Consider the following 72,089-nt stretch of genomic DNA (forward strand, 5'->3'; position numbering starts at 1 on the left):
ACCTTCTTAACTCTATTGCACCAAGGTTGCAAACTGGCATTGAAAGAGGAACATCACCCTACTGCATATCATTGGCAACCCACTGTCAGTTGGCCACCACCCTGTGATAAACCTCTCCCCTGCTATTGACAGGAAAACCTGTCAGTAATCCCAAACATTCCTGTCACTTACCTCATACAATGAGTCCAACCTGTTTCCGTGCCGGAATTCCAGAACAGAAGTGATATTGGGGCAGGATTGTCCTTCTCACCAGTTCTCCCATGCACCAATTCATCATTTAAAGCTTGAAAAATTTTCAAACCTAATCCTCACTAAAATTACAAAGTTGCTTTTACAAAACTGAAGAGTTGCAATACTTACTGAGCCAGAGTTAGGATACTCACTGAGAGTATTGCCATGGGATCATGGATTGGCAAAGCATTGCAGCTATACAACAAATGGAGAGGTTTAATAGTGAGAGTCACCATCCTGGTAAGTTACCGCAATCCCTGACTGCATGAATGCCATGGGATAACAGCTTTCTGTGTTAAAGTCTTATGTATGTGAATTAGCACATCTATGCAGGGATATACCAGACAATATTTAAGCAACTTTCACTAATTGCAAGTTTTTCCAGTTCCTTTTTCACTAACCCAACTCATTACAATCCCTCACTCTTTGCTGTTCATCCAGAAGTTAAATTCTGCATCTTATACTTGCATTGGAAAATGCTTTTCATCACTGTACATACATCTAATCTTATTTTTGCCTGCATATCCTTTCTACTCTGTCTATTAGGACCATATTAAGATAATCATTTATTTTATTTTTTGCATTTCTCTGTTTCCACAGTCCCTACACCCAAATGTGTATAAGTATCTGCCAAATGAGACAATGCTCAATGTAGATGCTAAAATGGGCTATGGTCCTGAAAGCTTATTACAACAAATAAAACTTATTTGTCTTCAAGGTGTTGTTTAGATCCTTTATTAACTACCCCAATTTTAATTAAATGTCTAAGATTTCTTTCTCTAAGCTAGCTGTACTATATTTCAGTTCAACTATTTGCAATGTTTGATTTGAAAAAGACATGCAGAAAATGCAAATCTTGACTCTATCTTGGCAGAAGTGCTGGACAAGCCAGTTGATGTTTTCCAGAGATTATCTGACTTAGCCGTTATGAGCTAAGGAAAGGGAGTGAAATAGCTATCCTTAACAACATAAAAATTAAGAAACATACCATTTATGCTCTTATCTTGATAGAGGGCACTGAATCACGTGATTTATCACCTGTAATATACCTGCTTGTGAGGGGAAGGGGGGGTTGCCCTCCAGAAACTGGTGAGCTACAGTTACATGATGCCTGAATGGCCAAAGGCTAGGAATCATGGGAGGTACAAACTAGCAACCTCCAGAAGACCAACGGATAAAATAACATCGGCAGAAGATGTCCCCAATGTTCAAAACAATACACAGAAGCAATCAGTGAGGCAAAGGTAGTTTCTTCTGCTTAAAGGAGCCTAAAACCGCTCGATTTGACAAAGAGACACCAAACTTCTCTTTAAACTAAATGCTTTAATAGAAAAAATTACAAAACCTCTTTCCTCAAAGCAGAAATATTCAATCTTCTCTTAGAATGAAGTAATTAAAGTTGCTTTCCCCACCTTTCCCTGCCTCCCCCCATTTTTGCATGCTCTCACTTTTGTATAAAAACTTCATGAAATCTGTATTTCCATATTTAGTGGAAAACACCAGAAATTGGCAAATTGTGTCTTCTTACAATTAATAATTTACTAATACAATTCTCCATATACATTTGTTCATATTTATCTTCAGAAAATATTTTTGGCGAGATGAAATGGGTCTTTTCCTATTTTAAGTTGAAACATGCTATGTTACAAACTCAGGCATGTTTTTGCGGGTTATTTTCATGAGGCAAGGTACCTCCAACCAATCATTAGTATTTTATCACCGTCACAGTGCAACTAGATTTAGGGATAGAGGGAATCCAAACTTCTGACCTATTAACAGTTACATGCATTATAACTGTATAAAGAAATGACATCTCAATTGTATCTTCTTACAGACAGTCACTCCAATTCTATCTCCTTATAGAGATGGCCACTGTCACATGTGTTCATTTTTTTAAAAAAATACAATGGCTTTGATTCAATCTTTGTCCTTACCCATGAAATGGCAGGTGACTTTTAGTAATTTTCCTTTTGCGGAAGCCTGTTGCACCCTCTGAAAATCTTCTCTAGAGGATTTGAGATTTTCTAGAACATTATAGGAAGTGGCTGGAATTTGCCAATGTACTTACTCTTCACCCCCTTCACCAACTGAATTACTTTATGGATCAAAACCCTTCTGTGGATGAAAACCATCCTTCTGTTAACAAAGGATGAAATTTGGAACCAACTTCGGGCCTTTTATATCAAGCTGGAAACCTGTCTCAGCTATTATAAACATTATTGTAACGCTAATTATATTTGGTAGCATCTGTATAACACAATATGCTTTTTTCTTTCCAAATTGGCAATGATTCAGGTATTAGCAGAGACGTTTTAGCAGAGAAAGTGTCAATTTAACCAAATAGTTGATATAGTCAGATCCAGAAACCCATGGTAAAACTACATAGGATGTGCCCATTAAAGATATTTAAGTGCAAATGCCCACTTGTGGATTTTAATTGTTTCCGTCAGGTTTTGGGTTATCCTTATAACAAAATATTCTGGGTTGCTGGCTTTCACCCATTGCTTCCTGCCCCTGCGCTACTCATATACAACCACAATGATGTTCTCTGTTGCTCTGTCTTCTCTATCCTTTTGCGACAATACAAAACATCTTCAAGTACAGTATTTCCATCATTCTGGACATTTCCGCCAAGTGTGACAAAAAATTCACAGTCAATTATATATAATCTCAGTTTATAATAGACTCTGGCTTTCAAAACCCCACCAAACCCCACCCCATTCTTTAAAAAAATGTTTTTTAATGTTCCTGATTCTCTTGTGCAATTCCAGTCACTAAAAGGAGGTTACAGGCCATGAACTGTACACTGAGTACATTATTTATCTGTCCAGTATATACACCAACTAGTTCACTGGAAGAGCCATCTGCAGGAGCATTGCAGTAAGTGTTTCGAATGTCCCACACCCGAACAGAGTTGTCCATTGACGCAGAAGCAATTAAGCTACTGTCCGGACTAAAGGTAAGGCTGGTGATATTGTCTGTGTGCCCTCGCAGTTCTTTGTAAAGCGTGCCAGATGCCAAGTCCCACAACTTTAACCGCTGGTCTTCACCTGCTGAAGCCAAATACTTACCATTTGGAGAAAACGCAAGAGACAGCACGGGCCCCCGGTGGCCTGTAAACAAACGCACTGTGTTTCCTTGCTGGGTGCTCCAGAGCCTGACTGTTTTATCTGTCGATCCTGTTGCTAAGTAATTAGAATTGGGATGAAACTTAATGCAGTCCACGTCTGCTAAATGGCCTGCGTATATGCGCAGGGGATACGTCCGATCAAATGACCAAAGCCTTGCTGTGCGGTCATGGGAACCGCTAGCAAAATACAAGCTGCAAGGACTGATGTCCAGATCCCATACAGGGTAGGCATGCCCTTGGTACAACACGGTGTTGGTAAAACTGCCCAGGTCCCAGTATCTGATGGAGGCATCCTCTGAACACGACAACAGTCCCGAACTGTCTGAAAGAAACCTTGTGCTATACACTGGTCCACAGTGCCCTCGAAGTATCTTCATTTCTGTACCCACATTATTATCTTCTTCATCCTGCAAAGAAGAACATAGGTGAGACTTTTCCCCTCCATTCTATTCAGACAATGCATGGGTGAAAATGGAAATTTTGGCCAAGCTGTGTAAAAACAGTGTGACTACTATTAGATTGCCTGTGTACAGCTAGTTCATGGTATCCTCACAGATATATATGGGGGGAAAAGAAGATCAAAGTCTGATGTTGTCCAACAAAATAGATTTGTTATTCCTCAAGTAACTGACACCTCTTTTTCAAAAACTATAAAGGAGATAATAATAAAATACCAAGGAGGAAACGGGACAAAACATGCTAACAATCTGAATCAAAAACTTCATAGAAATCTACATAATTTAAGCTACAGTATAGAAAAATGCCATGTTTCACTGATTCTAAGTCACACTTTCCCCCTCAGAATCAAGGCTCAAAAAAAAAAAAGTGCATCTTAAAATCTAAAATACTTTTTCTTCCAAACAGAAGCTCCAAAATCAGGCTCCATCTTTGAATCAATGGTGTCTTACAATCAAGGAAATATGGTATTAGCAAGTTCATTCAAGTTTAAAACATATGTTACAAATAGGAGTCAGGTATTCATACATTTATAAGTAGTATTTGATTCAGGAGAGGCAGCATGGTGTAGTGATTTGAGTGTTAGGCTACAACTCAGGAAGATCGGAGTTTGAATCCCTGATTCACCATGGAAACCCACTGGGTCATTTTGAGCAATTCACACTCTCTCAGCCTTAGATGAACACAAGGGCAGCCCCTTCTGAATAAATCATGATAAGCACTCCCTATGATAAGTTTGCCTTAGGGTCACCATAAAATAGAAATGATACGCAACAGTAACAACACTGGATTCAAACATTTTTCATGTTTTGTCCTTTATACTATCTGCATCTTCTTTGTAGCTCATGGAGAAGAGAAACAGTTTCCCTGAGACAGATCAACTATTTGTAATAAAAATGTATAAACCCCTGCAATTTTACTAGACAAGTCAAACCTTCATTCTTTAATTTTCTGAAGTGTAACAAGAACTATTTATTGTTCCTGTGACTGTCACACCTTGCTGGGACCCATTTAAAACTCAGCTACCAGAAAAAAATGGCAATAACATTATATTTATATTAGCAAAAGACCTAGTTGTCTGTAGATTCAAGATGAAACGTTATGGTATAAAACTGTTACTCGTTTCTAACTTTATAAAGCAGCTGGAGGACAAAAGGAAAACTTTGCTTTGTATTCCACTTCACTGCTTCATATCTATTTATACTAAAAGAATAAACCTGTTAGTTATAGCTACCATGACTCAGATTCTTTTATTGGCTTCAGTACCGGTGGGTTCAAATTACACATTATTTTAATACTTTTGTAAAGTGGAGTGCTCACTCCGGTGCCTCAATTCTATCCACAACAATCTCCTTGGCTTAGCTCAGCTGGTGGATAAATGGCCATAAAATTATATTTACATTAGCAACAGGTTTGAGTATGGTTGTCATTGTAGACTAAAACAGAAATGCTAACTTTTCAATACCCTATTTTTAAAATTATAAATACTGTGAATTGAAAAGAAAGGAAACTGTCTGAAGTTACCTTTTAATTTTATTTTATGAACTAAATGCAAAAATAAATAAATTCTGAGCAAATAAATCTTCAAGGTGAACACTCCCACTAGTACCTCAAGTAATTTGTTTCAACTAGTAGGCAAGAAATAGCCAAAATACTCTAAAAGCAACAGCTCTTATCTTGGGAACTAAGCGGGGTCAACCTGGTTAGGACTTGGATAGGAGACTGCCAATGAACACCAGAACTGGCAAAACTACCCTTGAAGATTCTTTGCCTAAGAAGACCCTATACAATCCATGGAGTCACCATAACTTGGAAGGTGACTTGAGGTCACATAAACACACAGTAGCCAAGAAAGACTCAGATATATGGCCAGCTAAATTTAATCGGACTTACTTCCAAGTCCACCATTCATATGGATATCTACATTTCATTCCTGTCCCCAACCATCATAATTAAACCTAAACTTGTTACCACAGCCACAGATTTTGCTTTTCTATTACTATTCACATGCACAATCTGCTCATTCATTTATGGCAGTTCATACACCTGAGGAAGTAGATCTAGCATACCAAAGCTTATGCTATAAATTTCTTTCTCTCACTTTATCTCAAAGGTGTTGCAATATGCCTTTGCACAGACAAAAGTGGCCATGGCTTTGAACTCCAGGTATATAAGCAGAACATAGACTAAATGAGTCATACTCCTCACCTAGAACAGATCTGTTTACATCAAACAGCTTTCTGTGTCAGATCCACATTCTGGAGACACTCAAATGTTCTGCCAAAGGCCTTTTTCACAGGACACTATAATAGTGCTATGATTCCACTTTAACTGCAATAACTGCATCCAGTGGAATCCTGAGGTTTATAGTTGTAAATCCCAGGAATCCATGTCTCTGAAAGTGGAATCATATTACTCTTAATTGCATAGTATGAAAAGGTACAGAGTCAACAACGAGACATAGAGCAGGCATGAGAATTATACAACTCTTGAGATCAGCATTTCCCAAACTTGAGTCCTCCTGATGCTTTGGACTTCAAGTCTGAGAAACTCCTGTCACTATTGCCAATGACCAGGAATTCTGCGAGTTGAAGTCCCAAACAGCTGGAGAATCAGAGTTTGGGAATCACTGCTTTGGATGATGATAGGCTGCAACTTCCAGCACTCTTCCCTATTGGCTATGCTGGCTAGGACTGACAATAGTTACAATGCAACAAGATGTGAAGAACCACATGATTCCTATTCCAGTTTATTATTAGTTTATGTGAGTTTTATGTGCTTTCTTCATGACAATCGTGTGATGAAAAAATATCAGGCAACTACTAGGTTGCCAGAACATCAAAAAAGCAATAGTAAAAAACCCAAGTGGCATCTAGCACCACTGCTCATGTATCTCCTAAACTTGCTCCAAAAGAATGGGCTCCTCCAGACATATGAACGCAGAATGAGAGAAGGGAGGTTGCACAAGGAGGAGGGGGCCACACAGAATACTATAAGGGAATCTGACAGCAGAAAAACAGAGGAGTCAGAGTTCAAAGTTTGGTGTATTGACTCCACAGCCCTAAATATAGTGTGCTTAGATTATAGTATGCTGCTGCTTTTCTTTGATTTTAAATGATCTAGTATTTTTGTTTTTACTAATAGTTTTACCTTAGCTTTATTATCTGATATCTCCCATTAACATTTAGGTTTCCAGTTGCTTCCAATGGTTCATGCAGAACCCAGGAAGCCATGCCAAGCCATGAATTGAAGATGATGTAAACTTTTTGATGAAGATGACGTAAGATTTTTGAGAGACTAACAACCACATTATCTTGTCAGCTTTTCTCTTCCTACACTTCCTCTAACCTCTACACAATTTATATATTTAACTCCTGCCTTTTAGCAATTAGGATGTATTATAAATCATACATACGAAGGATGAAGCAATTTTCTACTGAAGTACTTGGTCTATTGCAAAAGATGTAAATTTTGGGCATTTAATGAAGGAAAGTAAGATAAAGCAGATCTGCCATACTCCAGTCACTGAAACAGAGACTTGGGCATGGTCAGCACTTACTGAAATTTTATCCAGACATAAAGTTGATACCTAAAACTATATCCCAACTGCCTAACCATTATGTCTGATGAGCAAAAAAGGAAAGCACTGTCAGAGCAAGTTGCTCAGGGAGAGCAGCTGACATAAACCATTCATTACACAGCCCAATTAAAAATATTTTTCTTGGTGTCTTGGGCCCCTTCCACACAGGTGAATAAAATCCCACATTTTCTGCTTTGAACTGGAATATATGGCAATGTGGACTCAGATAACCCAGTTCAAAGCTGATATTGTGGGATTTTCTGCCTTGATATTCTAGGTTATATGGCTGTGTGGAAGGGCCCTTGGTTTTTAGGCGTATTCCTGGGCTTATTTGGAGCGCTGATTCAGAAAATTGCATTGGGTAGACAGTGTCAGCTCTAGTTTCTTAGATATAGTTATCATGATTTTCAAAAGGTGAGTAGATGCTGATTGGAAGATGGCATATGTTTTATATCTCAAAAACTAGAGCTGATCAGAAAAAAATTGGTGACATTTTTGGAATCAGCAGGTCAAGTATACCCAGAAACAGGTCTAACATTTGAGGCACTAAAATGTGGGTTGGCCAGTGTGGTGAAAATAAAGTACAACTGAATTTCCATACATATAAAGATGAAAAGAGTATCTGACCTCCTCATCCAAGACGTCACAAGCCAGGTGGATTCGGGACACATCTACTAGATGAGGCTCAGATTTCAGCTTCTTGGACCGCAAGCTCCATAGTTTTACACAGGAATTGTCAAAGCCAGCAGCAAGGAGCTTGCTATCCGGTGAGATCTCTGCTGTGTTTAGCAATTGCTCAGTGTTGTAGAACGCATAGAAACATATGGTTGTTAGCGAAGGCGGTCCGTCCTTGACTCTCTTAATGCTATCCTGCAGGATATCCAAAGCTGCCTCATTTTGCAGGATGGAAGTAGGCATGTCAGTGGGTTCAAGGCCATTGCTCTCACTGCGTGAAGAGCCACCACTAGCATACAGCTGGTAGTCCATCCTCTTGGCTGGCTGCACATCCAAATGGATGTGCAAGGAGAGGACCCTGCAGAGAGCACTGTTGTTATCACTCTGGAGGTAGCGAAGGAGGAAGTTGTAGCTGTCTTCTTGAAGGTGGACGACATATTTGTTGTCCAGAAATGCCCGGAGCTTGAAGTTAGACAGGATGTCCTGAATTGATAGTGTAGTCTGTAACTGCTCAATGATGTCTTTTTGGGAAGCATTCTGCATGAACATCCCATGGAAGCGACTATAGAAACTGTCCACTGTGCTCTTTAGGCCATTTTGGACCATATTAAGATGGAGGTAGACAAAGAGGGGATACAGAAGAGGCATCACTTCATGGCTGTGCTGGGGGTCCGAATCTAAACACAAAGGCAAGGACACATTACTTTTATCTCAGTTTTCAGCAGGGCTTACAATGAAAACAATACAAATCATCTTCTAGAGAGATATAGGATAATCTATTTCATCTTTTTATGGGGCCTCACAAATTCACCAAAAAGGACAGTATAAGGGAAATGTACTTACAATTAAACAATGTTGAGCTCGATTATTTGTTCTGAATACCAGAACCATAAAGACCACAAAATTATTCAACATAAGAATCCACTCTTGGTTAGCCCAAGGTTTTGTTTTGTTTTCTTTCTTTTTGGGGGGTGGGGGATGGGGGGGCTTCCACACAGCCATATAATCCAGAATATCAAGGCAGAAAATCCCACTATATCTGCTTTGAACTGGAATATCTGAGCCCACACTGCCATATATACCAGATCAAAGCAGATAATGAGGGATTTTTTTCAGCTGCGTGGAAGAGGCCTCAGTTTAATCTAAAACATCAATGTACATTAACAATTTTGATTTGACTGAAACTCACTTCAAAAGAGACACAAAATTGTTATTTTCCATTATCATTACATATATTTATCCCATATGATATAAAAATCTACATGCTTGATCAGAACCACCGGACATGATATCTAATAGGACCAAAGCAAACACTGCAGTAAAATATTTGGCCTGTTTTCTAACTACCTGAAGCATTTCCTGGCAAATTGGCCTTCTGTACCTACAATTTCTGTACATTTTTTGGCATTTGTAAGAAATTGCTGTTTTTTATCTATTTTACACTGAGCTTGATGTGGTGAGGTTTTAAGGACTGGTGGGGATAGCACTAAAATATTTCTAAAATGTTTACTCTATTAACCTCATTAAAAAAATCTTCAACAATTTAAGCATGTTTACTGTGTTAAATGAAATGTGCCACTACATTCTTCATTGGTTTCGCTCCAACAGGATATCCCATCTACCTAATCAGAAAATCATTTCAGGAATATAATGTAGAAAGTATGGGGGTATGGTGAATTGTTACACTTGTCAAACAGCTGGCAGCTGGAAATCTTCCCTGATCTATTGCAAATCACCAAGAGCAACTCCAGAAATATCTTCTACTCATCTCTGTTTCAAGGCATTTGTCAATAACCCATTCTGATGTCCTACATTATATTGTCATTTGATCTGATGTCCTATATTAACTGATCCTGTTAATTTGCTCTGTTTCCATGATTTCCCCCCCTATGCCACTACACATTGTCATCTACCTTACTAAACCACTTTATCCTTTAACTAGTTCACATAGTGGTTTTCCTTCCCTCCCCCTCCAAAATTAATCTGCTGTTATTGTTGTTGCTAGCTATTTTTGTTAAGTTGTTTTATGTTGTTTTATGCTTTTTTAATTGTTATTGCTTTATTTTAATTGTATTATGTCTGGGCCCCATGTAAGCCGCCCTGAGTCCCTTTGGGGAGATAGAGGCAGGGTAGAAAAATAAAGTTCTTCTTCTTTACACAATAAGTCACCCAATAATGAATGCGATTTCAGCTCACCAATTATTATTATTGTTAAGGAACCCCGGGTAGCACAATGGGTTGCTGACCAAAAGGTCGGTGGTTCAAATTAGGTAAGTTGGGTGAGCTCCCGTCTGTCAACTCCAGCTTCCCATGCAGGGGACATGAGAGAAGCCTCCCACAGGATGGTAAAACATCCGGGCACCCCCTGGGCAATGTCCTTGCAGACAGACAATTCCCTCACACCAGAAACAACTTGCAGTTCCTCAAGTCGCTCCTGACATGAAAAAAATCATTGTTGTTGTTCTCTTTATTTATATCCCACCTTTCTCCTGTAGGGACTCAATGTGGTAGATATACAACAATTCTCAAATTCATGTAAGAGATCTTATTCAAGTTATAGCTGTATTTTCTTTATATCCATGCATAGTGTTCTAATTCATACAACTCAAGGCACATTTTTTAATGATAGCCTACCTCCCCACACCTCTTTTTATCAGTAAGACCACAATACATGTATTAGAAAAGGTTTTTTTTCAAAGCATTCTTCAAGCGTCATGCTTTGGTTTTATTTATGTTGTGACTAGTCTACTTTTAGCTCCAGGGCCAAAGTGAATCCCAATGGTTATTTCAAGAACATGCTTCTGATTAGGGACACACTGTTCTTTGCAACCTGATGAACTATCCCAACCAATTCTCTTCAGTTCACAGAACCACTTCTTTCTCTATTCAGTTTGCGACTATCACAACCATAAGACAGAATGCACTTTTGATTCCTTTCTCTTCATTCCAGTTCTGTTATTTCTTCAGAGGGTCTCTGTAAGCATTTTATCTCTAGGAAATATATGAGTATTTAATAATTCATGACAAAACAAGGAGAGAAGCATTCTTCCTTCAGTCCAGCCAACTGTTTAACAAAACATGTCCATTTTTTTTGCATAGTGCTTGCCTGTTCTTCTTTTCTCTAGCCTACTATGGTGCTGTGTGCAAATTGGAATAATGTATGGGGAGCTAAAATTGTATTTCCTGGCCACTTAAAACTCAAACAGCTAGCCAGAAAACATTTTAGTGCTCTTTACATCTTATGAGAAATGTTCTATAGCAGCATTCTTGTTATATAGTTTTAAGATCCAAATTTTAAGATGGAGAATACAGGCAGTCCCCAAATTACAAATATAACCAGGCACACATGCACATCTTTGAATAGCACAGGGAAAGGTTAAACCCCCCCCCCCCACCTGTTTTCACTTCCTGTAGTCTCACCCCCGTTCTTAGTTATGAGTCATTTGTAAGTCGATTGTTTGGAACTTGGGGACTGCCTGTATACCCAAAAGGGCAGCACTGCATTTTCTAGGACTACAATAAACATTTTAAAGAACTACTTGGTAACGGCAAAGGAGAGGTAGGCAAGCGTTTTGCTGTGGTTATGCTATACAGTAAACTCTGCATTTGGGAATGGTGCTTTGCTTTCCGTGCCTACTCTTGCAGTCGGGAATAAAATTTCACAAGAGAAATGACCAGTATTAGATAGGATGCAGAATTTATTGCATGCAGAATTCAATGAATGCATTGAATTATTGCCAAACTGGAAGCCGCTCTGAGTCCCCTTCAGGGTGGAGATAGAGCAGAGTAAAAATGCAGTAAATAAATAAAAAATAAAAATGATGTACAGAACTAAATGAAAGGAACAGATGGAATATAACCCCACAAAAGATTTTTAAATGAAGGACATCTCTTTCTAGGCTTTGTGGACAAAGATGACACAAATGTTTAGGCCTTCTCAATTGACAAGCATATACTTCCCATTGAGTTGTTACCCACCTGTAAGAAAGCTGCATAGCCGCCCAAACTGTACTTCATATTGTTGTGGCTCTGCTAGGCAAGGTGCAGCAGATATGATGTTTGCACAACCCGATTCAGATTGGACTACAGTAATAAACAAAGATTAAGAAAATTAATTTCCTGAAGGCTTGGAAAGCTACACACACTACTGTATTCATACACAAATATCCATATACAAAATGATTTGACAAGCTAGCAATAAAATGAAAAACCATGCACATCTCTAATATAGGTTAAACCCCTTTGCCAGCAGGACCACTGACCGAAAGGTCGGGGGTTCGAATCCAGGGAGCGGGGTGAGCTCCTATCTGTCAGCTCCAGCTTTCCATGTGGGGACATAAGAGAAGCCTCCCAAGGATGGTAAAACATTCAGGCATCCCTTGGGCAATGACCTTTCAGACGGCCAACTCTCTCACACTAGAAGCGACTTGCAGTTTCTCAAGTCGCTCCTGACACACACACACACACACACACACACACAACTAAATAAACAAAAGGGTTTCTGCAAAAGTTGGTAATTCAGGATCCTGCTACCCACACATCAACCTTTACATACAGGATGACATTTTAAAGATTACTGTAAGTTACATGATGGTTGGCAACAACAGTACAAACTTCAGCCATATTGGGAATAGATCTGCAATAAGTAACATGCATTGTGCAATCCTTATAACCATTCTAGTAATTCACATGGGATGTCGTAATTTGCAGCAAAATACTATTTTTCATGGCTGTCCCCATTTTATCCACTGAGAGTGCTGAATCCTTCAGTGAACTAAGGAAAGCTAATGACCAGTTTTCAGTATCTTTATACTTAAATACACAATCAACAAGTGCAGTAAATGCTTTTCTATGCAAAACTACCTGCAAAAAAGGAACTCTGAATTTTCACATGTAAGCCACTTGCAATGTATAGCCAGTTACTCTAGCATTCTTTTAATAGAAACTGAAAATATAATTTAGCATAACCGAAAAGCAGGGAAGCAGTACAAAAATAAATTCTATAGCAAAGATGAGGCGGGGGAGTAGTTTATTAGTTGTTGTTAAATGTTTAATACCTTCTCTAGAACTACATTGACTCTGATATGTGGGTTGTGCACTAGGAATCACTTCTGAGTAGACCCACACAGAAATTGAGCTGTGAATGGTTGGTGGGGACATGTTGAATTTTGTAAGAACTAAATGTTCCAAGCATGCTTTGCTTTGTCCTTCTGAGCATCATTGGCTGGGCCCTATGCTGGAATGCAGCCACTTCCCTCTCAATCTTTCCTAAACTGGAACTCGGGCCATTGGCCAAGAAGAATCCCAGCTCTCATTCTTTAGATCAGGGGTCCTCAAACTAAGGCCCGGTGGCTGGATGCGGCCCTCCAAGGTCATTTACCCAGCCCTCACTCAGGGTCAACCTAAGTCTGAAATGACCTGAAAGCACACAACAACAACAACAACAACAACAATCCTATCTCATCAGCCAAAAGTAGGCCCACACTTCTTATTGAAATACTAATAAGTTTATATTTGATAAAAATGTTCCTCATTTTAATTATTGTATTGTTTTTAAGTGCCTTTTGCACTACAAATAAAATATATGCAGTGTGCATAGGAATTCATTCCTGTTTTTTTCAAATTATAATCCGGCACTTCAACAGCTTGAGGGATTGTGACCTGGCCCTCTGTTTAAAAAGTTTGAGGACCCCTGCTTTAGATTGTCTGCATGGATCTCCCCTCCCAAAGTTATGGAAACTTCAAAGTGCTAGCTATCTATGTATGCATGCCCAGTGTGGAACACATCTCACCACACTAAAACAGTGGATGTGGCTCTGAATGAGACATGCTGCATTATCACGGGGTGTCTGCACCCTACACCACTGGAGAACTTACACTGCTTAGCCGGTATTGCACCACCTGACATCCGCCGGGAAGTAGCAGCCAATAGTGAAAGGACCAAGGCAGAGACATCCCCAGCTCATCCCGTTTGGGTATCAGCCAGCACGTCAACGACTTAAATCTATAAATAGTTTTCTAAGATCTACAGAGACACTCGCTGGAACACCTCAGCAAGCGAGAGTCCAAAAGTGGCAGGCTCAAACCCAGCACCTCAACCAATGGCTGATACCAAATGAGAGACTCCCTCCTGGGCACACAGAAGACTGGGCGACTTGGAAGGCGCTGAACAGACTGCGCTCTGGCACCACGAGATGCAGAGCCAACCTTGAGAAATGGGGCTACAAAGTGGAATCCTCGACATGCAAGTGTGGAGAAGAGCAAACCACTGGCCACCTGCTGCAATGCAACCTGAGCCCTGCTACAAGCACAACCTTCTTGCAGCAACACCAGAAGCACTCCAAGTGGCCAGATACTGGTCAAAGGACATAGAATCATAGAATCAAAGAGTTGGAAGAGACCTCATGGGCCATCCAGTCCAACCCCCTGCCAAGAAGCAGGAATATTGCATTCAAATCACCCCTGACAGATGGCCATCCAGCCTCTGTTTAAAAGCTTCTAAACTGTCCCGTCTATCCTGACATTTAGGAAACGGGTGAAGACGTGGTTGTGGAGTCAGGCTTTCGATGAATGAGACAACACCCTAGGATTCTGGATGGAAGATGATGTAGATCTGATTTTAATATGACGACTGACCACCGTAGTTTTATATATAGTGTTATTTTAAATCTGTTATTGTAATTGTGATATATGATATTTTAATGAGTGTATGTGTTTTTATGGTTGGAAACCGGGCTGAGTCCCTCAATGAGGTTGAGAAGTTTGGTATAGAAAACTTTGAAATAAATAAATAATAATAAATAAAGAAGGAGCCTCCACCACACTCCGGGGCAGAGAGTTCCACTGCTGAACGGCTCTCACAGTCAGGAAGTTCTTCCTCGTGTTCAGATAGAATTGCCTTTCTTGTAGTTTGAAGCCATTGTTCCACGTTCTAGTCTCCAAGGAAGCAGAAAACAAGCTTGCTCCCTCCTCCCTGTGGCTTCCTCTCACATATTTATACATGGCTATCATATCTCCTCTCAGCCTTCTCTTCTTACATTTAACCAACTACCAAACTCACAAGTTTTGTATTTGTCTGTTTGTTTGCTTTGCTATTAGAAATGTAATATAATGGACTGGCTGCTCTGACACGACAAATAAATAAGCAACATAGTTTATAATTTTGTTCAGTACTACTTTTAAATAATTCAGTATCTTTTATCTCTAAATTGAACTAACGTTTCAAACAAAAAGCAGCCAATTAAAAATATAACGTTACACCAATCTATACACATAACAAAAGTGAAAATATGTATGTGTGTGTGACTGGGGTGTCCACTTCCACAGACAAGCTCCCACTTCCACAAATACCTACAGCTCCCACTACTCAGGAGACACCAATGGCCCTCTCTCCAATGACATTGCAGGTTATAGAGAGTACACTGTACAAGAGCCCAGCCAATGTCCTCCACAAACACCACATTGCTCACCAACCAAGTGAAAGCTCTCATACAGGGACCATTTCATCCTAGATTTTATGTGTTTCCTCCACCACAGACATCCCAGTGTTTCTTGCTTTCTCCACTGGTGTGGAATTTGCATGATCCCACCTACTGCCTCTCCCTTAACTCTTTCCTATTCTCTTCTATGCCACATAGCAAACAGAGGAATTGATCCGCAACTGAACATACTAGAGAGGTTTGGGGAGAATTCAGCATGATTTACAGGAGGGATGCATAATTCACCTGCAATCTAAGAACTGCCCTCTGAACTCCACCAATGACGGATCTGGAACTAATTTGGCACACAGAATTCCCATGACCAACAAAAAATACTGGAGGCCTTTGGAGGGATTTATAGGAGTTGTAGTTTACCTACATCCAGAGCGCACCATGAATCCATACAATGAAGGAACTAGACAAAACTTGGCATGCATACCCGATATGCACAAATTTGAATACTGGTGGGTTTTGAGGTGAATTGTTCTGGACATTCTGGAGTTGTAAGTACTGAGATTTATAGTTCACCTGCAATCAATGAGTCCTCTGAATTCTAACAAAGACGGAATTGGACCAAACTTAGCACACAGAGTCCCCATGACCAGCAAAAAATACTGGAGGTCTTTGGGGAAAATTCACCTTGATTTGAGGGAGTTGTAGTTCACCTACACGCAGAGAGCATTATGAACCCAAACACTGATGGATCTGGACCAAACTTAGCACACATACCAGATATGCCGAAATGTGATTCCTAGAAAGGGTTGGGGGGGGGGGGGTGACCTTCCTTTCTGAGAGTTGAAGTTCACCCACAACCAGAGAAACAGTGACCTCTACCGATGATGGACCTGGACCAAACTTGGCACACAGAACCCCCATGACCAACTGAACCTACTGGAGGGGTTTGAGGGGATTGACTCACCATAGTGGGAGTTGTAGTTTACCCTACAGCCAGAGAGCACACTGAACCCCACCAATGATGCATCCAGAGCAAACTTGCCCAACATAATAAACTTTAAGTACTGATGAAGTTTTTCCGGGGTTAACCTGATATGATGTCAGTTGTATTTAATTCACAACCTTATGCATTTTGTGCAAAAAAAGACTTTTTCAAATAACCCGGGCAACGCCGGGTACCCAAGCTAGTGCTTACTCTAAAACTCACACAGCAAACATTGCCAGATTAAATTATTTATCATAGGTTCTATAAAAACCAAATCTGATATTTAAGAGTAACAAACTGTTGAGCTGGTAAAAATAATAGCTGAGGAAAAAACCAAGATAATTTAGTTCTTTTGCCATGAAAACAGAATTATTGATAAAATTCCCCAGTCTAACCACATAGTTCTGAGATGAGTCACTTTAGACACCTGGGAATGGCAGCATGCCTGCTGCATGCTTCACTTGGATTGTCTTGTTTGAAGAGGAGCCACAAGTCACAAATCTATCCCTGGAAATATATTCATAGCTTTCACTATTTAGACACACCTTGTCACTCACTTCTGTACTACAGAATCATGTGACCATTCATTTTCCAGTCTTCTCTCAAATGATTTCTTAAGATATTTCACTCTGCTAAGAAGAGAGTTGCATAGTTCACTTAAAATGAGTTTACCTGTTAGATTAGCTGCCATTTCTTCTGCAGTCTGGCTTAAGCGCAGCCCTTGTTTCAGAGGACCTTCTGAATCTACATACTGCCTGCGTTTAAGGTAGCCGGAAACTGCCACCTGAATCTGTTCTGTGCGTACACGTTTCATGACCTTCAAAAGAAAAGAAAACATGTTTCAAGTCAAAAATACATACTAAAATAATGGAGAAATTATCACTTTCTTACAGTATGTTTGATACGTTAGTACCATGTCAGACAGTAGCATTCCCATGACTGCCTACAAAAAACAGCATTAGTACAAAATGCATTCCTTACCTATTTACTAAAAAAGTCTATATATCCCTGGAAGTAGATACGTCAGAGTCTCTTTTGAGATATTCAAATAGTCCCAAACGTTTTTAGGACTTTTGTGTTTGCGAGAAACCAATGTGAGTTTCACTAGACACAGCCTCAAGGCTGCAAATGACCGTCATGATGCATTTTACATTTTCTTCTTTATTCAGCAATCTCAATAGGAATGTACTGAATGTACTTCCACCTTAAGGGAATATGAAAACTCTGTTTTGTGCATTTGTGCTTAATATAGATGGGACTTATATGACACTTTGTACTATTAATACTATTTCCTTAACCTAAAAATCAAGAGTTAGGTTCAGTTTCACCACCGGCAAGTTTATCTCTTTTGGTGAACTTGTTCAGTTTCATACATAAGCTGCAAAGTGCCAACTTTCTTAGGTTTAGCTTTTGCATAGGTTAAGGTAAAGGTTTTCCCCTGACATTAAGTCCAGTTGTGTCCAACTCTGGGGGTTGGTGCTCATCTCCATTTCTAAGCCCAAGTGCAGCGTTGTCATAAGGTCATGTGGCCGGCATTACTGCAATGAAAACCGTTACCTTCCTGCTGGAGTGATACCTATTCTTCTACTCACATTTGCATGTTTACGAACAGCTAAATTGACAGAAGCTGGGGCTAATACCAAGAGCTCACGCCACTCCCCGGATATGAACCTGCGACCTTTCGGTCAGCAAGTTCAGCAGTTTAACTCACTGCACCACTGGAGGCTCTGTTTAGACATACAGATGATTTTATAAACCTTTTATGTCACTGTATCTGCCTACCATTAGTTTTTCTAGTCAAGAGTACATAAGAAGTCTCATTCTTATGTGAACGTGGGAGATTTCCAACTCTTTCCTGAAACATGGAGTCAACAAAACTGTTTGCATCCATCCACAGTGAGCAGCTTATTACTTGTACAGCCTTCTGTTTAAAGCCTCAGGCTGCCATACTGCAGTACCCTAGTTATTTCCTTGTCATCATCCATCCAACTACAACAGACCCCTATCTACTTTGTTTAGCAAGGTGATTGTATTATGCAGCTTGGGATCGTGGTCCAAGTCAGATTTTATGAGAACACACAAATGCCAGGATTGAGTGATTGATCGCTCTATGGTTCACGCTGTTAAGGAGCAAATCAGATTTCAAAGCAGTCTATAAAACTGGGTGAAATCCCATCAACATAACTTACTGCCAATTTCAGCTCTATTTATTGACCGGCTTTGCTAATATAGTCTTTTAAAACCATGACCATCACAGGGAGATTTGGTGTGTCTCAGGCCAGGACACTCGCATTAGTCTCTGCATAATTCCAACCATCACTTCTATTCAACTTGCAAGTACACAAATCATTTAACTCTCATTTAACTATAGTCCACATCACATTCTGAAAATATCTCAAATAAGATAATCTAAATCAAGAAAGCATCCACAACTCCTACAGAGTTTAATTTGAACTTGCAAGGTTTATAGAAAGGTAACCTGTTACCAGCAAATTAAGGGCAAATCTACATTGTAGGATTAAATAAACTGACAGCATTTTGACTGCCAAGGCTGAATGCTGTATCATGGGAATTGTAGTTTTACAAGTGCCAAATAGCACTGGTGCCTTAAAATAAAGGTAAAGGTTTCCCCTTGACATTAAGTCTAGTTGTGTCTAGTTGTGTCCGACTCTGGGGGGTTGGTGCTCATCTCAATTTCTAAAACAAAGCCAGCGTTGTCTATAGACTCCTCCAAGGTCATGGGGCTGGCGTCACTGTATGGAGCGCCATTGCCTTCCTGCCAAAGTGGTACATATTGATTTACTCACATTTGCATGTTGTCAATCTGCCACGTTGACAGAAGCTGGGCCTAACAGCAGGAGCTCACCTCACTCCCTGGATTTGAACCACCAACTTTCTATTGATATACTCAGATTTGCATGTTTTCGAACTCCTAGGTTGGCGGAAGCTGGGCCCAACAGCAGGAGCTCACTCCTCTCCCCAGAATTGAACCACCTTCTGGCCAGCAAGTTCTGCAGCTCAGTAGTTTAACCCACTGCACCACCACAGCCCTACCTACTAGTGCCTTATCAAACTACAACTCCCACAATAGCAACACACTGAGTCATTACAGCAAAAGTTGTGTCAAATTGCATTAATTCTACAGTGTAGATGAATCCAAGATGCAACAATAGTAGTAAAGTCAGATCTTAATATCTCTGTGGATAGCAAAACCTGTGAATGCTCAAGTCTTATATTATATCATGTGTGTAACAAAATGGTGTCCCCAAATAAATAAGGGCAAATTCATGGTTTGGTTATTTGGAATTCTTCCAAGCTCATGGGTGGTTGAACCCTTGGACGCATAACACATGGATACAGAGAGCTGCCATGTGATATATATGTGTGTCTGTGTGTGCCATATATATGGAATGTATTCATCCACAGGGCTAGCTGCAGCTTCTACAAGCTACAGCAGACCCCCAGTTAACTGGTACTAATACGGGATAAATGTAGTTTCTGGTTGCTTCAGAGTTACTACCAAAAACAGGCCTAACTAATACTGTACCCCATACTATACTATAAACTCTGTATTGACTCGATATTGATGTGGAAATACAGCAATTAAAAGCTAATCAAGACAAACTTCACGTAACCAAGTTTTGGTGCACCACATAAACAGCTCTGTGAATGCAGTTTGCAATTTTATTTAAAAACTTTTAAAAAATAAAATAAAAGGGGCCCTTTTGCTCCAAATGTCGGAGGGCAAAAAAGACTGACATTTTAATGAAATGTCAGTTAACAGAAAGGAGGAAAGCATGAAAAATAACCAGTATTTAAAAAACCCTCTAAAATCTGGACAGTAAATAAAGAGCAACACTCAAAAACAGGGGGAATTCCAGACAAGAAGCAATCAGGACCAGTGAATCCACTCCCAACAAAGGATTCCGCCAGGCAGCAATCAGCCAGGATTTGAAGCTGCAAGGCTATTCAATGCTAATCAAGGTGATCAATTGCAAGGTGATCGATTGCAGCATTCACACTTGCTGCAGAAAAGGCTAACTATGGATGCATTTACATTAGGCATGGGCAAGCTATGGCCCTCCAAGTGTTTTGGACTTGAACTCCCACTATTCCTCACGGCCTCAGGCCCCTTCCTTTTCCCCCTCAGCCGCTGTTCAAGTCCAAAACACCCGGAGGGCCAAAGTTTGCACAGATCTGATTTACACTGCTATGGAATTATGGGAGATGTAGTTTTAGAAGATCTTTAGCAACTCTCCAAAAAGCCTCATGGCTGAAATATGTAAGCTTTCCAAGCCTAACTCTGGAAAAGACTTGCAAAGGGGAAAATCCTGGGAAAAGGAGGCACCCAAAGGAAGCATGGAAGGAAGAAGAGAAAGTGAAGACAACATGAGAACGGCCCCCGCCTTCCCGCTTCCTTCTTTCTGTCCAACCCGGGAAGAAAGAGGGCCTTCTGCTCCAAATGTCGGAGGGCAAAAAAGAAAGAGAGCGAGAAGAGACGAGAACTCACTCACTGGAGCATCGCAGAGCAGCGAGAGAAAGAGAGAGAGATTGAGAGATCCTCCGCGCGCGCGTCTCTCCCTCTGTGAATGTGTGTGCGCCTGCGCGCGCGGCACGAGACGGGGATTCCTGGGCTGGCTGGCTCGCGCCGCGGTCCGTCACTGCTGAACCCAGTGGCGCGAGACGCCCAACGCCGACGCCGCCGCTGCAGCTGTCGCCGCTCGTGCAGAGCCGCCCCGGCGCGCCCCCGCTTGGACTCGCCGCTGCTGCTTCTCCTTCTTCTCCTGCCTTGGATGCCCTTTGGAGAAAGCTTCGGCGGCGTCGTCTCCTGCGAGTGCTCCGAGTCCCGCCGCAGCTCGGAACACCCGCTCCATGACTGACAGAGAGGGAAGAAGGAGGCGAAAGCGGCGGTGCTTGTAGGGAGGAGAGAGAGGAGGGGAAGGCGAGTGCGCAGGCGCAGTTTCTCCGACCAATAGCGAGGCTGCTTTTTTTCATTTCTTCTCGGCGCTCGGCTAGGAATGCCTACGTCACCCGGCGCTCGGCTTTTTCTCCCTTCGGGTCTTTTCGACTCGCTGGTTCGGGGAAAGGTTAGTTAGGCTGACAGAGCGCGAGGCAGGGAGAGCCGGAAAGGGGCGCACGTGCGCGGAGGGGGCGTGGCCAAGCCCAGCGCGTGGAGCCGGACCAGGAAGGCAGGCAGGCGGGAGAGACCGAAGGGAAAATTGGCGAATCCCGCCCTTCGCTCAGGTAATTAATAATAATAATAATAATAATAATAATAACAACAATAATACTTTATTGATAACCCCGTCACCACCTCCTCAAGGGGACTCGGGGCCAGCAACACAATACATCAATAATAAAACACAGCAATAAAATGTAAGAAAATAAAAATAAGAAATGCAAAACCATTATAAATAGCACATCAACAATATAAAATCACAACTATTAAAAGCAGAGGTCAGACATAGTGGGCAAGGCCACTGGATTAAACATTTAAAACACTGGGTGTGGCAGTAGTGTAATGTATCTGGACAGGGAATCCAGGGTGAGGTAGGGTTGATTGCACTAACAGGAAAAATCAGGTGCTTCCGAGGGCATTTTTGCAAAAATTGGTCAGGTCAGGGAAATATTGTTTATTCAGTCAGTGAAGGCACACTGGAACAGCCAAGTTTTCAAGTTCTTCCCAAAGACTGCCAGGGTGGGGGCTTGCCTAATATCTCTGGTCCCTCCTGTTTTGTTTTGTTTTTTGTGTCAGGAGCGACTTGTGAAACTGCAAGTCGCTTCTGGTATGAGAGAATTGGCCGTCTGCAAGGACGTTGCCCAGGGGACGCCCGGATGATTTTATGTTTTTATCATCCTTGTAGGAGGCTTCTCTCATGTCCCCGCATGAGGAGCTGGAGCTGATAGAGGGAGCTCATCCGCCTCTCCCCGGATTCGAACCTGCGACCTGTTGGTCTTCAGTCCTGCCAGCACAGGGGTTTAACTCACTGCGCCTCCTGTTGCCTTTTTGAGATTGCTGGACCTCATCACACTAAAGAATGGATCCACTTTAAACCCGGTTTCTGCCTCCTGTAGAATTCTGGGGCTTGTAGTTTAGGGAGGGGCCTTTAATAGCCTCGTTAAACTACAAACCACAGAATTCTGCAGGAGGCAGAAAACGGATTTAAAGTGGATTCATTCTCCAGTGTGATAGGGTAATTGGACAACAATTGGAGTGGCTTCCTACCCACTCCTTTAGATGCCTTCATGGACTAGTTTACTGGCTAGTCCAGAAAGCATGTACTTCAGTCATTCCACACCAGTTAGAGTAGGAAGGGTGCAGCCACACTGCAAAATTAATGCAGTTTGACACCACTTAAACTGCTATGGAATCCTGGAAGGTGTTGTTTTACAATGTCTTTGGTCCTTTCTGCCAAGGAGTGCTGGTGTCTCACCAAGATGCATATTCCAGGATACTATAGCGTTGAGCCATCGCAGATAAAGTGGTGTCAAATTGCATTAAATCAACAGTGTAGATGTGCCCCTTGTGTGTTGTTTCCAAGGTGAGCTTGTCACTGGAAGCTTCGTTCGTTGCCTTTCATAGAATCATAGAATCAAAGAGTTGGAAGAGACCTCATGGGCCATCCAGTCCAACCCCTGCCAAGAAGCAGGAATGTTGCATTCAAATCACCCTGACAGATGGCCATCCAGCCTCTGTTTAAAAGCTTCCAAAGAAGGAGCCTGCACCACACTCCGAGGCAGAGAGTTCCACTGCTGAACGGCTCTCACAGTCAGGAAGTTCTTCCTCGTGTTCAGATGGAATCTCCTTTCTTGTAGTTTGAAGCCATTGTTCTGGGTCCTAGTCTCCAAGGAAGCAGAAAACAAGCTTGCTCCCTCCTCCTCCCTGTGGCTTCCTCTCACATATTTATACATGGCAATCATATCCTCTCTCAGCCTTCTCTTCTTCAGGCTAAACATGCCCAGCTCCTTAAGCTGCTCCTCATAGGGCTTGTTCTCCAGACCCCTGATCATTTTAGTCACTCTCCTCTGGACACATTCCAGCTTGTCAATATCTCTCTTGAATTGTGGTGCCCAGAATTGGACACAATATTCCAGGTGTGGTCTAACCAAAGCAGAATAGAGGGGTAGCATTACTTCCCTAGATCTAGACACTATGCTCCTATTGATGCAGGCCAAAATCCCATTGGCTTTTTTTGCCGCCACATCACATTGTTGGCTCATGTTTAACTTGTTGTCCACGAGGACTCCAAGATCTTTTTCACACGTACTGCTCTCAAGCCAGGCGTCCCCCATTCTGTATCTTTGCATTTCGTTTTTCCTGCCAAAGTGGAGTATCTTGCATTTGTCACTGTTGAACTTCATTTTGTTAGCTTTGGCCCATCTCTCTAATCTGTCAAGATCGTTTTGAATCCTGCTTCTGTCCTCTGGACTATTGGCTATCCCTCCCAATTTGGTGTCGTCTGCAAACTTGATGATCCTGCCTTCTAACCCTTCATCTAAGTCATTAATAAAGATGTTGAACAGGACCGGGCCCAGGATAGAACCCTGCGGCACTCCACTTGTCACTTCTTTCCAGGATGAAGAGGAAGCATTAGTGAGCTCCCCCTGGGTTCGTCCATTTAACCAATTACAGATCCACCTCACCGTAGTTTTGCCTAGCCCACATTGGACTAGTTTCCTTGCCAGAAGGCCATGGGGGACCTTGTCGAAGGCCTTACTGAAATCCAGGTACGCTACATCCACGGCATTCCCCGCATCTACCCAGCTTGTAACTATCGAAAAAAGAGATCAGATTAGTCTGGTATGACTTGTTTTTGATAAATCCATGTTGACTATTAGCAATGACCGCATTTGTTTCTAAGTGTTTGCAGACCACTTCCTTAACAATCTTTTCCAGAATCTTGCCTGGTATCGACGTGAGGCTGACCGGACGGTAGTTGTTTGGGTCATCCTTTTTTCCCTTCTTGAAGATTGGGACCACATTGGCCCTCCTCCAATCTGCTGGAACTTCTCCCGTTCTCCAAGAACTCTCAAAGATGGTTGCCAATGGTTCCGAAATGACTTCCGCTAATTCCTTCAATACTCTTGGGTGTAGTTGATCTGGCCCTGGGGACTTGAACTCATTTAGAGCGGCCAGGTATTCCTGTACGACTTGTTTCCCAATTTGGAGTTGGATGTCCTCAAATCCCTCATCCACTCTGTCTTGCTGAGGTTGAAGATGACTTTCTTTTTGTGAGAAGACCAAGGCAAAGAAGGTATTAAGTAATTCTGCCTTTTCCCTATCCCCTGTCAGCATTGCCCCATCTTCTCCTCGAAGAGGCCCTATCGCCTCCTTGTTTTTCCTTTTTCTACTGACATAAGAAAAGAATCCCTTTTTATTGTTTTTAATGTCCCTGGCAAGCCTGAGCTCGTTTTGTGCTTTAGCCTTGCGGACCTTTTCCCTACAGGTGTTGGCTATTTGTTTGAATTCTTCTTTGGTGATTTCTCCCTTTTTCCACTTCTTGTGCATGTCTCTTTTGTGTCTCAGCACAGTTAGAAGTTCTTTGGACATCCATTCTGGCTTCTTTGCACTTGTCCTATTTTTTTCTTTTCGTTGGCACAGTTTGCAACTGCGCCTTGAGTATTTCACTCTTGAGAAACTCCCATCCATCCGTAACTCCCTTGTCTTTTAGTATCTGTGTCCTTTGTTTTTCTCTGAGGCTGATAGAGTGCGACCCACCCTGTGGATTTCCAGGACTAAGCAGGGATTTGATCCAGGTCCCATCCAGACAGGCCCTATATCCCAAGATCTTATCACAGGTTTTCTGTTTCTCCCAGATTATCTGGCATTGTGGACTCATATAATCAAGTTTAAAGCAGAAAACCTGGGATCAGATCCTGGGATATAGGGCCTGTCTTGGAAGGGCCCCCAGTGCTCAACCCGCTTCCCCTAACTCTATTCACTTCAAATGTTGTTAATCTCACAATCTTCATATCCCCAGTAAGTCTAACTGAAGGTGATATGAATTCTGTCGTAAGTAAGTTCTGCTGATAAGTATTCATAATTGAACTCTAACTGACTTCAGTTGGAGGCAAAAGTATGATAGCTGGGACCCTACGCTACGCATGCAACGCAGGTCAGAATTAATGAAGGGAAGACGTATGCAAGACAGCGGAGCGAGTGAGAGACACAGTTGTGAAAGGTTAGCAGTGAAGTAATTTAATTCAGGTAGGACAGGATAAAGGTGAAGTAATGTAAGAGTTAAATGCTAAATGATAACGGCTTATGAAGAAAGTAAACGGGATAGAAATGTTACCTCTCCCCGACTCTGACGCAGCTGCGTCTCTTAACTCACTGCACTGTGTTGCACATGTGTTCCGTTCATTAATTCAGACCCGTGTTGCGCAACCTGTGTAGGGTCCCAGCCATCATACTTTTTCCCAGTTGGATTTTCTGAATGTGAGATTAAGAACATGCAATGTCTTTCACTGTGTGAAGTATTCCCAGCAAAGTGTATTCTTTGTTGTAGGGAGAGGAAGTTCAGGTGTAATTTAACTGGATAGTATCTTTTCACATTCCTGTTTGTTATCTTTAGCAGCTATAGAAAGAAATCCTCAGTGGCGCAGTGGGTTAAACCGCTGAGTTGCTGAACTTGCTGACCAAAAGGTCAGCGGTTCGAATCTGGGGAGCAGGGTGAGCTCCCACTGTCAGGCCCAACTTCTGCCAATCTAGCAGTTCGAAAACATACAAATGTGAGTAGATCAATACGTACTGCCTCTGCGGGAAGTGATGTTCCATGCAATTATGCTGACCACATAACTTTGGAGGTGTCTACGGACAACACAAGCTCTTCAGCTTAGAAATGAAGATGAGTACCAGCCTGAATTCTACATTCGTTTGTGGTTTCAGTGTACAAATCAGGGTGAACATAATAACAATTTATTTTGTAATAAGAATAACTTGTGGCACAATGTGAGTTTATTTATATGATCTTACTTTTCTTGAAAGATACCTCCATGGCAGCAATTTACTCGGGTATTCACCTGAAACTGAAAAGTCCAAAGACATCTTGGGAGGACAAGCTTAAGTTGGCTCAGTTTGCGTGGATTTCTCATCAGTGTTTTCTTCCTAACAAAGAACAAGTAAAGTATTTTCCTAAGTATTTTTTCCTATATGGTTTCCCTTCCATCATACCCTTCTACCCAAGTTTTGCCCTAAAAATAACAATAGTAGTCCACAAAAACACCAGAGTGCATAGTTGTGGGGCATTTTAGAGTAGGAAGTAATCTGTCACTTTCTGGTTTGAAATCAGACCGTAGTAGGGCTAGTGGGAGCTTAAAACTGTCTATACTGCTCTTCAAAAACTAGAGTGAGGAGCATTCTTGTGTACCAAAAGTTCTTGGACTTTTTTGGAGTGTGAATATGGAACTTTGCGGAAAAAGCCTCAGTGAAGGTTCGCTTTATTCACTATTATGCACTTAGAATAACTGTTCCTCCCCAGACATTTGCATACCGTTTTTAATGTGCCTCTGGTCTAAACAGTCCATAGAGAAAGCTCTATTTGGCTTGAGCAATAGAAATGCATTCTGTGCCTGCAGGTTTCGTTTCTCTCTCCCATCTTCCCTCACACCTGTTCATAAAAGATTTCAAATTGTTGTCATTAATCCGTCTATTCATCTTTTGGGAACACAGGTCTTACTAGATTGGGTGAGTCACACCTTGGTTTCATTTTACAACAAGAAACTTGAATTGCCAGATGAAATTACTGAGAAGCTTTGGGTGTACTTGGACAGCATTATTCATAGCAGAAAACTGCAGGGCCTTTTCAAGGATGGAAAAACCATAACTCTCCGTTTCTCAATTGCACAGGTAACTTGGTGTTTGATATGTGAGTATTACTGGGACCATTTCATCCTCTGACCCTATCATAACTAAATCTACCTCTCCTCACTCATTTTCCCTTCCGTGGTCGTGATTTTCAAACAGAGAAGACATAATTTCTTAGATAATCCCAGGGCCCTTCCACACAGCTATATAACCCGGAGTATCAAGACAGAAAATCCCACAACATCTGCTTTGAACTGGGTTATTTGAATCTACACTTCCATATATTCCAGTTCAAAGCAGAAAATGTGGGATTTTATTCAGCTGTGTGGAAGAAGCCTCATTCCTGTCTGCCATGTTCTTTTATGACCCTGCAGATGTGCACACTGTTGTTTTTTGTGAAGCCTCATGAATTATATGGGCTCCTAACCCTTTCTCTGATCGCCTGGTGTAGAATATCTTTCCCTGAGAAGTCTGATTGGCACCAGCACATTATTTTTTGTTAAGTACTCCTGCCATTTAGAGACATTTGTATTGGCAGCCATGTCCTAGTTCAAAGCCAGAATGAAATGTCTTTGCACACCAACAGAAGTAGAGCAAAGAAGGGGCCCTTCCAGGCTCCCACCAGAAGAAGCCAGACATTCTTGTGTCTTGTGTTTTATTTATTATATAGGGATTTATCAGTCTTAACCAACACTTTGAATTTTGACTGATAGCAAGTAGAGGTGTTGCAACAAGGGATTACTGAGCTCCCTTTAAAGGGTTCTAGACAACACTCTGGTTGTATCATCTTGAACCTTGCTGAAGTTACCCAACACTTTCCAAAGGCAGCTCCACTTAGACTCATTTTCAGTAATCTAAATAAGATATAATCAAGGTATGTGCCACTTTGGCTTTAATTCTATTGGTTTGATCTTGAAGGAACTGGGGGTGGTGACAGCCGACAGGGAGCTCTGGCGTGGGTTGATCCATGAGGTCACAAAAAGTCGGAAATGACTGAACGAATAAACAACAACAACATTGTAAAGATCTCCCTCTTCCCCCATGTGTCAGTGACTAGCACCACATTTGCACTCATTGGCTAAAATTATTTATTTGCTGTGAACTTGCCTGCTTTGAATAACATTGGTTTCGAATAAGGGTGTCAAACTCATTTTTATTGAGAGCCACATCAGGGTTATGGTTTTTTTTCAAAGGGCCATTGAATCCATGGATGGAGAATCCGTGGATACAGGTTGGTGCTCTTTAGTTTTTACCCAGTGTTATTGAATGACAACTGACATCACTTTTGATTATCCACCATGCAGATGAGATTATGGGAATTGCAACCCAACAGCACTTGTGACTCTGAGGTTGGGGAACAGTTAAAGGGCATTTTAAAGTCAGACATAATATTCACAGGCCTTGTATCTAAATTCAAAGCCCACTTTCCTGACTAAACAGAACAAACAGCAGCCCTCCAGATGTATCACAACTCCCATCAGCTCTAGTCATCACACCTAATGATGAGGAATAAAAGAGTTGTAGAGCATCATCTGGAGGGCTACATAAAATTTCAGATTTGGGTTTGACACATGTGGTTTAGAATATACTTTCTATCTAGAATGTTGATTAACTTTCTTTTGTTTTTTTCTTTAATTTGCAGGTTATTAATGAAAGTCTTTCTACTTTTTACACTCAAAAAAAGCTGAAGAACCTTAGCATATTGCTAAGCTGTTGTAGTGGCATCCTTTCCTCATCTCCTCTCGCAATAGTTTATACTACAAAATTTGAGCTATTGGTGGATCTTCTGTGTAAGTTGTCCCACATAGCATGTCAGCAGTTTTTATCAGAAGACATTGTGTCCTCCCAACTGTTTGAAGTCCTTCAGTTGACATTTGGACAGTATCTTCTGGTCCAGAAGCAGCAGGTAAATGCAAATCGTGTATTTGGACAAGTGACAAAACGCCTGCTCCAACCATGTTTGCTCCTCAGACATTTGCTCACAACTGGGGTGCAGTCGCAGACAAATGACGATGGCCATACACAGCAACATCTGGGTAGAGAGATCCGGAACCACATAGAAGCCTTGCTACGAGTTGCTGTTTTTCCACCAGAGCTCCTGCAGTCCTACACAGAAGAGTTGGCACCAGAGAAGGACTCTCATAAAATCAAGAAAGGGAGTATGAAACATCTGCTGTTGCCAGTCAATACAATCCAGTCTGTGTTAGGGGATCCGAATATTTGTCAACCAGCAATTCATGGGAAAATGGTTGCAAATTCAGTGCCTTTTCTTTTTAAGCTCTTTTTAGAATCTTATAACAAAACTGAGAACCATCTTCTCTGTTTTCATATGCTCACTAAACTTTTCCAGTGCCTGAAGATTTCCCATCTGCAAGGAGATCTTTGGAACAATGCACTTTCTTCAGCAGAATGGAGCTCAGATCTCCTTGCCATGGAACAGCTTCTACATTTGGTGCTAAGCAGCGGCATCTATAATGTTGCCGCTGACAGGATTCGACACAAGGAAGTCCAGTTCCATTTTTACCAACAATTGGCACAGTTACTGGTGAATCATCCACAGGGTGCCATTCCTGCCTGGTTTAGGTGCCTCAATGCTTTGATCTCTTTAAATCATTTGATCTTGGAACCTGATTTGGATGACTTACTGGCCTCGGCTTGGATTGATGCGGAGGTCTCTGAGCCACGTACAAAAAAGGCCCAGGAGTCTCTCGTTGGTGCTCTTTTCCACTCTTACACCAAGTTGCGACAGTTCCCAAAACTCTTTGAAGAGGTCCTCGGTGTGGTGTGTCGTCCAGCTGCTGAAGAATTAAGGCTTCCGATTCTGCCTGCCGGCATCAAGAACAAGTTGTGTGAGTGCCTGCAGGATCTACCACCCAGTCAAATACTGGATGTCATGTCTCTCATACTGGAGAAGTGTCGTACTGTCATTATTCCTGATCTCAGAGGTGATTCTGATTTGGCCTTGAAGTTTCATTCTATGAGCACACTTCTGCATTCTGTTCTTTTCCATATGACGAGCTTGGATGATTCCACTCCATTACCTATTGTGCGTCGGGCTCAGAGTTTGTTGGAGACAGTTCAGGTGGAGGTCATCCAGGTTTTGTTCAATCTGCTCAAGAATGTCCATACAGAAAAAGCAGAATTGGAAGTTTGGGCAGAGAAAGTTGGTGACTCATTGCTTCTCCTTGCTTGCACCTGGGTAGCAACTGATACACTTTTTGGGTTGAATTGCAGACATTATATTTCTCCCCTTGCCAAAGCAAATGTTACCCTTGCTGATTCCACTGTAGATGTCTTGGATTTTTCAACCATTCTTCCTGGGTTGGATGTAAAGTCTTGGAAGAAGATAACCAAACTTCTGAGTTGTGTCTACTCCACAAGTAGATATTGCACAGAATGGCTGATGCTCCAAAAAATGAAGAACATACTGCTGCACACTACGTATAACATTGAGCCATCACACGAGATTTTGCAGCATGCTAGTGCTTTCATCCTGGAGTCTGGAAAATCTTTCTTCAATGGAGAGGAGGCTGAGCCCTGGGATGGCAGTGCAGGCTCCATAACAAGTCTCTCTTATCCTGCTGCACATTGGCACCTTGTAGTTTCAAATCTTCCAGTTCTGTTTCCCTACCTTTCTTTGAGCAACACACAGTATGTTGCAGGTATGCTTCTGAAGACTTTGTTAGTGAACAAAATGCAGACATCATCAGATGATGACAGTTCCTTCATCACAGTTGAGAAAGTGTCCAAAGACTTGCTATGCAGTTCTCTTCTTCCAGAAATGTGTGTGCTGCATTCATCTTTCTTCAGCCAGATCATTCAGCATTCTGCTAGAGTGCTCTTGTCTATAGGACAAAGTATTGTCAACCAGCCTCTTCAACAGCTGTCTGCAGAAAATATTCCCTGGTGTGATAGCACAGGGCCTAGTGATGACCCTTCTGTGTGCTGGGCAGCAATGGAGAAAGTTGCTCAGAATATACTATCACTAGTGAAGAAGAGATCTTTCATTACTTTGGAAGGAGACCACATTGAAAAGCTTTTGGATTTACTAGAGATAATTGCAGCATTGCATTTAGATAGTCTTTCCCCTCTGGACCACACGCGGTGCTTCCTTTTGTTGATCTCCTTGGCTGTCAATACTAGAGCAGCTTGCAGTGAAACTTTGTCTTTGAAGTTCTTGATAACCTGCTTCCATCTCCTAGCACAGTTGCAGACCAGCAGAAATGCAAACTCATCCTTTAAGGTTTTCTATGCTAGTGATGTCCTTGAAGCTGTCCTGACCTCTATGTTTGTAGCCTGTGAGACTTTTTCCAGCATATTTAAGACCAGTGCATGGGATGACTTTCTTCACAGTATCCAAACCTTTTTGGAATACTATCTTCAGCTCATGTTTGAAAGAAGGCAAAGTGTGAAACTAAACCTGGAAAAGTTCATGTCATTCCTAGCAACTTGCCAGCCATATGCAACCAACAAAAAACACTCCAAATGTTGGAGTCCTGCAGCTGACCAGCTTCTTCTAGTGGCCCTGACTGCTCAGTGTCATACTCTAACTTTATACCTCCAGCAGCAGCATGGGAAGCCCCAGGTGTTGGAAACACGGCTAAATTTGCTTGAACAAGCAGTACAGAAGGCAGGGGCCACCATTGAGCTCTGCCTTCGAAACAGCCCCAGAGGCCAACCTTTGCCTGTTACATTCATACCATGCATTACGACCCTTCTGAAAGCGGATTCCTGTTACGTTCATTTGGTAGGCCTTGTGTCTGGGGAGAGTGAGCCAGAAAGTCCAATGAAGCCAGACAAAGCACAGAAGCTTTCTCATAGTGAACTCTACAAACAGTTTTATGTACAGATATTAAAAGAACTTGATTTGGCAAGTGGCAGTGTCCAATTCCTTCACTCCTCACTTCAGTTCTTAACTGTTTTCTGCTCCATGTCAGAGATGTATTCTGCACAAGTTACTCCTGTTGCTGTATTTCACTCTATCAGAAAATTACTAATGGGTAAGTAATTTTAATATCTTATAATCCTTCATTCCTGTGTTAGATACAGTACTGTGGTGGCACATCTAATAAATTACAGCAAGTAGTGGCTAGTAGTGATTTATATCAACATAGGTGATTACTGTATATTGATGGTTGGTTGGTTGGATAGATAGATGATTTCCATTAGAAGATCCTAATTATTTGTCTTCTGTAGGAGAGGTCCAAGTAAAATTTTATATGACTGATCTTCCTCAAAAACCAACATGCCCTATCACACTCAGCAAATTATGTCACTTAATACTAAAACTCAGAGAAATCTGGAAATACTTGAACTTGCCTTTTCTAAAGCAAAGTCAGGTGCTGTTCTTATGGTACTGAGGCAATGGTGAATAAATATGTGTTTTCAGCTTTCTTGAAATGTGCTAAAGTTGTTCAATAGAAAGGTAGTTGTAGCTCTTCAGTAAGGTTAACATTTAGTATTTGCCCTTTTTCTTCCTATATAATATCCCCCAAAATAGATATTTTCTGTCTCTTATCTCTTTTGCCAACTAGAATATTGAAGTCCCTTTTCCCTTGTCACAAGGAAATTAAACCACTATAACTAATGAAAGTAATTATTAGTCCAATGTATTGTCGAAGGCTTTCATGGCCGGGATCACTGGGTTGTTGTAGGTTTTTCTGGGCTATATGGCCATGTTCTGGAGGCAATTTTTCTCCTGACGTTTCGCCTGCATCTATGGCAAGCATCCTCATCTATGGCAAGCATCCTCATCTATGGCAAGCATCCTAATTATTAGTCCATTTTACTAAAATAAAGTTAGCTGCAAAATTTTAATTTTGTTGTTAAGACAGCCAGCTTTTACAACCCTTAAGAATTTCTTGGTGTTTTAAAAATATAACTGGTAGCTATGGACCACAGCAGTTCTCGGATGATTTCTCACATCATCTCCTGAATGATGGAAATATTGATAATAATATACTTTATATTTTGCTCTATCTCCCTGAGGGGACTCAGAGTGGATTGCAGAACACATATACGGCAAACATTCAATGCTGTTATACAATTAACAAAGACAGACAGTACATAAACAGAGGTAAAGGCTTCCCATCTTTTTCCATCTCCTGCATCTGGAGGCTGTGCTGAGCTCTGGCCATGGAGAGGTGCTGTTGTTTCATTTTCCATGCCGAGGAAATTGTTGTCTGTGGACGCCTTCGTGATCGAATTTCTGGCATGTCTTCATGGGCGCCTTTTTACTTCCCCGCCAAAGCGGTACTTATTTATCTACTGACATTACTGATTTCAAATTGCTAGGTAAGACAAAGCTAGGACAGATGGCAGGAGCTCACCCCGACCCGAGGCTTGAACTGCCAACCTTCCAGTCGGCAAGATTTTCTGCAGCTGGCAGTTTAACCTGCAGTGCTAATCACCTTCCTCTTCCAATTCCTCTTTCTACCTTCTTGATAGAACAGGAAAGTAAGTGAAATAAAACTGATATTTTAGAAAAGACAAAACAGAACTTGAAAGTGTAGGTGTTTCCAGCTTTACTGTACCCACCACACTCTATAAGATTGCAGTAGTACTAGTTAAGGATAATTGTCTGGACTAAAACTACAGGAGATTTAAAAATCAATTACATACCACAGGAGAAATGTAACCATACATTCATTTCCCATATATTAGGGTTCTGAAATGAATTAGGCTTCTGTTTTAAAAGCAGGTCCTTATGTTGTTTGGTGGAAACATTTCTCCCTGATTTTTCTATGCCACCCTCTACCTCTCTTTCTGTGTATGTGTGTAAGATATGAAAACATGTAAGTACATCAGTGCAGTATTTTAAGGTAGGTACCCCCCCCCCCCCGCCCCTTTGCTAATATGTATTTGAAAAGCTTTGGGGGTTATATATACATCTTCCTCTTAAAATGATTCAGTATCCAAACAAAATTAAGGGGCTGCAAGTCCTCAAATTCTTCAATGTGTTTGTTGCCTAGAATTTCTGGGATTTGAATGATTTAAACATTTCTACTAACAATTTTTCTTAAATAATTACAGGTCCTGGAGTCCAGTTTATTCAAGATCTAGAAGTCCAGCTGACAGAACTGATAACCCAGTTGATGGAGAAGTGTACCACTGATGACTTTTGTACTGTCTTGAGGCTCTTGCTTGAAGATCTAGATGTCAGCAACATTTGGAAACAAAATTCTGAAGTAGGAGGATTTATATTATTTAACTTACATTACAAACTTCTTCTATGAATTGGTGATGCTTCTCTACTCTGTGCTGCTGCCTATGCTGCCATCTTTCTTTCCGCTTGCTCCAAGTCATAACCTGTAGCCTTGAGTTTTATGTATGTGGATGTATTAGATTGATTTCTGTTGCATTACGGTAACCCAGCTTTCTTCAACCCAGTGCTTTAATGTTGTATTGATAGCAACTCCCAACATCTACAAAAATAAAGTTGGTTCAGATTCAGAATTCTTACTTGGAGGCAATGATCATCATCATGATTATCCGTGGAGTGGAATCACAGAATATATAACATTCAATAAGCTGTTTGTGTTAAATTCTTTAGTTGTATATATGCAGCAAATGTAAGCAGAAATAATTGCACACATTTTGTATAGAAGCACAACTCTGTCTGTCTAGAAATAGCAATCGTCCTTAAATAACTTTTGTCTCGGAGATTTTTACAATACTTAGGTTTGGCTAATGTTGCTTATGATTTTAGCTGGTCTTCACTTCCCCTATTTCATGAACATGTTGATCACCATCTTGTCCTCTTCATATATCTTGCAGGCAGTATTGGCAGCTGTCACTCTAACCAAAGTGCTGCTCGGTTGCCCTTTAAGTGGAGAGAAAGAGAAAGCATTCTGGTTTTCCAGTCCCCAAATAATCACAGCTTTAGTTGTAAGTATGTCAACAAATCAGAACTGATCAACTAGTGAAAGGAAACATTGGGAAAACATGTTTCTCTCATCAGCAACAAAGTGAATAACTATGCATGTGTTGCCCTCATGGAAAACCCTATTCCAAGCCCTAGTCCTATGTGTTTCTGGAAAGGCTGTTTAATTGTGAGATTATTGCAGGACTTTGTCAGTGGAGAAAACATCTTTTGTTGTACTTCTTTCCTCCACCTATCACAGTTGCAAGCCAAAGAAGCATCTCAGGATGCAGCACTGCTTCCCACTCTCATTGTGCCAGTGTTAGAGACAGTAGCCATCCTCCTGAGGCGAGGAGAAGGGATGCTCTCCAACCCACATCATGTTACCCTGGTTTTCAGCATTCTTATAACTGTTCCTCTTGATCAAAGGGATTATGGCAGCATCTTTCTTGGGATTCATGAAGTACTCTTTTCCATACTTCAGTGCCACCCCAAGGTAATGATTGAGTAACTATCTTGTTTTGTTTTGATTTTTCTCATAAGATGTAATGATTCTCAAGTAATTTCTGTGGCTCTGAACAGATTTAATATGATAACAGAGTTCAGCCAGGCCTTCACATTTGCAGGGTGGATTGTTTATAGATATTTTCTCTCTAGGAATCTGTAGGTCAGGGGTCCTCAAACTTTTTAAGCAGACGGTTGCTTCATGGTCTCTCAGACTGTTACACATATTATTTGTAGTGCAAAAATTTGAAATAAATCCAATATTTAAAATGAAGGACAATTTTAACCACAAATTTATCAGCATTTTAATGGGAACTGTGGGCCTCCTTTTGTCTGATGAGGAAGTCAAGTTAATTAGGTTTTTTGCCTTCAAATAATTTCAGACGTAGGTCGACATAAACTTTAGGATGGGGGTCTGGGAAATGACCTTTTAGGGCTGCATCCATCCCATGGGTCTTAGTTTGGGGACCCCTGCTCTAGGTCCTCTAAGGTAACTCTTATCGTCAAATTTAGTTTTTAGCTGAACGTAATTCAATATAAACATTGATTGAAGTTCCCCTTTAAAATGATATAAGGAAGTAGTAAAGGTGAGAACTAATCCATTAATCAAATTTCTGAAAGTTTAACCTGCAAAATGGTGGTGGGGAGGATGACTGTATTTCATCCACATCCCCTTCCCCACTATTGGTTGCATTCAGTTGCTAAGCATTCTGACCCTTTGCATTCTTATGGGGCTCTCTCATAGATTCCCACCCTTAGAGTGTTTATCCCTAAAGAGCTTTTGTGTCTCTATGTTTGTAAATATATTTCAGGATTCTGTTTGTTTGGTGATAACTTCTCTGTTGTGTATGAGTGCTTTTATTTTGGCAATATATAATAATAGACTGTACCTGTGTATAATGCCACAAAGCTATATTTTATTGTAGCTTTCTAAAAATCCAAGTCCTGAGGATAGTGTACCTTGGCCTTCACTTTTTTATGCACACACACAGAGGCATGATATGTAAACCACTACATTTAAAATGACAGTTCGTAGTATGTTAACAAATATGTTTTAACTATATCCTACAGAATGTCAATTCTCCCTTTGCTGCAGAGTTTTGCTTCATTGTTTTTCAGGTGATGCTAAAAGCAGCTCCATCTTTCTTAAACAGTTTCCATAGACTGGTAGTTTCAGTTATGCATGAAGGAAGACAGAAAGGAAACAAAGGTGAGATGTTTCATTATTTTTGGATTTCATCTTGTATTATGGTCTTGTCCTGTATATAGAACGTAAATCCTGCTGAGTTGAACGAAGGTTCATGTAATCCTGATTCCTGTTTTCCACAGTGGGCTGACAATATTTATGAGATGCCTATGATCATTATTTTTCTTTTTCTTAATGATCAAGTGTAATATTCCCTTTGCACTTTCTGTCTTGAGTTTTCTTTGCTTTTCTTTTAAAGTGTTGATGATCCTTCCTCCAATTTTCACACTTCCTTGAAGTCAAGATGATTAAACTGAGACTGTTATGTTTTAGACATAGCACGAGAAGACATATTTTAATAGGAAAGACAATGGTGCTTGTCCAGTTAAAAATAGTTGAAAAAGATCAAAATGGCATTACAGGTGAAAAGACTTAAGACGCTGTGGTCCTGAGTATGCAAGGCCTGAGCACAGATAGTGACGGAGTCTCTCATAGGTCCACATAAGTCAAAGTCAGCTTGATGACAGTTAAAAACAGCAATATATAGCCATCATCTCAGCTGGTGGATGATCTTACCTTCCATAATGTTGTATTTCCCCCCTTTAAAGCTGTCAAAGATGGCTGTTGCTACATCTTCTGGTTGCAGATTCCATACTAAATCTCCTCTTCAGCTTTCATTTGGTGAACCTGTGTTCCATAATGTGAGAGATAGATAATGTCTCTCTTTATACTTTACTCACAGGTGGTATTTTACGCATTGCTATTGTGTTCTTGCCCTTGGATATTTTTTATTGTGTTGTTGAAGGCTTTCATGGCTGGAATCATTGGGTTGCTGTGAGTTTTCCAGGCTGTATGCCAATGTTCCAGAAGCATTCCCTCCTGACATTTTGCTCACATCTATGGCAGGCATCCTTAGAAGTTGTGACCTCACAACCTCTGAGGATGCCTGCCATAGATGTGGATGAAACGTTGGGAGAGAATGCTTCTGGATATGGCCATAAAGCCCAGAAAACTCACGGCAATCCACTTTTTAATTGTTTCTGATAAGAATTTTTTTTTGTCTAATTACTATTAAAGAGTTATCTGATACACTTAGTGAATCAACTAGTCGTTGAAATGAAACAAGCAATCCAGAGGCTAAAGCCCAGAAAGGACCTCACTTATGAGGTCCATCAACTTTGCTGCAATGAGATACCTCTTCATTTAGCTGATTCGATTTTTTCAGCGAAGGATCATGTCCACAAACTTGGTTTAAATCGAGAATACTAATCTTCAAAAAAGAGGAAAGACATCCCATGGTATCAACATTTAGACCAACTGCATTAATTAATGAAGATGTTACACTCCTAGCATACATCCTGGCAATAAGATCAATAGCTTCGGAACAAATTATGTTGAACTGAATCAGGTGGATTTTTTGCCAAATTGTAAACTTGTCAGATGCCATTCACCTAATATATATAGGGGTGTGTGTGTGTGTGTGTGTGTGTGATACAACACCTTGCTGAGGACTCCAATAGCTCTTCTATTCCTAGATGCATTGAAAACTCTTGACAATTGGAGGCATCTATTTCATCTAGAAGCATCTATTGCAAGCAATGGACTTTGAAGAGAATCTCATAAAAATAGAAAAGAGAGGGGTTTTTTATACAATTCATGATCTATTTAGATTCAGAAACTAAAAACAACCAACGAATCCTGGAATTTAGATCTGTTGACAGTTACTTGTTTCCACCTCTATAAATTGTTTCCTTCATATCTAGGTTAGCAACTAGGGAGAAACTATTGAATCTTTGACATTGTATGATCTCCACTAAACTAAAAGATTAGCCTCCTGCATCTATACTTGCCTAATCAATTCTGTTTACAGTCGGGATCACGGTTTCAAATACCCTGGAGTTAAAACCCCTGTGTAAATATCATAAAGAGATTGTTGCACTAAGTGATTTTCTCCTCGTTTAAGTCTAAAGAGAAAGTGATTTGAAAACCATTAATCAATGTGATATTATTCCTGTCAAAAGGCAAATATATGTCTTCAAAGTGTTATGGGGCACCATTTATTTATTTATTTACAGTATTTATATTCTGCCCTTCTCACCCTGCAGGGGACTCAGGGAGGATTACAGTGTACGTACGTATACATGGCAGACATTCAATGCCATAGACACACAACATATATAGACAGACACAGAGGTAATTTAACATTCTGGCTTCTGGCCACCAGGGGAGCTGTCGCTTCATCGTCTGTTTGTGACATTGATGAAGTACTTTCCTCATTCTTTGCATACTTCCTGGAGATTTTTTTATGGCCTCATAAAGTAGTTAAATTTGCCTCCCCACATAAGTGGTACCTAAATTTCCTACTTGACAGATGCAACTGTCTTTCGGGCTGCAAAGGTCGACAACAAGCTATACAATTTTGATCAGGAGCTCACTCCGACCCGGGTTGGCTTCAAACTCATGACATTTCAGTCAGTAGTGATCTTAATGCAGCTGACTCCCAGCCAGCTGCGCCACAGTCCCGTTGCCACAGTCCCATCAGAATATACATTGTAGCTCGATTGACACTTTTTTGGCTTTCTACTCTAAAGCAGATTGAATCAGCCACCAGCCAGGGAATGAAATAGTGCCCGAGTCTTTTGTTGTTATTGATTTACTCTGTAGAAAATAACAATTTAAAATAAAGAAGCATAATCTTTCTTTTTTTAAAATCATAGTGACTTGTACTGAAATCACTAAATGCTGAAAAGTGGGGGCAGTATCTTTCAATGCCTGATGGAAAAGTATCTGGCATTTGTGGCTCTTAGTGAAACTGACAGCATGAGAAAATATAAGGGACAAATAAGCCAGCACTCTTTTATTGTTCAATTGTATCCATTTACTGATTTTGTTAATACAACATCACAAACAGTGAGACTGTTCGCATCCCATCTTAAGCTATGGTTGAATGTTCTTACACCAGACTGTCATACTAGAAGTGTTGGTTCATTAACAGCTCACTCGGTAAACATTTAGCTAAGTGAGTTTTCCGGGCTGTTTGGCCATGTTCTAGAAGCATTCTCTCCTGACATTTTGCCCACATCTATGCCAGGCCTCTCAGAGGTTGTGAGGACTGTTAGAAACTAGGCAAGTGAGATTTATATATATGTGGAATGTCCAGGATGGGAGAAATAACTCTTTGTCTGCTTAAGGCAGGTGTGAATGTTGTAATTGGCCACCTTGATTAGCATTGAATGGCCTTGCAGCTTCAAAGACTGGCTGCTACCTGCCTGGGGGAATCCTTTGTTAGGAGGTGTTAGCTGGCCTTGATTGTTTCATGTCTGTAATTCCCTTGTTTTTTGAGTGCTGCTCTTTATTTACTGTCCTGATTTTAGAGTTATTTAATATTGGTAGCCAGATTTTGTTCATTTTCATGGTTTCCTCCTTTCTGTTGAAATTGTCCACATGCTTGTGGATTTCAACAGCAACCCAGTGATTCTGACCATGAAAGTCTCGGACAATACATTTAGCCAAGTGCTCGCTCTTTCAAAGTTTCAAACACTACTTAGTTTTCTAGCTGGACTGTGTCTTGATTTAATTGTATTTCCATGTCTGTTTTCTTTGTGTATCCTTTGTTCTTCTATTTGGTTGCAAATGTAAATAAAATGTAAAAAAAAATCATTTTAAAAATTATTTTCAAAGGGATAACAGATGAATCTGAAGTGATACTGAAATGTGCCCACCTAGTGGAGAGGATGTATACTTATATTGCTGCAAAAACGGAAGAATTCACTGTGTTGTCACCCTTCATTGTGGCCCAGTATGTAATGGAACTGCAGAAGGTAATGATCAGCTATTTGTCTGAAAGCCCTGATGCATGAGAGAAGGTCAGCTGAGTATTTGTCATATGACAAACACCTCAGAGAAAAACCAAAAAGATTCTGAAACATGAAAATATGCCCCTGACAGTTAAGTTTCATATTCTTGCCTTTCCCCCCAAAATGCTCAGTTGCTCTGTTTTAGGGGAAGAGATGCAGTTGAAATGTTGGAACCCTTTCTACTCTGAAGTACTGATTCACTAAAATCAGTAGGGATATCTTTTTCCAGATGTCTTGAACAAACTATTGTTTGATTCCAGGGAAAGTGCTTTAGTGTTGTGCACTCTCCTTTCTTCATGTACTCAGATTCCTGCCATTGTTTGCTATAAACACAGTATGTTGTGGTTATTGCCAAGTTTTCTTGAGCTCAAATATCTAATTTGTTTACGTTGCAAACAGCAACGTTTAGCACATTAAGTTGCTCTTGTACTGCTATTTGCACTAATGTTACTAAAAGACATAGCAGAAGGAAACTGAAAAATACCTTTGATTATTTTGGTCCTTTTTCTTTTGGCATTATCCCTGATTTGAGCTTGGGAGAAAAGGAAATAGGCACGTGGGTTTTTCAGAATCCCTTCTCTTCCTTTCCCAATTATTTCTTTGTCCCCATCCACTTCTTAAGATTATTCGATCATGTGTGAATCTCAACGAAAGATCCAGGTTTAAGAGATTAAGAATTCGGTTTCCTGGAATAGATAAAGAGACTTTATGCTATCTCCAATGTAGGATGGCCATCTTGATGCAGAAACCTTTAGATCTGGGTTCCATAAACCTTTTAAGCTGAGGGCTGGTTCATGGTTCCTCAGATTGTTGGGAGGATGGACTATAGTTTGGAAAACTGTAGTGGGATAGATTGCTCTGTTTAAATGGCTTAAGGGCTGCTACAAAGAGGAGGGTTCAAGTGTGTTCTTTCCTGCCTCAAAGGGGAGGGCCAGAATTAATGATATTGTTGACAATAAGAGCACTTTGGCAATGAAATCAACTTCCAACAGTAGCAGTTCCCAACCTTTGGTCCTCCAGGTTTCTTGGACTTCAGCTCAAGAATTCCTGACGATTGGCCAAGCTAGCTGGGGCTTCTGGGAATAGAAATCCCAACCACTTGGAGAGATGGTGGCATCTCTTTCACTAGATGTCTTCAAAAAGTCTAGACAGACACTGCCTGGGGATGCTGCACCTGGAAATCTTGCATTGAACTGGGGATTATACTGGATAGCACATGAGACCCCTTCCAACTCTGTTATTCTGTGATCCATTCTTTACCAGGATAGTAGAGAAAATGTGGCCTTCCAGATGTTATTGAATGACATCACCAATCATTCTTTACTATTGACTGTGGTAACTCAGCCTGATGTCAGTTATTGTCGGTGGTGCAATGGGTTAAACTCTTGTGCTGGCAGGACTGCTGACTGACAGGTCAGTGGTTTGAATCAGGGGAGAGTGGGTTGAGCTCCCTCTGTCAGGTCCAGCACCATATGCGGGGACATGGGAGAAGCCTCCCATAAGGATGGTAAAACATCAAACATCCGGGCATCCTCTGGGCAACGTCCTTGCAGACAGCCAATTTTCTCACACCAGAAGCGACTTTTTCAAGTTGCTCCTGACACAAAAAAAATCCAATAACATCTGAAGGACTGCACTTGGTCCACCAGCATTGATGAAGTGGAGAACTTCGGGGTCTCCAGGGATTTTGATGTACAACTCCCATTAGTCATATCCAGCATTTCATTTTATTTATCGCATCAGGAGCAAACCAGAACAGTTGTATTGCATTAAAAACAGACAGACAAAACACAAAGTTTGCAGACTTGGTATTCTATTGTCCTTTGACCAGTAGCTGGCCACTTGGAGTGCCTCTGGTATTGCTGCAAGAAGGTCCTCCATTGTGCATGTGACAGGGCTCAGGTTGCATTGCAGTAGGTGGTCTGTGGTTTGCTCTTCTCCACACTCACATGTCACGGATTCCACTTTGTAGCCCCATTTCGTAAAGCTGGCTCTGCATCTCGTGGTGCCAGAGCGCAGTCTGTTCAGCGCCTTCCAAGTCGCCCAGTTTTCTGTGTGCCCAGGAGGGAGTCTCTCATTTGAGGTTCTGGGTTTGAGCCTGCCACTTTTGGACTCTTGCTTGCTGAGGTGTTCCAGCGAGTGTCCCTGTAGATCTTAGAAAACTATTTTTTTATTTAAGGCGTTGGCGTGCTGGCTGATACTCAAACAAGGGGTGGGCCGGAGATGTCACTGCTTTGGTCCTTTCACTATTGGTTGCTACTCCTTGACGGATGTCAGGTGATGCAATACCGACTAAACAGTGTAATTTCTCCAGTGGTGTAGGGCGCAGACACCCCGTGATAATGCAGCATGTCTCATTAAGAGCCACATCCACTGTTTTAGTGTGGTGAGATGTGTTCCACACTGGGCATGCATACTCAGCAGCAGAGTAGCATAGCACAAGGGCAGATGTCTTCACTGTATCTGGTTGCAATCCCCAGGTTGTGCCAGTCAGCTTTCGTATGATATTCAGCATGGCCAATGGTAATGAGCAGGAGGAATTTTATTCCAAAACATTTGGAAAGCCCTAGGCTAAGAGCTCAGGAGTTCTCTAAGAGATTTCCTATTCATTGCTAAACCTATCCTGATGTTACCATAAAGGTTTTATTAAACTTGCTGATTCCTCCCTTCTGTTTTTTGGTCTCTGTCTGCAAAATGTTAGTATGAAAATGGCAGTTATTATAGCTCCAGGCTCTAATGAGGGAAAGCTTTTTCTTGAGATAATTCATGAACTTAGTTGCTAGAAATAAATATAAGATGCCTACAAAAATGGACTGCGTTCTTGGGAATAAACATTTTGTAGCTATCTGTGATGGTCCATGCTGAAAGTATTATTCTTTGAAGGCAGCTCACTCTCCAGCACTGTCATAATGATTACAAGTTTGCTTCATTATAAAATAATTTAATGCTTGCCTGAGGAAGCAAGAGGAAAGACTGGATTTTAATGACAGCTTTGAGTTTAATTTCTGTCATTCTAGGAACTCAGGTTTGGCAGTATGAGGCTAAATTGGGCTGAGGGAGACCAGCCTCAGCGGAAAGATGCTGCCAGGACTGACCTTTTACTGCAGAGATTGTGTCAGTTATAGGCGAGGCTGGAAGAAACAGCCAGGGCTCAGTTGGGGAAGGCTTGTTTCCAGCTCTGCCTTCAGCTTCAAAGATAGGCTTAGATCTGCTGATTTAAGAGGATAATGTATGATGAATGTACGTCTTGCCTGGGGAGCTAAAATTAGAGGGTGGATATAAGTAGCACTTTCACAGTGTGATGCTGTACATATTCAAAAGGAAGCGTCATAGAGTCCTTTGGGTTTTTGTTGTTGTGTACCTCCAAGTCATTTGGGATTATTTGTTTATACTGATTCATACATATTCTGTGGAGTTCTTACATGTATATTAATGTATAGTATGATCTCTGTAACTGTGGATGATAGAGGTCCCCCGTCCCCCCAGGATATCTGAAACTAAATAATAACGAATCCAACATTTTGGCTACACTTGGGCCAGAAGCATACCATAGGCAAGCACTTAAAGACCTAGAGAGGCCTATAAAGTCTTGGGTATTTTTTGGAGTGTGGGCCAGTGAAACTATAAATGTCAGTCTGTGGCTTAATGAATTCTCCTGTGTTTTGATCTACATTTTTATGTTAGTTTCTCTGCTGCTTGTAGTACATGTGTCAATAAACAGACAGACAATTAATTAGGATACAAACTACTGAGCTGATCTTGTTTCAAAAACATTAATTCCAGCACTAAGACACCTGGAGTATTCTGAGGATAAGAGTGTCAGTGGAATATAATAGCCAAGATATAAGCTACCGTATATATTTGAGTTTAAGCCATGTTTTAGCTCTTTTTTAGACTGAAAAAGCCCCCCTCAGCTTATACTTGAGTCAAAGTTATTTACTATTTTACTCTGTTATTATTATTATTATTATTATTATTATTACATTTATTATTTTACTCTGTTTATTATTACATTATTAGATTATTAGATTTCCATTATTTTACTCTATTATTTTATTACATTTATCATTTTAATCTCTTTATTATTATTGGAAAGATACGTAAGCACATTTACGTTGAAGAAGGTTAGAAAAATGGTTTAATCAGAGTTGGACAGTCTTATCTTAAATTATAGTTTAATGTAAATATTCAAAAACATGTAACCAAGTGATGCCTCTATTAATGTAATTTTATTGGTATCTGTTTTTATTTTAAGTTAACCAGTAGCTGCTGTATTTCCCATCCTTAGCTTATACTTGAGTCAATACCTTTTCCCAGTTTTTTATGGTAAAATTAGGTGCCTCAGCTTTTATTCAGCTTGGCTTATACTCAAGTATATATGGTAATCAAATCTGCTCCATTTATTTGGGGCTGCACTGGAAAAGTATGGGATGGAAGAGTAAAATTGGGGGGGGGGGGCACATCCATCTTGTTCTGATAGAAGTGTCTGATGGATCAAATAGCCTTCTGTCAATAGAGATCAGTTGTTGGCTCCCAACACCTTGTCTTTAATCCACTGTACCCAATACAGGGTTGCGTTTATTTACTGGTCTACATGTTTCAATCAATTTGCTGTACAACTTCAGAAACTTAAAGATAGACTTTTCGAAAAAGCATGTGTAATATTTAGGGAATATAAGTGACAATGACGCACAGAGAGAAGGGTTTGTGTTGGCCAGCTGGCATTCTGGTGTTCCTTAGATCCTTGCCTATCTCATGCAAACATGTTTGATGTGGATAATTTGTACTGTTGGTTTTTTTCCAGGTTTAGAATTTGGATTACTTTGATACAGAATTTTACATTTAAAAAATCTCCCACGCATAGGTGTCTGAAAAGCTTTTAAATAACTACTGCATATTTCAAATACGTTCAGTCATTGATATTCCACTCTTATTGGGTTTCAAAAAATCTAGGTTGTCTTATGACAATTTTAAGACATTTTACATTAAGGATAGTTAAAACTAATGGACAATAAAACACACTCCCATAAAGCTGTATTTTGTTCTAATGTTGAGAGAATAGACATTTTCATTTAGTCTTAACAAAATTAAGGGTGTTATTTTTGTACTGTCAGTGATATTCCCTCATGTATTGCAGGTGGGATAATAATAAGCCAATATCTGTGCTCAGCACTTTTAAATAAAGAGAAGCAAGCTTTAATAAGTCATTTGTATTCCCCCCAGGTGACTCTGCACCCAGCGGTAAAGAAACATCTAACGGAGGGAATTTATCACATCCTTGATCTTTGCCTTGAGCGTGATATCAAGTTTTTAAATGCAACTTTACCTGCAGGAGTGAGAGAAGTTTTGAAGGAGCTGTATCGAGACTACAATCATTATCACAAATCTCTAAAGCAAGGGGATGAAAAGTACACAGCATGAGTGTCTGTACTGCTTTGCCATCTCACTGTGGATTATCAGAATGACAAACATTTGCGGTTTGTGAGGGCTCTTTGTAACTTTGGGTATTTAAGCGAGATCTGGAATCCAGAGACAATCTACAACTAAACTGGCACATGGGGAACTGTGGCAAACCCATGCCCTTTGCAAGTGTGTACGTGAAGGCTTGGCTTGCTTTTTGAAAAGGAAATACTGTTGAAATGTGTGCAAATGTGAAGGGTAGGTGCCAGTTCTGTAGAGACAAAGCCCACTTGCTATTTTTAGGCTATGTTTGGCTGGACACTGCTTCTGGCGACCACTTTTGGGAGTCATGGAAATCCTCCTTTATGCCAGTAAAGTAAGAGTGAACCATAATCTTCATGTAAGTCTTCTCTTGTGGCAAATAATAACCTTTAATACTAAACAGTGGAAGAAAAACTTGCCATTTGGAAACAACATAAAACTTCTGCAGGTGGAACATCTATCTTCTCTCCCTATAAATTAGGCATGGGCAAACTTCACCCTTCCAGGTGTTTTGGACTTCACCTCCCACAACTCCTATCAGCTGGTAGGATGGAAGACTTTCTACAAGTCTTACTAAGTGGGGATTTCTCTGTTGACTCCACGTTTTGATTGGAGCAGCTCCTGGGTTTTTTCCTCATTTGTTGTATTATTCATCCAATAAATTAGGAAGAAGCATGGGTCCTGAGGCTGTTAGGAATTGTGGGAGTTGAAGTCCAAAACACCTGGAGGGAGGGCTTAAGTTTGCCCAGGCCTGGTTTAGACTTATGTTTGTGTAACTCACTAAAAGACTATCAGATTTTTCTTTTTATATATTTATACTGTGGGGAAAAATATTTGTATTGCACTTGTGCAAAATTGTCAATTAATTACTAAAGACAATCTTTTTGTTAAAAAAATGAGCTTGTGTTTCTTCTTTCTTCTTTCTGATTTTCTTCTCAAAATAAATAATGGATAATTTTCTGACTGCGATAAAATCTTTTTGAAGCCCATTTGAAATTCAGAACGCATTCTGTGCAAAATTCACATTCCACGGCAAACAACACTTTCTGCATAGGAAACAGCTTTTTCTACACAGAATATGAATATATATATATATATAATTTTTCTGCACCAAAAAGTAACAACCTGATCATTATTATCAGTTCGGGATACTTCTTAATAGGTTTGTTAAACACTGAAACATCTGTGGTACTTCTCTTTTTAGTTCCGAGATGCCTTCATTTTCCAACGTTTTGGACAAAAGGGAGGATTTCTGGATTTATAGACCCTAACACCATGTGGTCTCAGCAGATAACACCATAATCCACGGCAGTTGCTGAAAACAGTTTTTTAAGCTGACGTCTTGAGTGCAGCTCAGCTTCATAGCAACTAAAGAAAGTGCCAAAATGTTTTGATCATTGCGTTGTCGAAAGCTTTCATGGCCAGAATCACTGGGTTGCTGTGAGATTTCTGGGCTGTATGGCCATGTTCCAGAAGCATTCTCTTCTGATGTTTTGCCTACATCGATGGTAGGTTGTGAGGTCTGTTGGAAACTAGGCAAGTGTTTTTTATATAGTTGTGGAATGTCCAGGGTGGGAGAAAGAAATCTTGTCTGCTTGAGGCAAGTGTGAATGTTGTAATTGGCCGGCTTGATTAGCATTGAATGGCCTTGCAACTTCAGAGCCTGGTTGCTTCCTGCCTGGGGAAATCCTTTGTTGGGAGGTGTTAGCTGGCACTGATTGTTTCCTGTCTGGAATTGCAGCCAGGCTTTGAACCTCACCTGCCTAGTTTCCAACAGACCTCACAACTGAGGATGCCAGCCATAGATGTGGGTGAAACATCAGGAGAGAATGCATCTGGAACATGACCATACAGCCCAGAAAACTCACAGCAACCCAGTTTTGATCATTGTTTTGTTCTTGTTTACTTCAATAAACTTATTTTTGGAAATTCATTACATTTTTATTAGATATTGCTTAAATACATTTATTAAATGTATTAAAATTCAGCTCATTAACAAATAAAATTGCTCACTCATATTTGATTAAAGTGCTACCTTTTGTTTTGTGATGCTTCCCTTTCATTAGGTTTAATGAACTGTCAACAGTGTATCAAGATCAATATTGATATGTCCCTGCCATGACGTCCCTCTCATTTATGAAGCCTGGAGCAATTACTTTTGCATCTCCCACATGCTTTAAAAGTCCCTGTTATTTAGGTCTTCTAAACATAACAGATCAAACAGAAATATTGCTCAAGTGCACAGATGGAATTTAAAGAAGATAGGGGAAGGGAAAGACCCAGACTTTAAAGCCTCCAAATCAAAGCCCAACCTAGAGATAAATGTATTCACTCAGCATAGTTTTAAAACAATATATTCTTTTTAAAACTTCCATTAATGACAGCCCAGATCTATCCCTGCCAGCCAATACCCCAAATAGAAATTTAATTATAACAATATATCAAATAGAACCATGTATGCACATTATCATATCATCTGTAAAGAATTTTAAATTGTGTGTGTGTGTCTATACAGAGGAAGATTGGGAGTTCTGTTTCTATAATATATTACAATGCCATATATCCTTTTTATGTTGGAGATTCATTTTCAACATTCGGCTCTACCTTAAAATACAGTGTGCATACACATACAGACCCAGAGAAAAATTGAGGAAGAGGGTGGGAATAAGTTGTTTGATTTGCTCATTCTGTTGAAACCTTTTCCCATTCCCTTTCAACCAGGATGATTCAGCTGACAACAGCAAGGCTGCAGAGCATGGAACTCTTAAGTGTACTCCCCCTCCACTTGGGATGCACCTACACTATAGAATTAATGCAGTTTGATACCACTCTAACTGTTCTGGTTCAAGGCTATGGAATCATGGGAGTTGTAGTTTTGCAAAGTCTTTAGCCTTCTCTGCCAAGGAGCATTAACACCTCGCCAAACTACACATGCCAGCATTCAGCATTCGTAGTAAATGTGTCAAACTGCATTAATTCTACAATGTAGATGCACTCTGGAAAAAAAAGGAGCAAAATAAAAAAGAGAAAGAAGAGACAGCATACAATTAGCAGAGAGTGACTCTGCTTCCAGGCCTGGTGATTTATTAAATGTTGGATGTGATGGATGGTACCTCAAGTGTGTGAGGCAAAAATCTGGGGGCGGGGGGATAACTGAATAACATGACAGCCTATGTTCACAGCCAGGGAAAAAACACCTATTTTTGGAAGAAATGTCATGACTAACATCTGCAGTAGTTGCCATCATTCTCTCGATGGTCTATGAACTATATGGCTTCACTTACAGACACACAAAATACTCATAAAGGTACAGATAAAAGTTTTCCCTTGGCATTAAGTCCAGTCGTGTCTGACTCGGGGTTGGTGCTCATCCCTATTTCTAAGCCAAAGAGCCAGCATTGTCCGTAGACATCTCCAAGGTCATGTGGCCAGCATGACTTCATGGAGCACTGTTACCTTCCCGCAGGAGCGGTACCTATTGATCTACTCACATTTGCATGTTTTCGAACTGCTAGGTTGGCAGAAGCTGGGGCTAACAGCGGGAGCTTACGCCTCTCTCCGGATTCAAACCTGTGACCTTTCGGTCAGCAAGTTCAACAGTTCAGCGCTTTAACTCACTGCGCCACCGGGGGCTCCAAAATACCTGGGGGGCTTCCATATTCTCCACCACTGAACCTAGTAGGAGATTTCCCGCCAACCTCCTGGCTGCCCACTTCCCGGCCTAGCACCATTGCTGCCAATATTCTTGCAACAAGTCAACTCATGAGTAAGCTGCTTTTCTTATTGCCTTCTTGGCAGGATGGGCCAAAATGTGTACTACTTGCCAACTCATTTCTCAGTCGCTTCTGGCAAGACACATTATAGAATCATGGAGTTGAAAGAGTCAAAAAGGGTCAAAGCAGTTAACCTTTTGTGTGTCTGCTTCAGGAGCAGAGACATAGGATCCAATTTCCTTCAACCTTTCATCCTTGAGTTAGGAAATAATTACTAGTCTTAAAGTATACTGTAAGTGCCATTGGACTGGTTGTTTTCATTTTTATGGTCAATGAACCTGTGTTGTGTATGTGTATCTGTGTCTCTGAGCCTTTAAGTTACCCATTGACTTATGCTAACTCCTTAAATTTCATAGGTTTTTCTTGGACAAGAAATACGCAGTGGTGGCATTGCCAACTTCTTCCTCTGAAAGGTAGATGACAGCACCTGATATTTTGTTGGTGCCTTCTCCCACCCAAGTACGGCTGTGCATCCTCTCAACCCAACTGCAATAGAAGAGTTTTCTCGCAAGAGGGAGCCATTGTCAAAAGCCTATTGACTGGCCATGAAGATACTGTGTGAAATTAGATTCCAGAAAGAGCACAAACTCCTTGTGTGACAGCACGAGGTTGACAGAAATAACTCAGTCTCGTGAGAATCCCCTCCCTCTTTTTGCCATTAACATTTTAATCAAAAGAGAATTGAAGTATTTGAGAACAGAAGACGGAGGAGGAATGGATGGATGAACTCTGAAAGGGGACTCTCATATACATTAGGGGAAAGTCTGACATAAAATAGCTCAAGGCTGGTGCTTGGCTTTTGTTTGGTTTTGGCCAATATCCAAATCAAAGTGGTGACAGCCATGTGAGTCTACATTTCCCAGCATTTATTTTATTTTTGCTTAGAGTTGTTTGTGTCTGTGGCCAAGCTACTCTATAAAGGATGATGATGGCTTCTCAGATTCTGATGAAAAAGTGGTGACGGATGACTAGCAGCGATGAGGCTGTGATCTGAAGAGTCCCTGGTTGAAGCCTGGCTTCTGCCTCAAGCCTATATCAATCATCTTAGCTCCAATTTAGAATCACATAAGTGGATAATATTTGTAAACGTTTGAATCATTTTTGTCCTGCTTTTCCCCCTACGGGCACTTAAAACAACTATGAAAAAATAGATGACAATGACAATGATATTAATATTTATTTCTTACCGGCCTTTCCCTGCAGATGGAGGTGGTGAACAACAACAAATAGCACTAGACATCAAATAAGTTAAAGGAGCACATAAAAGCAATATATATTAAAATACATTAATAACATTGCTTATGGAATATGTTGTTGCATGTTTCCTTTTTAAAAGGTGAGTGGGACACCTTTTTCTGCTTCAGGTGCACCTGCGGGAAGAGGTTTGCAAGCAATTGTCTCACCATTTTTGGGTTCTTGCCTTTCATCAATAATGAGGAGAAACTGGAGGAAAACAAAGCTGTTTGACTGAGGGAAGATATAAATGGGTAAGCTGGCAGATGGATAAAAGACAATGACGACCAGAGTAGGAAAGGACAATGACAATGCTGGATGGATTATGGATTTATGAATTGACGAATGTTGGCCACAAGATGATTTTATTGCTGCTATTGTTTTAATTTGACTGTTTTAATTCGTTATAACTGTTTTCGTTATATTGTAATTTGTATATTGTATTTTGTGAATTGTTGGGCATCGAATTGTGCCTTTTGTAAGCTGCCCTGAGTCCCCCCCCCCCCCCCAGGGGTTAAGAAGGGCGGGGTAGAAGCACTCCAAATAAATAAATATAAATAGCAAAAATCAGTGATAACACCACTCAATAAGGAAATACAAAGATTTTAGGCTCATTTGAGCCACCCCGAGTCTCTTCGGGGAGATGGTTGCGGGGTATAAATAAGTATTTTTATATTATTTGACTGAAGCAGCTAATGTTGTTTCATGAGATGCACGGTTACAGTCGATTGAGAATGACCAGTACTTAATCTTACCGTATTTCCTCTCTAATAGTTGTCTGGGGTGGTGATGGTGGTGGTGGTGGTGGAGAATAGGATGAATTAGAGCAAGCTACTTGTTTGCCTGTTGCATTTGTCTCTGAAAGATGTCACTTTAAGATTGTCTTCAACAGGGTTTGATGACTGTACGGAAGCCAATTTCCTTAAGATCCTCTTCATGGTCTATGTCTGCCCAATATAGTAACCCTAAATACCTCAATTTCTTTCTGCAGTCCTTCCTAAAAGGATGAGAGGAAGCGATGGCTGGAATGAATCCATCCAAATTACTAGTCTGAAATTTAAAGGAGCTGGCCAAGGTTGTGACCACTTTCTTAGGATAGGGATCAACACATTTAATCTATACCTGAGTGTTAAAAACCTCAGGAATGGAAGTCACTACATGCAACTTATTTCAAGTCATCTATCAACCCCATAAATTTCAGAGGGTTATCTTAGGCCAAGGGTTCTCAGACTTTTTACTCCGAGGGCTGGTTCATGGTCCCTCAGCCTACTAGGGAACACAAAAGCTTGGCTGAACTAAAACCACAAATTACCAAAACATAATGAAGATGATTTTGGTTGCAGTTTGTAGGTGTGTTGCACAAACATTAAAAACCGCTCTGAGTCTATGTGTAATAAGCAGTAAACCTAGAACGATTCCATTAGTGTTGCCTCTGAAAAATCCTGCAAATCTCTTGGGAAGACGGACAGACAAATGTCAGCATGCTGGAAGAAGCAAAAACCACCAGCATTGAAGTGATGGTCCTTTGCCATCAACTCGGCTGGACCGGCCACGTTGTCCGAATGTCCGATCACTGTCTCCCAAAGCAGTTACACTATTCTGAATTCAAGAACGGAAAATGGAATGTTGGAGGACAGGAAAAGAGATTTAAAGATGGGCTCAAAGCCAACCTTAAAAACTGTGGCATAGACACCAAGAATTGGGAAGCCCTGGCCCTTGAGTGATCTAGCTGGAGGTCAGCTGTGACCAGCAGTGCTGTAGAATTTGAAGAGGCATGAATGAAGGGAGAAAAAGAGGAAGGCATGTCAAGCCAACCCTGACCATGACCGCCTTCTACCTGGAAACCGACGCCCTCACTGCGGGAGAACATGAAGGTCAAGAATAGGGCTCCACATTCATCTACATACTCACCGCCAGGACACCACAATTGGAGGACAATATTACTCAGACGAGGGATCGCCTAAGTAAGTAATAAGCAATAAATCTTATATTTTAAAATAATACAAATGAACTGTTTTTAGGAGATATGTATGTCCCCATCCATTTCATTATTACAATGCAGGTGGGTGTCTGTATCTCATGTAAGGGGTTGGTTTGATCTCTAGTTTACTAGTAAAATTGAATTATTGTGTCACGAAATGATGCAAGCCTAAAAAGTATGTCCCCAACATAAAATATTTGGAAAGTTCTGGCCTAAAGTCTGTCGCATTTGTTGGAATAGTGTCAGTAAAGAATCAACATTTTCATCCCCATTTCTAAGTCACAAAGTGCAGAGAATATTCTTCCAAAAAGTTACCTCTCTTGATGCCACACCACTCTGAGCAGATGCCAGTGACTTGTCATAAAGATCTATCCATCTCCTGCTCTCCTTTCTAGTAGCTTAACTGGACTAGGATTGAGCAGCCCTTCAGACAGAGAAATACCGTGAAGCAGAAAATTGTACTCTTGACAACTTTTAAAACCGAGGACTGCCCTCTATAAAATAGGATGTGTGGCCAAGTGACAACAAAATGCCCGCAGATCTCTCCATCCCGGAGTGTTTGAAGCTGCCAAACTGTCCCAGTGCAGGCAGTCATTCTTTCACCAACTTCCTGCCTCACTTGGTTTTTCTCATTAAAATGCATTCGTTCGCTGACTTCTTGCCCTCCATTACGCACACATTAATCTCCCCACTTATTTCAGCTGCCTAAGCCTCTGGCTGAGGCCTTTCAAGAATGTGCAAGGCTGTTTTCAAGGGAGGACAGGTATGGAGATGAGAAAGCTATTAACTCATTTCCATATTCTGACATTTGCAACTTTGGTAGCTAATGATTTAATAGCCTGATTTTGGCAATACCTGCCTCATGAGAATGAAGAGGAGAAGAGAAATGTGTGTGTATGCCCATACCTTCAACATGCTCACAAAAGACTATATTGACCTATTGTACGTACTCTGGTGAATTATATAGTGATGCTTAAGAGATGTAAAAAGTTTTTTTATTTCCTCTCATCGTTTTTTTTTTTAAGTAACAGTCATTTTGCAAACACCTGGGGCAAAGCAGAACCTCACACTACACCAAATCTATCATAAAGAAAATCTGTCCATGGTATTTGTACGGTCACAGGAAAGAAAAGAGGATCCACAAAGAAACTTCCTATAATTTCATGCTGGTGCAGATGCTGAATGATCATCTTTTGTCTACCTCTTTGCTTGCTTATCGGCTGATAACATTATGTGCGTGGGCACTATTGTCTGGAAGCTGTTTGCTCAACAGCCCACAATGCTTGCTGGCTCCTACCTACCGGGATGGGGAAACAAGATGAAGACACAGCTGGAAGGAAGGACCTTGGGGACTCCCAGTAGAAGCTGTTTGCTTTGTGTGTGGGGAGTGGGGAGCCAGGCTGATGCTGCTTTAGGACAGGCAGGCAGCACAATCTTGTCTGGTTAGATCTTGCATTCAAAAGGAAACTAATCCCTCCAGGGCTGCCCTTGGAGCTTCTCAGGGCCAAACTAGACTTCATGTTGAATGTGTCTTTTTGCATTTCATCTTCAGGGTAATATCACTGCGGGAGCTGATTTAAGGAGACTGCAGCACATGGAGAGATTAACCCTTTCCTCCCCTGCTGTAGTACTAAGACAAAAGCCCCTTCTGTTGTTGTTAACTGTTGTCAAATCAACTTCAACTTAAGGAGACCCCATGAATGAAAGACCATTAAATCACCCTACTTTCAACAGCCCTGCTCTTTTTTTCTTTTTTCTTTTTGCAGACCCAGAACCATAAGTGAGTCTGTTCCCCCTGAAGGCACAGGTTCTCAGCTTGGGAGTGATCCTGGATTTATCGCTGAGCCTGGAACCCCAGGACTCGGTGGTGGCCAGGGGAGGTTTTGCACAGTTAAAATTTGGGAAGTCTAATCTGGCCATGGTGGTCCACGTTTTGGTTACATTCTGATTAGATTACTGCAATGCACTCTACATGGGGTTGCCTTTGAAGACTGTTTGGAAAGTTCAACTTGTCCAATGGGCGGCAGCTAGATTGCTCACTGGAGTGGTGTACAGGGAACATACCACCCCTCTGTTACATCAGCTCCACTGGCTGCCAGTCCAGTTCCAAGCACAATTCAAAGTGCTGGTTTTGGCCTATAAAGCCCTATATGGTTCAAGCCCAGCTTACTTGTCTGAACGCATCTCCCTCTATGATCTACTTCATAATCTAAGATCGTCTGGGAAGCCCTGCTCTCAGTCCTGTCTTCTTCGCAAACACGGTTGATGGGAACGAGAGAAAGGGCCTTCTTGGTGTTGGTCCCCATCTGTGGAACCCACTCCCCAGTGAAATTAGGTTGATATTGTTCATATTTGGGCAAATTGAATATTCGTGCCAAGTTTGGTCCAGATCTGTCATTGTTGGAGTCCACAATGCTCTCTGGATGTAGGTGAACTACAACTCCAAAACCCAAGGTCAATGCCCACCAAACCCTTCCAGTATTTTCTGTTGGTCATGGGAGATCTGTGTGCCAAGTTTGGTTAAATTCCATTGTTGGTGTTCAGAATGCTTTTTGATTGTAGGTTAACTATAAATCCCAGCAATTACAACTCCCAAATGACAAAATCAACCCCCCCCCCCAACCCCACCAGTATTCAAATTTGGGCGTATGGGGTATTTGTGCCAAATTTGGTCCAGTGAATGAAAAGACATCCTGCATATCAGATATTTACATTACGATTCGTAACAGTAGCAAAATTAAAGTTAGTAGCAATTAAAATAATTTTATGGTTGGGGGTCACCAAAACATGAGGAACTATGTTAGGGGTTGTGACATTAGGAAGGTTGAGAACCATTGCTCTAGGACCCATTTATTGATCAGTTAGCAACCCATGATAGCTATAGAATTCTGCCAATAGAGAGATTTATTTTGATAGGATTTGAGCTTTCTTTAGAAGATTCATTTTCTTCAAAGATGCACCAGGGAAAGAAAAGGTTAAATTAGTTCTTGGAGTTGGAAGAGATTTCAGTAATCGCACCACAGCATAGATGTTAAGTTATATAAAAAAACAGTGGATTGTATAGGTTTGAGCTCGCAAGCTTGATTTTCCTTTATGTGCTTTTGTGTTGCTGATGGAAGAGAAAAAAATGTGGGACAAGAAATATTGCACTAATAATTTCATCTCTTGAAGATGGAACTGGAATAGGGGAATGTGGCTGCTGAAGAGTGTTCTTGGATCATTACTATCAGCACTGTTACTCTATGCCAAAAGTAGATGATCCTGTCTTTTCTACAAATCGATGTTTCCACTCATTTCACTGCTCCTTTGGTGTAGAGTAAACTTAGAAGTGTTTGGTGGAATAGCTGGGTGGTATTTTTGTTTTGTTTTTTGTTTAGTAAAAGATATAGAATTGCTAAAAACCTTATGTGCATTTTATCCAATGGTGTGCTCTTTAAGCAACTGATCCTTATAAGGCAAAATCTGGTTATATTTTTAAAGCCGTTTAACATATTTATGTGCACTGATTTCAGATATTGCTGGTGAGGAATGGATCAGAACATCGCCTTTCTTTTATTAATTCTGCAGCTTTAAAAAGGCACTTAATGCTCCTTTAGTCTATTTATGTGTGTTTATAGCTGTTATAGGTCACTTATTCTGATATTTAAGATAATCAAAGCCAACTAATTTTAATAACTCTGAGAAAGGAGAAACAAAAGAGTGAATTTTATCATCTGTTATGGTAACTACTTGGGTAAAATGGTACAGTTGTAATTGTAACTATGGTACCTTTAACATTATCTTTCAAGCTCTTATAACCACCTCCCTCAGCTGATGTTATTTGCTTGTATCCAAATCTAAACATTTAATGCAAAGGCACACTTGTGGTTTGGCTGACCCTAGCTGGGAAAGCAAGGAAAATTCAAAAGTGTTTTTACTTCTCCTTTAGATATACAGTACTTCTTGGCATACATTCCATCCTATACAAGTGTTTTTGTCCATGAGCTTATAGAAAAAAATGAAATGCAAAGAAACAGAATGGGGGACGCCTGGCTCAAGAGCAGTACGTGTGAAAAAAATCTTGGAGTCCTCGTGGACAACAAGTTAAACATGAGCCAACAATGTGATGTGGCAAAAAAAGCCAATGGGATTTTGGCCTGCATCAATAGGAGCATAGTGTCTAGATCTAGGGAAGTAATGCTACCCCTCTGTTCCGCCTTGGTTAGACCACACCTGGAATATTGTGTCCAATTCTGGGCACCACAATTCAAGAGAGATATTGACAAGCTAGAATGTGTCCAGAGGAGGGCGACTAAAATGATCAAGGGTCTGGAGAACAAGCCCTATGAGGAGTGGCTTAAAGAGCTGGGCATGTTTAGCCTGAAGAAGAGAAGGATGAGAGGAGATATGATAGCCGTGTATAAATATGTGAGAGGAAGCCACAGGGAGGAGGGGGCAAGCTTGTTTTCTGCTTCCTTGGAGACTAGGATGTGGAACAATGGCTCAAACTACAAGAGAGGAGATTCCATCTGAACATGAGGAAGAACTTCCTGACTGTGAGAGCCGTTCAGCAGTGGAACTCTCTGCCCTGGAGAGTGGTGGAGGCTCCTTCTTTGGAAGCTTTTAAACAGAGGCTGGATGGCCATCTGTCAGGGGTGATTTGAATGCAATATTCCTGCTTCTTGGCAGGGGGTTGGACTGGATGGCCCATGAGGTCTCTTCCAACTCTTTGATTCTATGATTCTATGAGTCATAAATCTTATACTTTGACTTTAAGATTTTACTTGTGTTGTTTTAAATATGTCGCTAGCTACCCAGAGCCATTATCAGGGATAGTATAAATACTACTACTACTACTACTACTACTACTACTACAAATTTTGCTGCATTGAACTTGAATTTGCTGCATATATGGCACAATAGATCAATGCAAGCATAATGGAACGTACCCTTTGAAAGAATAAATGAGAGTGGCCTCGTATAGGAGACCTTTTTTTAAAAAGGCTGCTTAGTTAGGTGGCATGGTCAACCACAGTTTTGGCTATGGACCAAAAATGGCTATCTGGCTACACACTCATTTTTGAGAGTTGTGCAAAAATGGATATGGGGGATCTACCGGTATCTGGCCAGCAGAAACGGATCAAAGTTTAGCCGAAATGCACAAACCTAATACAAACTGATGGTGATGCTGACACATTATTGTATTCTGGCCTCTGTAGAATGGCAGGTGGTCACAGTTTTCTCTGTCCTAGACATACCCTGCTCACCAGCCATGGCACAAAGACACTCACAAATTCACTGATGTGAGTAAACACAAACATGAAACAGACCTGCGCCTCCAGCAGCTGAAGGTACTATCAACTCTAGCAAATTGTGATGGTCCATGGGAGTTATAGTTTACCACAACCTAGAAACCCTCTTTTTCTCCAACCTCAACATAAAACATTTCAAGACAGAATTAATAAAGCCAACCTCATAGAGAAGGTGCATGTTTGGCTGGATGGTATGGCCATAGAAGTAACAGAAATCAAAGAGAACTTCCCAGAGGAAGGAAGCAACATCAAAAAACTTCTGTGTATGTGCTTGAACAAGTAGATGAGTTTGTAACTGACATAATTTCATGGAGTGGAGGCTGGTCTGGGATGTCTGGTTTTCTGAATGCTGACCGCACATCTGGAGAATCTCATTTCATATTCTGATCTGAAAAAGAACATCTTGGCAACAGAACTCGGTTCACCAAGCCACAGAACATAATGAGCTGAACACATGGATTTACCAAACTGGTATTTCAGCCACATCATACCTCTCATGGTGCTTTATTAGCAACTCTACAAGTTTTGCCTGTTGGAATGCTTTAGTTATGCACACAGCTTGAAAACCTCCCTGTTTGGACTACAATTCTCAGAATCACCCAGCTAGCATGGATCCCAGCATCAGAGCAAACTTGCTTACTAGCTCTCCCAGAGAGAAACCAAAGCTCCAGGTGATAACTAATTTTCCAGTAGGAGCCACAGACAGTCAAAAGAGAGATATTCCTGCACCTTAGCCTGAAGGTAGTCTGCAGGAACATCATTAAAAGGAAATTTCACCCCTCGCTTCTGTCAACTTCTAAGGCCAACATTTCACCCTTGGCTCTCGCAGCCCTTTTAATCTTCAAAGTGCTTACAAACACTAATGGCATTAATTAAGTGTTCTCGCCTTCCTTCCTGTTAAGAAGGCTGTTTAAGCTGTATTGCATTTTTTTTTCCTGTGGGCATCTCTGATTAGCAATCAAATGAATAAATTTCCTGCTAAATTTAATAGGTGAGATGTGAAGAGGAGTGGTAACTGACAGGAAGAGAGGGAGGCACGGGATGATCAGCTGCTAATAGAGAGGGCACTTAGGGTGCCCTCTTTAGCCTGGCATTTCCTGATTTCATTGAAGCTGTTTATAATCAACTCCATGCATGTTTACAGGAGAAGCAAGTCTAGCTGTGCTCAGTAGGGGCTCATGTTTAGATATACTGTAGATGTATATTGTGTGTGTTAACACAGAACAGTAATTCAAGCATGTGTAGGCAAAAGAGGAAACATATAGTTATGGATGGTTGTATTTTATCCTTTAAACAAGTTTTCAGATACCCTGTTTGATAAAAAGCCTAACACATTTTGCCTCTGATATTATTGACTGTCCTTCTTCAGGGATCAATTATTGACTGGCTTCCTCTATTCTGCATCAACCATCCATGGCTGTATGCATGTGTGTATGTATATGCACACACACACACACACATATATGGGGGCCCCTGTGGCACAGTGGGTTAAACTGCTGAGCTGCTGACTTGCTGACCAAAAGGTCAGTAGTTCAAATCTGGGGAGCAGGCGAGCTCCCGATGTTAGCCCCAGCTTCTGCCAACCTAGCAGCTTAAAAACATGCAAATGTGAGTAGATCAATATACCAATATACCACCTCGGCTGGAAGGTAATGGCACGCCATGCTGTCATGCTGGCCACATGAGCTAGGAGGTGTCTATGGACAACACCGGCTCTTTGGCTTAGAAATGTAGATAAGCACCACCCTCCAGAGTCAGATGTGACTAGACTTAATGTCAAGGGGAAACCTTTACCTTTACACACACACACACACACACGCACACACACATTATAATGAAAAAAATGATTTTGTCATTTTATATACCGCCATTATGCTGTGCTAGTGTATGTAACGGTACTTGAGTGTATGTAATGGTACTTTAGTATCCCAATGGATACTAAGAGCCAACTGTATTATCTTCTGTTTTTTTTCTCCCCTTGCTTTCCCCCTTCTTTCCTGAAAAGGATTAAGCTGACAAATATATCCTACAATGTTTCACATAGGAAAACAAATGATATATGTGTCTAAACTGCATCAGAGTCTGGTAAAGTTTGGGAAAGTTATAAATGAGAAGGAACACACAAGCTTGGAGAAGTTGCAACAGTTTCCTTTTGTGTGAATCAACTGAGAAGGGAAATATTTTACTTTTCCTCTCCCCACTGCTGAGTGTGAACTACTTTTGCACTTTGAACTCAGTTTGTAGCAACTGAAGTAAACTGAAGACAAAGGGAGAAAGTGGGAAGAAGCAAAAAACTAGGCCATTTAAAAAGTAGCTGAAAAAGTGGGACAACAGAGGATGAGTTGAGACTGTCCTTGTCAAATTGGGACAGTTGAAGGTGATGGACTAATGTAAGGCCATAGAACAATACAATTCAGTGGTGCTTATGCTGGGAATAGCCCTGATGTTTGAACTGTTTTTTTTTTATCATATTGTTATCACAGCTTTGAACAGCTGCACAAAACCAGGGCTAGAGATTAAAAAATAAAAACACCATTTGTCCATACTGCCTGGAGGATTTTGGGAGCTGTGGTCAAAAAATAACTTTTATAAGCTCTACATATAACCCCTTATGATCTCCCTTATTTTGTACTCTTAGTCCTTCTTACATTCTTGATTTAGCAATTAAATTATCTGAGCAACAGGGGTGAAAGCTGCCATCTGTGTACAGGCAGACCTATTTATATTTAAATTGTCACTTTTATTTTCTGCTTTCCTTGTCCTATACACTTTGTTGTCTTCATATCTTACCATTTCCTGAGTTTTACACCTGCTTTTTGCTTGCATTTCCTTAAATAGGTGGTTTTCACTATTTCAATTATCTGCCAAGGTATCTGACTTGTCAAGCAGATCATCTGTTGTGTGTATGATGTTCGTATTGTCTGCAGAATCAGAATTGGAGTTTTTTGTTTGGATTTTTTTTTGCTGGCATGGAATGAAAGGAGTCCCTGAAGTAGTGTTTGCTCCTGGCTTTGAATATTGTTGTTTGTCAAGTCCCTGTGATCACAAAGGTAAAATGCATCCGTGTATTTAATGGCGAGTGAAGTGATTGCTGTTTACATTGTGTAATGTTCAGGCTCTTGTGGGCTGGAAGATGCTATTAAATGCAAGCTTTTATTATCAAGCTTCTTAATTACATGCCAAATCGGAAAAATCAATATTTACTGCTTAGCCTTTCCTGATATAACAACCTGCTGTTGTAGTCTGTTACTCCACCCCCCCCCCCCCCCCCGCCGCCTGCACAAAAATTGTCAGGCATTGTCCAGGGTTGATCTGGGAGCCCTGCTGGCAAGGCATTGATTTCTCACTGTTGGAGCTTGAAAATGTTAATACTTTGACTGTAGCTCCCAAAATCCCCCAACCATCATGACCTCGTGAACCTATCTGAAAAAGATACAGAACGAGTGAAGCGGGGTGGGAGGAGAAGAGAAAAAGCAGGGGGAAAGAGAGAATGATGTACCAGAAAAGGAAGAGAAAAGGATTCATAAACAAAACTAAAGCTAGTCGTGCAAATAAATATAAAAGAAAGGGGAAAAAATCTTATTTTGTACAGCTTCCATGAAACTTGCCATTCTTTCTTTATCTTCCTTCCTTCATCCTCTTTCTCTTCCTCCTGCTAATTTCTGTTCCAAAAATAACAATGTTATTGATACTGGTACTGTTTAGTGATCTAGTGGCCCAACTGGACCTCCTTCCCAGTTCAGGAGCAGAAGACTGATGGCTTTCCAGAACTGCAATTCCCATCAGCCTCATAAGGCAGTGGTCTGAGATAGTAGGACATGTGGTCCTGCATCTGCTGGGGGACAGGCACAGCTTCACAGCTACATGTTAAATGTGTCACATTAAATGGGAAGCCGGTTCTGATGTTATGCATTGTTTAGTCTGCTCCAAATGTTAAATTAGACATTTCTTCCCATTGGTTTTTTTTTCATCAGTACTTTCAGCTGTCCATCTCACTTGGCAGGCTTCTTCATCTCTGGCAACGAAAATCAGCAGCCCTGCAACATTATTATTATTATTATTATTAACTTTATTTGTACCCCGCTAGCATCTCCCGAAGGACTCGATGCGGCTTACACGGGCCGAAGCCACAAAACACAATACAATAGAAAACATAACACAGCAATAAACAAAGCAAATCAAACAATTAAGCAAAATAACCACAATGACAATACATCAAGACACTATTAAAACTGGTTCGGCCAGCGCAATGGGGTACAGGGTTAAAAGTGCTGAGATGGCAGGAGGAACGTAGGATTAAAAGTGCGGTGTGCAGCAGCATTAGTTGTGCTAAAGTGCATCTAGGACTTGGGATGGGGATTCCTAATCTGCGAAGGCACATCGGAACAGCCAAGTTTTTAGGTTCCTTCTGAAAACTGCCAGAGTAGGGGCCTGACGAAGCTCTTTTGGAAGGGCATTCCAAAGTCGGGGGGCCGCCACAGAGAAGGCCCTGTCCCGCGTCCCCACCAAGCGCGCTTGCGACGTAGGTGGGATAACGAGCAGGGCCTCCCCAGATGACCGGAGCGAGCGTGTGGGTTCGTAGATGGAAATGCGGTCACGCAGGTAGGGTGGTCCCAAACCGTTCAGGGCTTTGTAGGTGAGCACCTGCACCTTGAATTGGGCTCGGAAAATAAATGGCAGCCAGTGGAGCTCCTTGAACAAGAGGGTTGACCTCTCTTGATAATGAGCTCCAGTTAGCATCCTGGCTGCTGCCCGCTGGACCAATTGTAGTTTCCGAGCCGTCTTCAAGGGCAGCCCCACGTAGAGCGCATTGCAGTAATCCATTCTAGAGGTGACCAAGGCGTGGACCACCCCGGCCAGATCCGCCTTCACGAGGTACGGTCGCAGTTGGCGCACAAGTCTCAGTTGTGCAAAGGCCCTCCCGGATACCGCCGACACCTGAGCCTCAAGTGTAAGCGAAGAATCCAGGAGGACACCCAAACTGCGGACCTGTGGCTTCAGGGGGAGTGTAACCCCGTCCAACACAGGTTGCCACCCTATACCCCGATCCGGTTTACGATCGACCAGGAGGACCTCTGTCTTGTCGGGATTGATCTTCAGCTTGTTCTTCCTCATCCAGATCGACACAGCGGCCAGGCACTCGTCCAGCACCCGAGAAGCCTCCTTGGAATTAGGTGGAAAGGAGTAGTAGAGTTGTGCGTCATCCGCATAGAGATGGCACCCAACTCCAAAACTCCGGATGACCTCTCCCAGCGGTTTCATGTAGATGTTGAAGAGCATGGGCGACAAGATAGATCCTTGCGGGACCCCACAGGTCAAAGGCCAGGGGTCCGAGCAGGCGTCTCCCAGCTTCACCAACTGGGTACGTCCCTCCAGGAAGGACCGGAGCCACGACAGAACCGTGCCCCCAAGGCCCATCCCAGAGAGACGACCCAGGAGGATACCATGATCGATGGTATCGAAAGCCGCTGAGATGTCCAGGAGAACCAACAGGGTCACACTCCCCCTGTCCAGCTCTCTGCGGAGGTCATCCACCAAGGCGACCAAGGCTGTCTCGGTGCCATGGCCAGGCCTGAAGCCAGACTGTGCCTGATCTAGGTAGTTGGTATCGTCTAGGAAGCCCTGGAGCTGCGAGGCGACCACCCGCTCCAGCACCTTACCCAAGAAAGGGAGGTTGGAGACTGGCCTGTAGTTATTCAGCACCGTGGAGTCAAGGGAAGCTTTTTTGAGGAGTGGACGAACCACTGCCTGTTTCAAACCAGATGGAAAAATCCCTTGCTCCAACGATGCATTGATAATCAATACAAACCAGTCAACCAACCCCTCCCTGGCTAATTTAATGAGCCAAGATGGGCATGGGTCTAGAGGTGAGGTGGTCGCCCTCACAGCCCCAAGAACCTCCTCTACGGTTTCAGGAAGAACAAGCCTAAAAGAATCCCACAAAATTGGACAAGCAGGTACCTCCGTCACCTCTTCAGGCACTGCGATGGAATTGGAGTCGAGCTCGAGGCGTATCTGGGCGACTTTATCTGCAAAATGGTGTGCGAAATCGCGACACCGAGCTGCGGGGTCGTCAGGGACCTCCTCCACCGCAGGTGGGTGGAGGAGTTCTCCCACGACCCGAAACAGCTCCGATGATCTATTTGCTGCAGATGCTATACGAGCGGTCGTGAATGACTTCCTGGCCGCCCGTATGGCCACGGAGTATGCCTTAAGAGAGGCTCTAGCCCGTGTTCGATCAGATACATCTCGAGATTTCCTCCATTTGCGCTCTAGCCCCCTTCTCGTGTGCTTCATCACAGCCAGCTCCTCGGTGAACCAAGGAGATGGCCTGTCACGACGCAACGAGATGGGGCGTTCGGGTGCGATCGTATCTAACGCCCTGGCCATCTCCCCGTTATAGAGAGTTACCAAGGCGTCGATAGAATCGCCAGGCTCCAAGGCAGGAAGAACCCTAAGATTCCTCAGGAATCCATCCGGATCCATCAGTCTCCTAGGGCGGACCATCTTAATTTGTCCTCCACCCCTGCGGAGGTTTAGGGTCGCAGTAAGTCTAAATGTGATCAGATGATGGTCAGACCATGACACTGGAAGGATGTTTTGATCTTCCACTCTGATCAATTCGTCGTCCGCCACAAAGACAAGGTCGAGAGTGTGCCCAGCTTGATGCGTGGGGCCGGATATTATCTGTGACAGTCCTATGGCCGTCATGGTGGCCATAAAGTCCTGAGCTGCGCCAGATAAAGTGGTCTCGGCGTGGATGTTAAAGTCTCCCAGCACCACCAGGCGCTGGGAGACCAAGGCCGAATTAGAGACCACCTCCGCTAACTCAGACAGGGAAGCTGCTGGATCTCGGGGTGGACGATACACCAACAGGAACCCCACACTGTCACGGCTCCCCACCTTCAAGTGGACACATTCAAACCCAGAAGCTTGCGGGACAACGCATCTGGTCACGGCGATGGATTGCCGGAAGACCACTGCGACCCCTCCTCCCCGCCCCCCTTGTCTAGCCTGCTGATGCACTCCAAAACCTGGTGGGCACAGCTGAGAGAGATTTACTCCCCCCAGCTCGTCCAACCAGGTCTCAGTAATGCATGCCAGATCCGCCCTCTCATCCAGGATCAGGTCCTGGATGGCCGCAGTCTTACCATTAACGGATCTGGCATTGATCAGCAGGACCTTTAGACCAAGGGGGCTGCCATGGAGCCTACCACTACCTACCTTCTCCAGGGTCGCAAGGACTCTGTTGCGCTTCTCCCTGGGATGACGGTGACCCGCTATTCTCCTCCCCCACACGACTTGAATGGCACCCCCCTCCTCCGGAACCCTCTCCCCCCCTACATGGCCGGGGTCTGTAACTAGTCAGCTCTCAGAGGAAGGAGTCGGGCTGGGGAATAGTCTCCCTTGGGCGTTGGGGAGGGATGTTTCTGAAGATGAGGTAGATAATGAAACATCAAGGGAGCTGAGTGGACTGAATAAGGGAAGGGTTCTCGAGCGAAGGAGTGTGGCTGGTTGAGTGGGGGCGACCGGGACGGATGGAGTCTCAAAATTATATGAACCAGGAGGGGGGGCCCTAACCGGTGAGCTAGTTGTGGATGCACGGGGACCTGATGGAGAATGGCAAGAAGGAACCCCGGAGGCAAATAAGGGGCGTATCTGAGGGTCCACAACTACCCTCCTAATGGTAATGCCCCATTTCTTTAAATCATAGCGCTTTGCCATAAGCTCTCCAAGCCATGAGTTGTCTTCTGGTGTTATTTGAAGACGGGAGGAACGGTCAGATGATTGGTAGTCCCTCCATAACCACACTATGGCTTCTAGTCTTATTTCCTGTGGTCTTTTACCCAGGATTTGGGCCAAGGAGTTACAAACTGCCCTCTTAGAGGTCCATCTGCCTCTGTTTATCATTTGGTCAGCAATGTCCACCGCAAACATGTCAGTTTGTAGATGTTGATCCTGAATGCAGGCTGCGGTTTGCTGAACCAAAAGGTCTGTTGTTGTATTGTTGATCGTCCTCTGAGCGGCCATCACAGACCGCTGCCACTCCACGATGTTCTCAGTCCTATGACTGCCCAAAGATTCTCCCCTTCCCTCAGTCAACTCATCATTCATTCCACGTTCAGCCCCAAGAACCCCAAGATCCGATGTGCCTTTCTCCCCATTTTGGCACAAGTCCTTAGTTAGATCTGCACACAAAGAGTTCTCAGTCTTTAGGGGAAAGGATTGCACAGGAATTCCTGAGAAAGAGGCAAAACCTCTAAGGAGGTGGTCCATTTTCTCGTTTAAAAACCTGAGTTGTAATAACACATGGTTAAACGATTCCCTCAGGAGGTCGTAAAAGTGCAAAAGATTATTCTTCGCATGAAGTTCTGCTTCAGCCATTCCTATGTCTAGAATTAACTCTCACCACGCTCAGATCCACTTCACTCACATTTACTTCCAACACAATCAGCCCCTCCCAGGCACTCCAAGAATCCACACACTCCTCTCTCTCCCACAATTCACTCCACCAGCCACACTAACCCACACGCTCACACGCTAAAACTAATCACGCCCAGTAATCATGCACACTTCCTATGACACACTTCCTATGACAACTCTCCTCCTTCTCCCACATTCACTCGAGCCAATTAAACTAAACCAACACACACACTCTCTCTAGACTAAACATGCCAGCAATCATCCACACCTTCCTATGAGTCACTTTATCACCACTCTAGACTAAACACACCAGCTACCATCCACACCTTCCTATGTAATCACTTCTATATCACAGACAGCCTCATGCGCTCTCCTGGGCCTCTTCCCTAACCCACCCCGGCAATCCTATCCTCTACTATCAAACCTAAAATCTCTATGACCTCCTTACATACACTCAGCAATTAAGACAAACAACATATAACATACAGCCAACTATCCTCTATCTAAGAACTAAAAATAACAACTAGCCAAAAAGGTAAAGTAAGAAAAATAGAGAAAAATAAAATAGACAAACAACAATAAAAAGAGTCAGATGGCGATAACAGTTCCTTCCCGGTGCAAAACACTCGAGCACTTGAGCAGCAGCTTCCTGGAGCTCTTCGGCCTCACCCCTCCCGGATGATAAGGGAGGGGGCGATGGCAGCGTGTCTGGTGTCCTCTCTGCAACATGTCAGTCTGAGTGCACTTCTCTTTTTCCTGCTGTCTGCCTGGGGCCATGCTGCTCTGCCAACCTTTTCCCCTCTTTCTTTTCCAGCTTGACGTTTCCACAGCAGCAAAACGATCAGCGATGAGCGGGTCACAAAACTCCCCATCAGTCTCCCATCATGACCCCAAATGGAACCTGTTCTTCTTTCAGTCCCATCTCTTGAAACCAGATGAGCTGTGCATCAGTTATCTCTCTTTCTCATCTTTCCAGGTTAAGAAAACAAACAAAGGAAGGACATGTAGGTTTTTCTCATGACTGTGCTCAACATACTCCCATGAATTTCCCAGGGTTTTCTTGGACTAGGTATTCTCGGAAGTGAGTTTGAAAGTTCCTTCCTTAACTGTTCAATAAATTATTTATGTTGATTGAATAATTTATATGTTTTAGCCAATTGGTTTAATTTGTTTATTTTTAACTGTCTGTTGATGAAATTTATTATTATGTCTTTTTCCTGTCATTGAATGTTTGCCATGCATGTTGGAAACCTGAGTCTCTTCAGGGAGATAGGGCGGTCTATAAATAAAGTTATTATTATTATTATTATTATTATTATTATTATTATTATTATATTTTAATGTTTTATTGTGTGTTAGCACATGGCATTGAATGTTTGCCATTTTTTGCCTTTGGAAGCCACCCTGAGTCCCTTCAGCAAGAGAGGGCGAATTAAAATTATTATTATTATTATTATTATTATTATTATTATTCTAACACAAAACCACAGTGTGTCAAAGCAATTGAGATATATATGATGGATTTCGTATCACAAAATCATAATTCAAAACACTTCCCAAGCGTCTAGGACTATGTGATGTATTTTCGAATAATGCGTGCAGATCCAAGTAAGGTGGCCTTTTGCAGTTGACAGATAATGATTTTGTCAATGTTTATTGTTTCCAAATCTTTTGTTTATTGTTTCAAGATCTTTTGGCACGGCACCCAGTGTGCCAATGACCACTGGGACCACCTGTACTAGTTTATGCCAGAGCCCTTGTAATTCGATTTTGAGGTCCTGATAACAGCTGAGTTTTTCCTCAATGCAACTGTCACCTGGTATGGCGACATTAATAATCCAAACCTTTTTCTTTTCCAGAATCGTGATGTCTGGCATATTGTGTTCCAAAACTCTGGATTTAAAAGTCCCACAGTATTTTTGAGTGTTCATTTTCCACTACCTTGCAATTATTATTATTATTATTATTATTATTATTATTATTATTATTATATAAATACAGCCTATAGAGCTTGGTATTTATTGGTAGTCTCCCATCCAAGCATTAACCATGGTCACCTCTGGGGTTTTTGTGTGTGTGTGTGTCAGGAGCAACTTGAGAAACTGCAGTTGCTTCTGATATGAGAGAATTGGCCATCTAGGACGCTGCCCAGGGGACACCCAGATGTTTTGATGTTCTACCATCCTTGTGGGAGGCTTCTCTCATGTCCCTGCATGGGGAGCTGAAGCTGACAGAGGGAGCTCATCCATGCTCTCCTGGGATTCAAACCTGCAACTTGTCGGTCTTGCCAGCACAATGGTTTAATCCATTGCGCCCCTGTTTAGCTTCTAAGATAGCACATGATGCCTTTACAGTATTTAGTCCTTACTACATTTCTGGCTGCTTGATTTTGATTTGTGAGGTGAATTACACCCTCTTTGAGGCATTGACCAGTATTCTAAATCAGTTACATAGTAAAGTATACTTAAACAGCCTCTCTTGGCATGACTCCCCTAAACTAGACTGAAACATCATTCACCCATGTGCCAGTCAATGTCATGACGAACCTCCTTGTCCCCTGGCAACTACTGACTGTAATTATCAGATATTATTGTAGCTATACAAGCAGAAGGAGGTTGGTTCTAATGATAATTGAAATGTGAATATATAGGTGAGTGACATTTCCATTAAATTTGGTGGATGCATTGAGTCAGGACAGTTTAGATATTATACTTAACTAAGAGCGGCTAAATCCACAGCGTGTCCAGCATACTGAGACCGCATTGCCCTCAGTGTCGCTGCCACCACTGCCAGCTGGCAACAAAGCTCTGTGTGAGCTCCTGGAAACTCCAGAGTATCCTTCAGCCTTGGAGTAGTCTTGACAGCTGGACTGGGTCTAATTCATACTGATCCACTGCCCAGATATTACACCAGTGCCATCACCCTCTCTCTATACATATCAGCATAGGGGAAATGGGATGAATCATGCCTGTGTTGTTAATACCCATCACTTCCTGCAAATCTAGAGTTTCAAGTGAGCTCTTGGATATTTTGGGTGTCCTCTCCAAATGACCAGAAAGAAAGTAGGGGGATGCTGACACTTTTTAGTATTAGTTGTAGGCATCTCTGTTTCTTAGTTGTGCAGGCTTCGTTTCTAACTGGACATAGAGTTCTATGTGAAATCTTGGCCATGGCAAGCACCCCATTCTGATGTCACCGGAGGAGTCCATAAGACCAGCAAATTCTGGAGTATCCCCCAACTCTGCCTGAAGCAGAGCAAAGCTGGTTTAACCTTGGAAAACCTGTGGTACTCACTAAAAATTGAATATTGTTGATTTCAGGCCAGGAACACATTGGTAGCCAGTATAGAATCTATTTTTTCTATTATCATCCTTTCATTTGTCTTAGGAGTGAAAGGTAGGCTATGTGGTTCTACCCCTCCACTCGATTTTGATCGAGTTGTGGATTAAGCTGAGAGATAGTGACAGAAAGGTCCAATTAAGACTGGACTTCCAACAAGCAAAGTCTTGACTACTGAGTGAATACAGTGCAGGACTAGATTGGTCTGATCAGGTCCAAGGTCACTCAAAGCAATTCATGGCTGAGTAGGGCTTTGTACTCTAGTCCTGGAACATGTTATGGAATCATGCCTTGCCCAGATATTGTTTTTACAGAAATAGATTAACACAGTTACCTGCCTGCAGATTTTTCCTGGATATTATGGCTGGGAGCCAAATACATGGCTATCAGTTTGGCACATGGAGCCCCAGTGGCGCAATGGGACGGAAGACCGACAGGTTGGAGGTTCGAATCTAGGGAGTGTGCGCATGAGCTCCTTGTGTCAACTCAAGCTCCCCATGTAGGGACAAGAGAGAAGCCTCCCACAAGGATGGTAAAACATCAAAACATCCGTGCATCCCCTGGGCAACGGCCAATTCTCTCACACCAGAATCTCAAGTCACTCCTGACACACACAAAAAAAGTTTGGCACTTGTTTAATGAAGCATTTCATTTGGCCATAACATTAGCCAACTCAGCAGTGGTAAGATTACCAAGAGACTGTATAAGCAATACTTTGATCACATGATAAAGGTAAAAATAAAGGTTTCCCCTTGACATTAAGTCTAGTTGAGTCCAACTCTGGGAATTGGTGCTCATCTCCATTTCTAAACCAAAGAGCCGTCATTGTCCATAGATGCCTCCAAGGTCATGTGGCTAGCATGACTGCATAGAAGGCCATTACCTTCCCGCCGAAGCGGTAGCTATTGATCTACTCACATTTGCATGTTTTTGAACTGCCGCCCTGAGTCCCTACAGGGAGAAGGTGGCAGCGTATAAATAAAGTTTATTATTATTATTAGGTTGGCAGAAACTGGGTTAAGCAACAGGAGCTCACCCCGTCCCCTATATCCGAACCACTAACCTTTTGGTTAGCAAGTTCTGCATCTTTACGGATTAGCCAGCTGCGCCACTGCAGCACCTATCACATGATATTTATTATATAAAATGCTACATTTTTTAACCAATTTGTTTCATATGAAATTGTCATTGGGTGTATTTCCAGGTAAAATCCATGGGAGTCATAAAGCTTTAATAAAAGAAGAATTGTTGCAGGCATAGCTAAAAAATTGTTTAGTTGAGGTACAGAAAATCTGTGATAGTATTCTTAAAAATTCTCCTCTTCGTGTTTTCATATTTTTTTTAAAATATAGAAAAAGTAAAAATATCATATTAGCAGTTTTCTCCCTTTTCTTTATCCAATGGAAACAATGGAGAACAATGTGACAATAAAATAGAGAGATATGTTCCTCTGAATAAAAATGTTCTAAATAATAAAGCAGATGAAGGCACAGGCAATAAAACAGGAATTTCTGTAGCACATAATTCCATCACACTACATCCAAGCAGGGCGTTTTATTTATTTATATCTGTTGAAGTGATTTAAAAGCCTAACTAAATTTATACACAGGGTGTCCAAAATTATCTTTACATCCCCAATTCTATATAACATTGAAACTGTAAAAATATTTTTGACGTCCTATATATGGTATGAAGTGAGCAAAATGCATTAGTTTCTGCCTTTTTCAGTTGCTAAGCAAACTGAGCAGAGAATGAAACTGAGAGTATAATATACATCCATATATTTTATGTCTGTCTCTGTGTATAATAAAAATAAAACATTAACTTTATATAAAATATCTGATTAGATATATTACTCTACATATCATCAATATATTTGTGGGCTGTAGTTCTCATCGGAG

At 41.6% G+C, this 72,089-nt stretch overlaps 2 protein-coding genes across 4 annotated transcripts; one reads left to right on the forward strand and one right to left on the reverse strand.

Annotated features, from left to right (window-relative positions):
• Positions 1-1,534: 1,534 nt before the first annotated feature.
• On the reverse strand, positions 1,535-21,433 carry TAF5L (TATA-box binding protein associated factor 5 like). 2 transcript variants are annotated; one of them, XM_060753803.2, is made up of 5 exons: positions 21,005-21,433; positions 17,163-17,307; positions 12,051-12,155; positions 8,025-8,749; positions 1,535-3,768 (listed from the first exon to the last, which is right to left on the reverse strand). In XM_060753803.2, the coding sequence occupies exons 2-5, from the start codon at positions 17,302-17,304 to the stop codon at positions 2,971-2,973; spliced, it is 1,770 nt and encodes a 589-aa protein (XP_060609786.2). In that variant the 5' UTR covers positions 17,305-17,307; positions 21,005-21,433; the 3' UTR covers positions 1,535-2,970. The 2 variants fall into 2 exon arrangements, with proteins under 2 accessions (XP_060609786.2, XP_060609789.2); XM_060753806.2 differs by having other exon boundaries at positions 21,001-21,433.
• URB2 (URB2 ribosome biogenesis homolog) lies at positions 21,417-47,107 on the forward strand. 2 transcript variants are annotated; one of them, XM_060753802.2, is made up of 10 exons: positions 21,417-21,734; positions 26,479-26,612; positions 27,163-27,339; positions 28,940-32,297; positions 34,330-34,484; positions 35,074-35,184; positions 35,421-35,654; positions 36,782-36,872; positions 40,530-40,669; positions 45,929-47,107. In XM_060753802.2, the coding sequence occupies exons 2-10, from the start codon at positions 26,487-26,489 to the stop codon at positions 46,124-46,126; spliced, it is 4,590 nt and encodes a 1,529-aa protein (XP_060609785.2). In that variant the 5' UTR covers positions 21,417-21,734; positions 26,479-26,486; the 3' UTR covers positions 46,127-47,107. The 2 variants fall into 2 exon arrangements, with proteins under 2 accessions (XP_060609785.2, XP_067321502.1); XM_067465401.1 differs by lacking the exon at positions 40,530-40,669 and having other exon boundaries at positions 45,929-46,086.
• The last annotated feature ends 24,982 nt before the right edge of the window (positions 47,108-72,089 follow it).

Source organism: Anolis sagrei, chromosome 1, assembly GCF_037176765.1.
Source record: "Anolis sagrei isolate rAnoSag1 chromosome 1, rAnoSag1.mat, whole genome shotgun sequence".
Taxonomy (NCBI): domain Eukaryota; kingdom Metazoa; phylum Chordata; class Lepidosauria; order Squamata; family Dactyloidae; genus Anolis; species Anolis sagrei.

Excerpts from the sequence above, each read along its gene's own strand:
- TAF5L (XM_060753803.2), bottom strand. The coding sequence starts at position 17,304 with ATGAAACGTGTACGCACAGAACAGATTCAGGTGGCAGTTTCCGGCTAC. Across the intron at positions 12,156-17,162 it reads AATGGCAGCTAATCTAACAG|TCCAATCTGAATCGGGTTGT; the intron begins GTAAACTCATTT and ends TTATTACTGTAG. Across the intron at positions 8,750-12,050 it reads GCTATGCAGCTTTCTTACAG|ATTCGGACCCCCAGCACAGC; the intron begins GTGGGTAACAAC and ends CTTTGTGTTTAG.
- URB2 (XM_060753802.2), top strand. The coding sequence starts at position 26,487 with ATGGCAGCAATTTACTCGGGTATTCACCTGAAACTGAAAAGTCCAAAG. Across the intron at positions 35,185-35,420 it reads AAATAATCACAGCTTTAGTT|TTGCAAGCCAAAGAAGCATC; the intron begins GTAAGTATGTCA and ends CACCTATCACAG. Across the intron at positions 40,670-45,928 it reads ATGTAATGGAACTGCAGAAG|GTGACTCTGCACCCAGCGGT; the intron begins GTAATGATCAGC and ends TATTCCCCCCAG.